A 60,948-nucleotide genomic window follows, 5' to 3' on the forward strand; every position below is an offset into this window, starting at 1 on the left:
TTTAAATTATTTTAAGACACTGGTAATATAAATAATCTGGGTTCCTAGCTTTTGGTCCTTGCTGACCCATGACAGGCCAGGTTTCTTTCCTGATTATAAACTTTCTCTGACCGCATTCAAGTAAAGAAGGTTGGTTTTTCCTATGAATGTTTGGAACAAACCTCTCTTCTTACAGAAATGTATATACTAGAACTCTTCCCAAAGCTAATAGCTCCTCATGGCACTGAATAGCTGAGTACCATACCAAGTCATACAAATGTTTTCACAGCTCCTCGTTTGCTTCAGCTCAGCAACCCACAAAATCTAGGAAATGATGGTTGGAAGGGCCCTCTGATCCCACCTGCTGCTCCATACTGTTGCCAACATTAGGCTATGGTTATAGTTCCACAAATAAGATGGGCCGCTTTGTCCTGTGCTATACCCATTCAGTTATTTCTTAACCAAAGGCAGCTGTGCTGCTCAAGCATGATTTGCCCTTCATAAACCCATGCTGATTTTTCAGATTCTCACCTTGTTCCTTCAAACCCACGGGTCTGAAATTCACCTTTGGGTGGATTCTCTCGGACCCATACATTCAAATACATCTGACTTCTCTGACAAGCCCCTGAACGCCCATTCCTCCACTTTTGGCTGCCCTTTTCCTTCCCATGATGGTTTTGACAAGAACTTCATGTACGTTTTCTTTGGTTTCACAACAAATGCATCAACAATAAACCTCTGCTGAAACACCATATTTTCAAAACACAAGCTGAAACAAATCAATGTCTCCTCACATAAATACTGCCAAGTCTGAGCCCCACTGCCACCATTTTACATCTTCCAGTCTTCCTGTGGTGCAAAAATGTTTAATTGTGGTTTGGGGTTTTATCTCTCTCCAGCCTTCAATTGTACTTATGGGATGCATGTTAGACGTATTTACATTGAAAACTTAGATAGGAGATCTCAGAGCTTAGTTATGCCCTGTCACAGTGCTGTATATCCTAGATAGCTTGCATAGGTTTCAAGAGATTGCAGATTATTTTTATCCCCTTTTGTCCTCAGTAGTTAGCAAAAAATTTGGGTACTTGCAAGTTTTCCTCTTGTGTAAGGGGAAAAGGACTAACAGCGGAGTCAATGAGCAGATCCTGTCTGTTCACAAAGGACACTGAATGTCCCTTGTTCCCTTCCATGGCATTAAATATGAGAAGAGATTGCTGTGCAGAATTGCCCACACTGTGGCTCTTCTGATCAACACTCAGATCCAAATCCTCCCTCTAGTTTTTCTGACAAAACTATATTCGCAGTATATTTTGCAATGCTATCACTTTCCAATTTCATGGTCTTTCTACAAATATAGTTTATAAACCAGTCCGTAGCTTTTCCATGTATTCCACATGCGCCTGTTTCATATGCAGAAATATTTTGGGGTTTTGGCTGGTGGCTGCTATCATTTGAGCTATGTGGTTTCAAAAATGTCTTCTTACAACTATCCTAGTAAAGGAGTGGCACTTCTGCTTAGTCCATAATGTTACATGACTGGAATTCATTATATGGTTTTCTCTGCTTTGCTTTAGCTTGTGAAAGAATGCATTTGCAACACAGTGCCCCAGGCAGTTCATCAGCACCAGGGCTCAATCCCAGCATGACAGACATTACAGAGTCATGGAATATTCAGAGATTATATTCAGGTTACCGACACTGTGTGTATATCCTTATCCATCCTAGTGATGGTTCTCCTGGCTCCATGATTAAGATAAAAACTGCTTCCAGGGAAAAGAAAGAAAGGAAAAGGAATGGAAGATGCCTTTCGTGGTTAATTAATGCAAGCCTTGAACACTAAAATGGGGTGAGTAACATGTCTTTTGAAGTTTGGCTACGTGGAGGGAGAAAAATCTCACATGTAGGTTTGACCTGGTTCAAAGCTTTAACTGACAAAAGGCCTAAAAAGACATGAAATAAAATTCCTGCTCTAGATAAAAATAGTCATTTATGTTTAATGTAAGATGTCATAGGTACAAAACTAAGCACAGGAAGATTCCCTCTCTCTTTCCAGTCCTCCAGGACGTGCAGAAACCAAAGTCCTCACTGTATGGTAGAAAAGAGAAGAGTGAAAAAGCTGCTCATTTTTCAGAATAGATTTGACTTGAATTACTCCTGTTTCCAACAAATAGCTCTGCATTGTCAACAGGGTGATCTATGACCATCCTTTCTGTGGATCCTACAAAAGGACAGCAGGTTTCCAAAGAGTGAGGAGGAAGGTACGGCTCTAAACCAATGTTTCACCCAGACTGGCTGTTTTTGAGTAAGGTCCAAAAAGGTCAAAAGGAAGGTAACCCACAAGAACACAGCATCTTAATGAGCAAGTCTGTAACATTTTGGCAGAGAAAATTATCATCTGCTACTTGTAGTGTAAAGATTCAAAGCTCTGCATGACCCGCGGAGCCAAAGAAAGCAAGCATAGGTTACATTAAAGACTTTAAACTGAATGTAAAAGAATAACACTTCAAATCAGACATATTCCATTGGACTGCCTTCCTGAAGTAAATCCAGCAGCTCTTTGGACATCAGTGGGTTACTCCTTGTTGCACTGGAAGAAAAGTTTTGCCTGATGCTCTTAACAGTTGTAGCAGAACACAAACATCTGGGTCCAATTCCCCACTGATAGGAGCCCTTCGTTACCACAACTGTAAAATACCTATTTCACAAGAAAGTTAGAAAGCCAGCATGAAGTGCCTTTTTGTGCTGACAAAAGCCATTACAATGAAGTATCACCTAAACTCAAGTCTCGCCAATTCCCTTTGTTTCCAATTTTCACACACACCAAAGACTTAAGCAAAACAAGTCAGTAATGTGACAATGGAAGATAAATGTATAATTCATGAACACCAGAGGAAGTGAGTTAGAAAGCAATTGCAAGTACAACGAATAGGTCCGTTCCAGAATGGGAATAATTCGCCCTTTAATTAAACTTATCTTGCTGCTAGACAAGAGCAATGCTCAGCAACACCTGGCCTGGAATGTTCCCGTCTCTGCAGGCAGCAGATGGAGCACACAGACATGATCCACCTCCCTCCTACCAGGGACACGGTTGCCTGTGCCAGCAATTAAGGTCTAGGACAATGTCTGAATTATTGTGAACTCTGCCAGATATTTCCTAGTCCGATTTGTTCTCGGTAGGTAAAGCAGGACTTTTCTTGCTGCTGACAGTCCCCTCTTCCTTACCTTCCTCTCTGCCATTCTGAGACATGCTCCCCTTTTCATCCTTGGAAATGCAGAAATGAACTCAGATTTTGCAGCGACTTGCATGCAAGTATTTCTCAAAGACCTCAGCGGGGCTTTGCTGGAACAAACTCATCCAGGTGGCAGCAAGTGCAGTCCTGAAGGTGTTAACCTCCAAGATAACTGCTTCTTGGACCCTTTGGTACACTGATGGGGAAATCAATGAGATGTCAGGCCTTGGGGGATCCTTTTCACATCTCTCCTGAAATCATTACAATTAATGACAGAAATGGGGCAGCTAAAAGCCCATCTGATTCTGTGACCTTCCTCCAACCAGCAGCCAGCCTGGGAAAAACAAAAAGTAGGAGCAAGTCAAGCAGCCTTAGCAAGATACGTAACAACATATTCAGTATCTAGTGATAACATTATTCCCATGTATCAGGATACCGGAACCCAGGCAAACTTCCATCTCCCATTACTGCATGGCAAACAGCTCCTTAATGTAACCATATGTCATATGAAAAAGTATCATCTTTTGTTTATATTAAATTTGCAACCTGATAAATCATTATGATGTCTTTCATTTTCTCTTGTGAGAAACGCAATGATCAGGTTCTCCCTACGTGTTTCCTCCTGGCAGCTCAGGCTTTTATTCACTTCTATCACAGCAGAGATTCCTTTTCCAAGCTGAAGAATCCAAAGTTCGCATCTCCATAGAGTGTGACTAATTATTTTGTATTTTTACATCACCTTTGTTCCCCTTTGCTCTACCTTTCCGATTCCCAACATGTATTTGAGAGAAGAGGACAAAAACATCACTGTCTATTCAAACTGTATACACACCAAAGGGCAAAACCAATGCATGTTTCACTCCCCTAAAACATTCAACTCGGAAAGGCTTCCTGGTTGGTTTGCAGCGAAAATGTGCATGAATTTTCCACCCAACAGATTCAGTTTTAATGAGTAATGTTCTTTATCTGAGCATTTAAGAACCAAATAAAAGATTCATCCAGCGCTCTTAGTGTAATTATTTTGCCTATCCCACATATCTACATTAAGATTAAATGGCACAAGGAAAGCAGTTTCTGCCATAGCACCATCAGCACAAAGGGGACTGTTAAACGTCCTGAAAAGCCAAAAGTTACTGCCTTTAAAATCTGGATTGCAAAACCAATGAGAAGAAAAAAAGTTCTGTAAGGATAAGGATAGAAACACTGGGAAATGTAAGGCTCACACTGAGGCATTAGAGTTGGTTGAATAATAATAAAACTAGACTCATTAATATGTTCACAAATAAGCATGCCAGATTTCTGGGGTGACATTAATCATGGCTCGCAATTATTCACTTGAAAAATCAGCATGAGAAAATGAAACATGATGTTTCATCCATTTTAGTACGCTTTCATTCTGTGAAAATTCACACCAGAATTTAGTGACTATTATTCTCTTGTTAGGAAAGGTTCTCTCATCCTATGCAGTAACATTGATTTGGAGTCTATTAGAACTAAACGAAAGAGAAAAACAGTGTTCTAGGGTGAGCTCATCCAATTCCAAGAAGGAAAAAAAAGGCATTTTATTAATAAATTAGAATATTTACCACTAGGCAGAACGAAGCGACTGAGTTTCTAACTGATTCTTCACAGGAAGCATTTTATTTGGAGCACTACTTATTTTTCAAGCGTAAGACAATCATTGACCATAAACAAGAGCATAATGGCTAATAAAGTGATCTTTAAGTCAGCTGTATCCATTTGTTGGAATATTCTGCTTTGTTTCATCCCCTGTTTAAAAGGAGGAGGAGACAGATAAAGTAAAAGTAGAGAAAGGCTCTACACACAAACCAGGCAGCTGGAGGGAGGTGGCTGATTGCTTTACTGAACTATATTCACCATTTTGTTACTGGGATGGAGATATTTGCAGTTCAGTTAACATCTGTGCATCAGCAGCTGCTAATATTGCACCCCAAAGCCCACAGTCCCCAATACTTTCAACTCTCCAACACAAACATCTGCAAACACAGTGTAGTTGAGGTCAGAAGATGTCAAAACCTACATCTTTCTTCCAACATCCTTGAACCATGATCCCTGCCAATGTATGACCAGCGTTCCTTAGGGCACAAAAGGAGAGGCAGCTCCATACTCCAGAAGTATTACATCCAAAATGCCAGTTGTGCTTCTGGATAGCCAGGAGACGAAAGCTGATTCTGATCACCAAGCAATAAGGAGACCATGGGGTGGAGGTAAGCAGACAGTCCTATCAGAGAAAAGGACACAGCCTCACAAAAGCATCTGTTGGATCATGGATCCATTCGCAGCTCAGACCTTGCTTCTAACCCCTGTCCCCTTGCCACATCTCCCTTCCTTTGGCTGCAAAAGCCTGCAGCAGAACCCAGCAGCCCAAAGAGACACTCTGCTCATAGCATACGCAGTCTGAGCACAATTAGAAACACAAATTGACCATTACGTCCTTTATTAATCTACTCTAATTTTTATGGTGTGAAAACACCCAATTCCACTGCTTTGGCTACTGGCCCCGAACATAACAAGTTACATGGGGCTTGTCTCATCAAAATATCATCATGTCTAAATAGAGGATCTGTCTGAACCACAGTGAAAATGAGTAATGATCACAATTATGGGCCGTATAACAGTCCAATAAAATCTAATTAAAATGATCCACATCCCATCTGCCAACAGCACATAAGCAACATCATCCATTGGGGGGGACAAAGGGGGAAGTAAATAACACTGTCTTCTTTTTTAAAATACCAAATATTTCAAGATGAAAAAGCTACATGTATTTTATCACCAGCACCAAACTGTGCTGCCGAAGAACTTCTGTGATGACTTAGAGCAATTCCTTGCCCTAAAATTATGAGATATTTTGGGGGTTGCTCCATGAGAGAGCATCCCACGAAGAAGTTCCCTCAAAACAAACTTCTGTTTTGAGTTAGTCTGTGCAGTTTGAGTCCCTAGGCATATTTTCAATTGAACTTAAGCACTGAAAATCCAGGCTTTTAGTAGATCTTAACAACATAAGTACATCTGTACCAGAAATGACTTTGGGGCATCATTCCACTGGTTGTTCTATTCTCAGGACAGCAGGCAAATAAAAATAGCATCATGTCTTACTTCCCATCTCCAAATTTGGAACCTTCCTGGGCTTTCTACAGCCGGTAATAAAAACAGTTCAAGTGACTTTCCACCTCCCTTTCTCAGGCATCTGTTCTCTGCTTTGAGTCTGTGAAGCTAATACTATGCTTTCTGATTACACAAACTATGAGGTTACCAATAAGAAAAGTTGTCAGTGGGCAAAACTGTATCACCTTACTACCCAAGAGCAGAAAACGTTTAGACTGACAACATGTTCCACTTATCTTCCTATATGTTTAAGGGAACCCAAGAACCAAAACAGAAAAAAACTGAAGTTTAGGGGGAAAAAAAGGGTGATGAAGTCAGATTTAGGATGGAAGCTAGAATACATTTTCTCACTCGGAGGTGCTATGAAGTGCAGTACAAAGCCATGACTGGAGAGAAGCCAGGATGAGAGTAAAGAGGGAGCAAGCTGGAGACCAGGAAGTGTAGGTGCTTCAATGCACTTGAGATGTCTTTAGGAATGGTGAAGATTACCCTCAAAGCAACACTCAGAGTTTGAATACTTTTCCATATATTAAAGAGAAGTGAAACTGGAGACAGCCCACCCCAAACTGCAGGCAGCAAAGCTCATACTAGGTTTCAATACATTTGTCTGACTGTAGCTTGAGCTTTGTTACAAGGAACCAACCAGTTTTGGATCCAGATGCTGTCTAGAACCCACCTCGCGGCAAACCTACGTAATAACAGCAAATGTGCACTGCTTTAGCTGAGCTATTTACCAATGCCAAAAGTTAGGATCACTCTTTTAATACTTACTTTAATTGCATTTGTGTTCTGTAACTGATAGCTTGATGAAAGGATGAAAACTCCTCCTTTTCTCCATAGCGCAGCTGTTCTTTATGGTTGGCTTTGGCCTTGCAGAGTAGATGGTTGCTGGTGATTTGATCCGCATCCTTGACCAGCATTCATCCAAGCATGGATAACAGTCTGCAGCATTGGTTCCTTGATGTTAAACCATTCTGAGCAGTTCTTTCTGCATTTACAAAAACAGATGCAAAGAAATAGATGTAATTCAGTCTAGAAGCTGTGGGACCCATTCCTTAGTTCAGTGGGAACTCAGCTTTCACTCCAGCTCTGGTGTTTTCATTCAAAAGAAATGTTCCTTGTTTGCATGATATCATCCTAAATGTATCTTGCAACCTCATCCTGTTATCACTGACTTGAGAACCACAGCCTTGGCGAGCTCCTTGAGTGCTTGTCCCAGGAGCACACATGCTGCTGCCCATCCTCTGTTCTTCCTTCACATCAACTACAACTGCACTCTGTGTGCTAAGTCCAAAAATATTGCTTTTATACTTGAAGTTAAGAATGCTATCTCTTGAAATTTTATTCAACAATCAATTTGTATATAAAATCCTATGAATGTCTCTATGTCAAGATACCAAAGCCATCAGCAAAAATGAATTTTCTTCTACCTGAATACCCCGAAGACGGAGTCTGTTTTGGCATGATCTACTATTATTCACCATCCATCTGCAAAATGTTTCTGTCACAGCTGCTCTACTACTTTCAGCACCTTACTGCTTATTTACATAATTTTGGGCCAAGCTGAAGTAGTGCAATTCTCTTTTAAAGGATGCTGAAGCCTTCACAGCTTTGCTTTTACTGTGCTTGCTCAAACCTCTATAACCCCTAATTGACAAAGAAGTTCAGGAATGCAGAGACACAGCAGTGGTCTCCAGCATAAGTGTTTTGATAAAATGAAAGAGGAAAAGTACATATTATACACATCACCTCTGGGAAACAGTAATCACAAAAGTTATTAAACATTCTGCCAAAGGCTCTGCAGACTCCTTTTCTCTTTTGGTTTTGTTAGCAATAAAGGCACTTTCTAATATTTGTCACTTTCAAATTCATAATTTACTACTCAAAAGGCAGCAAAGATACATTATATTTTCATAAAAGACTATGAAGTTGTCCAATTTTCCAGAGCTGCAGGAGGACTGAAACACTGTGCGGTGGCACAGGTCCTTTCATGCATTATGAATAGGGTGATTTTACATTTCAAAACAACAGTTCTCACCTTTCCCACTGCCTGGCACAGCTGGGCAGTGCTTTAGGAGACACTGCATCTTTCAGGATCAAGAAATGCACACCCCTTATGAAGGCAAAGGGATTGATAAGAGACTGAAGGAGGCACTCAAAATACAATTACTGTGTTTGGGGATGGGATTTGGTGCTTTTGTCCACAAACCTCCTCGAGTAGGAATAATAGTACTTCAATGGTCTGAAAAACTGTGCTGGAAATTACTGGGATCCAAGTTTTCATTGCTTCCTCTGAGTCGGTAACCTACAGCAGAGGCAGGTGAATTTTAGAACCTCTCTTGGTGTACATTGATGGCATTGATGTAGAGGATTTGGCTACCCTAATTCCCATGGCCACGGCATATTATCTTCAAGTTGCTCCATTAGTTACCATACTTTACAGATTAATATAATATCTTTGGATCTCCTCGTTACAACAGGCTTTAATTGGCTTCTGGTGAGGACATTCCTTTTGGCTTGATCTCATGGAGCCTCTGCTGTAAAACTGGGATTGCATTCACAATACAGCTCTTTCTGCAGCTAGAACCCAGAACTCACCAGGCACCCCATTGCCATAAAATTCTTATCAACTTAATATCCTTCAGACCTACACACATCATATGCTTAAAACAAACTGAAAAGGGTTGCTGGTTTGCCTACTGCCTGCAGTCAAGCCTCAGTCTTTTCCAGTTCTTGAAGCAAAATCTCACATCTGCACACTCACTGAAGCCAGCTTTGCCTGACACATCAGAGAAAAATTCCATTTTTTCCAAGCTCCATATAGACACAGAGCACATTTTCTTACTGTACTGTTAGCTCGGATTGGCTTGAGAAAGGTTTATTTAAATTCTTTTGGGGAAATTGGAGCCCATAGACACCGAGTTTGCTATCCGTATACATTCCAAGAGACACGCCAGCCCTCATCGCATCCTGCAAGAAAAGCTCCCATGTGAAAATTAAAGACAGGTTCTGAAAGCTCCCTCTTCCTGAAGCACTGATTTTGCTACACAGTTAATTCTGCAAGATTTGAAACTCTACTCTCTGCTTTAACGTCCTCCTTTTCCTACAGCCTTGAAAATGTCCACTGACAACCATTCGTGATGCACTTTTCCACTACAGATTAAATCCTTTCCCCCGTTTTCTTCCCTCCCATTTTGAGAGAGCTTATTTCCAAACCTGTATTTCGTACACTAAAAAAAACCCTGAAATAATTCCAGATCTTAAGTCTGCTCAATAGAAATATTTATTGATGAAAAAGTTCACTGTAAATGGGTCCACCTATGGAGAACAACAGCAAGCAAATAGCAAACATATAAAATGGGCCATATGACATACATGCATAATGGGGGGGAAGAAGGAGCTGTATTTGCAAAACAAACATCTGCATTTCCTATAGCACATGTAGGTCCCCATGTTGCCACAGAGAGGGCAGTGAATTATGCATCCTTCTATGGTCAGAACTATGGGGGGGCTACAACCATATGAAAAGGACTGGAAAGACCAAGCGGGTAAGGGAGAAGGAAGGTTTATTACATCAAATGAGATTCAATACTAACACAGCTCACTGCTATAGATTTTGAATCCAATATCCTACATGAGACGGATAATGATATAGTCAGTGGGAGGTCCTTCTAAGAAGGGGAAATCTGCAGTTATATTTTTATACAAATTTTTTTTTATCCCTTTCTATCTTGAGCCTTTGCAGAAGAAATGGGACGTTTGTCTCATCTCTGCTTTTATCACACACACAAGAGACCAAAGTAGTCTTTGTACTAGATAGCTACTACTATTTAAAGCACACTGTAACAGCATCATGGGGCTGAGATGTAGCTGGATGGAGGGCACCCTGCACATGGCATGGCAGCATTTTGTTGAGCTTCAGGAGGGCAGCCTACCCACAGCATGGCAGTTTTGAGTTGAGCTGCAGCTGGAAAGCACCCTGAATATGGCATGGCAACATTGAGTTGAGCTGCAGAAGGGAGGGCACACTGCACATGGTATGGCAGCATTAGACTGACCTGCAGCTTGATGGAAGGCACCCTGCACATGGCATAAAAGCCTTGGTTTGAGCTGCATCTGGATGAAGTTCATGATGTCCATGGCATGGCAACAGTAGGTTGAGAAGCATCTGGAGGGCACCCTGCACATGGCATGGCAGCTTTGGGTTGAGCTGCATGTTGATGGACGGCAACCTGCACATGGCATGACAGCACTGGGTTGAGGTGCAGAAGGCAGGCACCCTGCACACGGCATGGCAGCATTATGACGAGCTGCAGCTGGATGGAGGGTACCCTGCACATGGCATGGCAGCATTGGGTTGAGCTGCAATGGGAGGGCACCCTGCCCATGGCATGGCAGTATTAGGCTGAGTTGCCACTTGAAGGATGGCACCCTACCAATGGCATGGCAGCATTGGATTGAGCTGCATGTGCATGACATCCTGCACTAGTTATGGCAACATTGGGTTGACCTGCATCTGGAGGGCACCCTGAAAATGGCATGGCAGCATTGGGTTGAGCTGCATGTTGATGGAGGTTACCATGCACATGGCATGGCAGCATTGGGTTGAGCTGCATCTGGATGGAGGGCACCCTGCACATGGCATAGCAGCATTGGATTGAGCTGCACCTGGAGGGCACCCTGCCCATCACATGGCAGCATTGGGTTGAGCTTGAGCTGCATCGATGGCACCCTGAACATGGCACGGCAGCTTTAGGAAGAACTGCTGGATGGAGGGCAACTTGCACATGGCATAATAGCCTTGGTTTGAGCTGCATCTGGATGCAGTTCACAATGACCATGGAATCGAAACAGTAGGTTGAGCAGCATCTGGAGAGCACCCTGCACATGGCACGGCAGCATTGGGTTGAGGTGCAGAGGTAGGGCACCCTGCACATGGCATGGCATCATTGGGCAGAGCTGCAACTGGAAGGCACCCTGCAAATGGCATAGCAGTATTAGGCTGAGCAGCAGCTGCATGGAGTTCACCCTGCACATGGCATAGTAGCATTGGGCTGAGCTCCAAAGGGAGGTCACCCTGCACATGGCATGGCAGCATTGGGTTGAGCTGCATCTGGAGGTCACCCTGCACATGGCATGGCAGCATTGGGTTGAGCTGCATGTTGATGGAGGGAATCCTACACAAGAAATGGCAGCATTGGGTTGAGCTGCAACTGGAGGGCACAGTGCACATGGCATGGCAGCCTTAGGCTGAGCTGAAGCTGGATGGAGGGCACCCCGCACATGGCATGGCAGCATTGGGATGAGATGCACCTGGGTGTGGCACCCTGCATATGGCAAAGCAGCATTGGGTGGAGCTGCAGCTGGAGGGCACCCTGCACATGGCATGACAGCATTGGGTTGAGCATCAGCTGGATCTATGGCACCCTGAACATGGCATGGCAGCTTTATGAAGAACTGCTGGATGGAGGGCATCCTGCACATGGAATGGCATCACTGGTAAGAGCTGCACCTGGAGGGCACACTGCACATGGCATGGCAGCATTGGGTTGGGCTGAACCTGAATTGAGGGCTACCTGCCCATTGCATGGCAGCATTGGGTTGAGCTGCAGCTGGAGTGCACCCTACACATGGCATGGCAAGCATTGGTTTGAGCTGCATCTCGATGGAGGGCACCCTAGACATGGCATTCCATCATTGGGTTGAGCTGTAGCTGGATGGAGGGCACTCGGCACATGGCATGGCAACATTGGTTAGAACTGCATCTGGATTGAGGGCTCCCTGCCCATGGCATGGCAGCATTGGATTGAGCTGCAGTTGGATGGAGGGTGCCCTGCACATGGCATGGCAGAATTTGTCTGAGCTGGAAAGGGAGGGCACCCTGCACATGGCATGGCAGCATTTGATTGAGCTGCATCTGGAGGACACCCTGCACATGGCATGGAAGCATTGGGTTGAGCTGCAGATGGAGAGCACCCTGCACATGGCATGGCAGCATTGGGCTGAGCTGCAGCTGGATGGAGGTCACCCGGCACAAGGCATGGCAGCATTGGTTTGAGCTACAATGGGAGGGCACCCTTCACATGGCGTAGCAGCATTGGGTTGAGCATCAGCTGGTTTGAGGGCACACTTCACATGGCATGGCAGCATTGGGTAGAGCTGCAGCTGGATGGAGGCCACCTGGCACAAGTCATTGCAGCATTGGGTTGAGCTGCAGCTGAATTGAGGGCTCCCTGCCCATGGCATGGCAGCATTTGATTGAGCTGCATCTGGAGGACACCCTGCACATGGCCTGGTAGCATTGGGTTGAGCTGTAGAAGGAGGGAGGGTACCCTGAACGTGGCATGGAAGCATTGGATTGAGCTGCAGCTGGATGGAAGGCACCCTGCACATGGCATGGCAGCATTGGGTTGTTCTGCCACTGGAGGGCTCCCTGCACATGGCATGGGAGCGTTTGGTTGAGCTGCAGCTGGATGGAGGGCACCCTGCAAATGACATGGCATCATTGGTTTTGCTGCAGACGGAGGGCACCCTGTACATGCCATGGCAGTATTGGGTTAATCTGCAGAGGTAGGGCACCCTGCACATGCTATGGCAGCATTGGATTGAGCTTCAAAGGGAGGGCACCCTGCTCTAGTCACGGCAGCATTGTGTTGACCTGTATCTGGAGGGCACCCTTCGCTTGGCATGGCAGCATTGGACTGACCTGCAGCTTGATGGAAGGCACCCTGCACATGGCATAAAAGCCCTGGTTTGAGCTGCATCTGGGTGGAGTTCATAATGTCCATGGCATGGTAACAGAAGGTTGAGCAACATCCGGAGGGCACCCTGCACATGGCATAGCAGCATTGGATTGAGCTGCAGCTTGATGGCACCATACACATGGCACGGCAGCATTGGGTTGAGCTGCAAAGGGCGGGTACCCTGCACACAGCATGGTAGCATTACGACGAGCTGCAGCTGGATGGAGGGCACCCTGCGCATGGCATGGCAGCATTGGATTGAGCTGCATGTGCATGGCACCCTGCACTATTTATGGCAGCATTGTGTTGACCTGAATCTGGAGGGCACCCTGAACATGGCATGGCAGCATTGGGTTGAGCTGCATCTGGAGTGTGCCCTATGCATGGTTTGACAGCATTGGACTGAGATGCAGATGGATGGAGGGCATCCTGCACAAGTCATGGCAGCATTGGGTTCAGCTACATCTGGATGGTACATTGAATATGGTATGGCAGCATTTGTCTGAGCTGCAGACCGAAGTCACCTTGCACAAGTTATGGCTGCATTCGGTCTAGATGCAGCTGAATGGGGGGCACCCTGCACATGGCATGGCAGCATTGGCTGGGCTGTAGAGGGTGGGAACATGGCAAATGGCAAGGCAGCATTGGGTTGATCTGCAGAATGAGGGCACCCTGCACTAGTCATGGCAGCACTGGGCTGAGCTGCAGCTGGATGGAAGGCACCCTGCACATGGCATGGCAGCATTGCGCTGAGCTGCAGCTGGATGGGTCACGTCACTCCCATATATAAGAAGGGGAGCAGGGAGGACCCAAGGAACTACAGGCTGGTGAGTCTCACCTCTGTGCCTGGGAAGATCATGAAACAGATCCTGCTGGACAACATGCTCAATCACATAAAGAATGAGCATGTGATCCGAGACAGCCAGCACGGCTTCAGCAGGGGAAGGTCATACTTACCTAATATTGTGGCCTTCTATGAAAGAGTGACAATGTTGGTGGACAAAGGGAAGGTGACTGATGTCAGTTACCTGACCTGAGCAAGGCCTTTGACATGGTCCCCCATCACATCCTCATCTCCAAATTGGAGGGAAGTGGATTTGATGGGTGGACAACTTGATGGATAAGCAATTGGTTGAAAGGCCGCAGACAGAGGGTGGTGGTCAATGGCTCTATGTCCAGGTGGAGGCCAGTAACGAGCGGTGTCCCTCAAGGGTCTGTCTTGGGACCAGTGCTCTTTAACATCTTTATTAATGACATTCATGAGGGAATTGAGTGCACCCTCAGCAAGTTTGCTGACGACACTAAGCTGAGTGGTGTGGTCGATACGGTGGAGGGAACGGATGCCATTCAGAGGGACCTTGACAGGCTGGAAAGCTGGGCTCGGGTGAACCTAATGAGGTTCAACACAGCAAAGTGCAAGGTTTTGCACTTGGGCCGGAAGAACCCCAGGCACCTGTACAGGCTGGGAGGAGTTGTCCTTGAGAGCAGCTCGGCAGAGAAGGACCTGGGGGTCCTGATAGATGAGAAACTTAACATGAGCCAGCAGGGCGCTCTGGCAGCCCGGAAAGCAAATGGGATCCTGGGCTCCATCAGGAGAGGGGTGGTCAGCAGGGATAGGGAGGTGATTGTCCCTCTCTACTCTGCTCTTGTGAGGCCCCATCTGTTGTACTGTGTCCAGGTGTGGAGCCCTCAGTACAAGAAAGACATGGAGATTTTGGAAAGGGTCCAGAGGAGGGACAGGAAGATGATCATGGGGCTGGAGCACCTCCCCTATGAGGACAGGCTGAGGGAGTTGGGTTTGTTCAGCCTGGAGAAGAGAAAGTTGCGGGGTGACCTCATTGCAGCCTTTCAGTACCTGAAGGGTAATTGTTTAGTTTGTGGAAGATTGTGGAATTTTAGTTTGTGGAAACTGAAAAATTGTACTGTTTGATACGTGGGTTTTGAAGGGAATGGGACAAACTGCTTTGATGGTATAAGAAAGTGTAATTGCTATTGGTATACAGAAAGTATAATTGAGGGTGTGTGGAAGTGTAACTGAAGGTACAAATAGAGAAATCGTGTACAAAGGAAAAAGTGTTAAAGAGAAAGTGAGTTTATGTGTGCTGGTATGAGAGCAACTCCCTGTATTGTTTCCCCCCCCTTGCAAGAACTCTTGGAGTGAGAGAGAGCCGGGTACGGAGACTGTTGCTGTAAGCAGCAAAGGGGGGAGGTGGGGAGGAGGGGGCAATGGAAGTGAGAATAGCCTTCATGTGCAGAGATGTAGGAAACCTGAAATCCCAGTGTTAGCACTGGACACCTGGAGAGAAGGAGGTGAAACTGAAATAGGATGTTAGTAGTTTTTGTAATGATGAGAGTTTGGAAAGTGAGAAAGTTTGGGACAGACACAGGCTGGAGGAGTAAGGACTGGCAAGGTATAACAGGGATGTCAGGACTGAAAAGAGGTGAACGATATGAAAACAAAACAAAACTGATTGACAAACAGATAGTAAGGGAACTGGTGATAATAACAGCTGTTACTGTTGTGGTGCCAGAATAGGGCCGTAGGACACAGAGATCCCCTCAGGGAGAGGTGGGGGGAGTGGGGGCTTGAAGTGCCCAGGGAGGGCTCCGCCCCACTGAAAGGAAAGCAGTGTGCAAACTGCAACGGGAAATTGCATCTAGGGAAGCAGGATAAAGAGATTTATTTTCTGGTGGATATGGGTGCTTCTTACTACTCATAGATGGTTTTGTAACAGTAATAGAAGCTACTGCCCAACAAGAAAAGGTTTACGGTTTTTTTGGATTAATTAAATATAAACTAAGTAGGAATACAGAAATTCTTGTACCTGCCAGGTTGCTCTGGCAAGAAATTTAATAAAACTGGAGCTAAGGGTCCAACAATATTGACTGTTTAAAAACTGTAAGTCTGACATTAGCACAAATGGGGAAAAACAATGTTGTACCCCAGGAGTCACAGCAATATCAAACATGATGCACTAAGGGGTGTGGGCATCAGGGCCAAACATGAAGCCCTGAATAGAAGTTAAAAGCAAGAGATTGCCCAGTCAGGGTAAAGTGGTACCCTATAAGGATACAGAACTGTAGAAGGATAGAAGACTTTCTGGAGTTTGGACTCCAATTTTGCAAAAATTTTTGATAGCAAGTGCTGTAGTTTGGTACAACACTTGAAGGCAAGTAATAGAATTGTTGAATGCATACACTCAGTGGTGGCAAATCCATGCACTTTATTAACCCAGTTAAGGAATGAATAGGTGGAGTTTACCTTCTGGATTTGAAGGATGTTTCTTCTGCCTGCTTTCTGTATCACGGCTTTACAAGTCGGTGTGCAGGTTTGGAGGAGCTATCCCCCTTGCACCCGGCGCTGCGCAATGCTGGAATAAACATACCTGCTTTACAACCCATCTCTGGATTATAGAGTTTGATTCCGCAAGTCAGCTAAACATTTGTGGTTGGTTTTTCTTTTCCCTAAACAAAGCAACCTGTTTTCTGCACTTGCTGTGCCTTACGAAAATGCACAGGAATTAGGCAAGCCTGAGACTCACCAAACACCACATGTGACATTTTGTAAAAGGTCAGTTTTGCAGCAGAGAACCACATATAATTATACCAAGTGTGCAACTACTTTTCCCATGCAGCAGCAGGCAGCAATGAGGCTGTTCTCATAATAAAAATACCATTTGAAAAGTAGTGTAATTAAGTGTATATCATGATGTACCCAGTAGCAACGAGAGCTCTATTAACAGCTTCTGGAACAAGTAGATCACTCCCATCCCCTGCAATGACTTTGCCTCCAATATCGCATGGCTGATAAATTGCAGTCTTCTGGATATGAAATATTTGCAAGTAATTTGCAAACTGCAGCTAATCAGAACCGTCTTCCATATTGTCACCAACCACTTCAGGCAGCATTGTTCCATTTTGACATCTGGCTATGAGGCATTCATGCATGGCATTCACATACATAGGTCAATAAATAGGAGGGAGGGTGATTTCAAGTACTTATGCTTCCATCAGTTTCTTCTGTGTACCTGTGCAGTAGCTGCCCATCTCACCTGGTAGGTACGAATGCTGTTTTCTAGTCCAGGTCAATAAAAGCCTCCATGTTGACATCCACATGCAGATTTGTCCAGCTAGCACCATGGAGAAAAGCTTCTAAAAGTCAGTTCAAGTTTTTAATGAGATTGCTGAGCATAAAACCACATGATTCCCATGATTTTTCACAGATTGTTTTCTGCAAACCTGGATCTCACAAGCCTACAAGCAAGGAGAAAGCTTATCGGCACAGCAACAGATAGTACGATTGTGGGTTTTTTTAAATACAATCAGTATATTGTTCTATCACCAGCTGCTTTTAAGGCAATTCACTCCCATCAAACTCTCAAATATTCACCCAAGTCGGCTTTCATCCATGTTTTTACCTCCTGAGTAATTGAATCTATAGGAACTGTTGGACTTGGAGACAACACAAGGACATACTGCCAGCTGAGAACCTTTCAGCTAATTCATCCAACAGCATCTAAAGGTTCGAAGCTCACTGAGGGGGAGAACAGTATTTGGGATATTAGAATTCCCCCCAAATGTATTGGGTTTATTTTTCTAAGTTTATTAATTTAAAGCTGAATTTGCACAAGTGAGGGAAAGCACCTTTCTTCCACACTGAGGAATTGGCACCATCTTCTCTCCAAAGAAAATTCTTTAAAAAGGCCCAAAAATTAAGTATACATAAATATTAATGTGTATTCATGCTCTTCTCTCTGCCAGAGTTCTGCTAAGTACACCAGTCACGTGAAAAAAGCAAGCCAGGCCATCCTGAACAAGTACAGTTATTACTGCACAATGGGTAAATAGCAATCAGTCCTAGAGATACTGTTCCTATACAGGGGAGGCAAGACAAAAATAAATAAACCCTTAACCACAATAAAATCCAAACACAGTTTAAGAAAGCTTGTATTTATTTCAGCCTCAATGGAGTCAGTTTGAAACTGTCAGAGAGACACTGTACACCTATATACAAATTTAAGAACACAACGGAGTAACTGTTACTGTTTATTAACAACCAGTTTTAATAATACGATAAAAGTATGTCCTGAGAAAGGGGAACAAACATGCTTCTTCAAGGTTTTTTAGCTGTTCTGGATCTCAGCCGTCGCTTGATGATCAGATGATCACTTTCCTTCTTTTGTTCCTCAGATTCCTGAAGAAAACATTTCAAAAGTTACTCATCTTTTCGCACAAGACTGACAAGCTCTTCTTGACCCACGCAAACATATTTCTTCCCCTAAATGGATTTCAGAATGGCATTTGCTTATTATATTTTATTCAGAAAACTATGGGATACCGAGATCATTTTAATGCAGCTTAATCACAAGGAAAATATGGAGAATGTACAAAATCCTGTTTATCTTAAAAAAGCACACACATCTGAGGAAAGCCTGAAGGCAGCTTTCATTTTGAAATACTTGTTTTCAAAAGAGTATTATAATACTTGTTTTGTGAAACATGAAGCGTTCAGAAAACATTTTTAGCCTCAATCCCTGTAGCTATGACTTGCCCAGAATTTCAGTTCTCGGTTCAGTTCCATGTTCTCAGAACTACAGTGAGAGAAGAAATTGTCTCATCTTCTTCATCCTCTAACAAAAAAAATATAACATTTTGGTTTCTGCCCCTATCATTCGTCAAATCATCAAAAAATTCAGAGGGATATTACAGTATGGGCAAATGATCACTTTGCTGAACAGAAAAAGGACTCTAATATAATTAAAAGATGCAGTTCCAACAGAGCAAGAATGTTCTTAGCACAATAGCTGCCGACAGAGTCATGAAACTGGCACATCAGATCCTCTGCAAGTTGGCTTAGACAGGAGATCATAGTTTAAGCATACCTAAAAAGCTGTCTAAGTTGTGCTCTAGAAAAGCGTGTAGTAGAATAATCCCACTGCAACACACTGAAATTATCTATGATTCCAAATTAGAAGACATCTCCGTGATTGCTACATCACCTACTTAGCAAACTGTAAGCCAGCCAAACACAGAGATCTTTGAGGACAAACTAAAACAGAACAGCAGGAAGACCAACAAGAATGACTTGGTAGAATAAAGAAATACCTCAGTACTTTCAACCTTCTCCTGCAAATAGATGAAACCTCCAGTCTGTTTGGACTCCTTAGTAGTTTATTTTAAGCCAAGACTACAGTATAATCGCTTACCGAAGAAGCAGGTATATCTAGAGGGCCAGAAACGACAGTTGAATACAGCTTCCTTTTGCATCGTTTTGGCTTGGTCTCTCCTTCTTCGAGACTTTCAGGTTCGTTTGATTTAGGAGAACTTACTGCTGACATCAGCTTCTTGGCTAGAAGAAATTTGTTTTGATACATAAACCAATCAACTTACTGGTTTTGTGAGTCTTTAAATCAATGAATGCAAAAAAAGCTTCGTAACAAACTTGGTTTATAAATGACACGTAAAATTTAAGTGAAAATACTCAGAAATTGTATTTGTTCATCAAGGTTCTTTATTATTTCTATAGCTGAAACAGTTTATAGCTTCAGGTATGGCAACTTAAAGCAGCTTAAAGACTTCATGGCTCAGAAGTCGCTGGAAGTCAGAAACTTCAGCAGGAGTTAAACAACAGGCCTAACTTTCGTGCTGACAGAAGCACAAGACAGAACCAACTTTCTCTGTATACTTGTAGGTTTTCACAAATGTAATAATGAATCTCTGAAGAGACGAATAAATGCATTTACTTCATAAATCAAAGGACAAGACAACTTAACATGGCAGACAAGTTCTCTAAGAACACATACATTAATAGCCTACAGCAGAAACAAGCCATTCTACAATGTCTAGAAAACATGGAATAAAACTTATTCTACACCAACCTTTAGAGTGTATAATAGAAGGAGAGCTTTGAATAAAATCTCCAACTTTTTGCAGTGTTTCATCCTTCTTTTTAGTCAGTCTTGAAGCATGTACTCGCTTTCTCAGGAAGTAGTCTTTTCCGGATTTCTGTTCAACAGAGATGTGAACATGTGAAACAAGAGCATTGTTTAAACTTCATTTTAGTTCAACGTTATTTTAAGTTGACATTTTGAGCTTTACTACTGACACCTCTGTTCATTATGCTGATGATACCACAACGGCAAGTAATGTAGACAATTTTATACCCTTTAGGGAGTTGTCAAAATCTCAGCTATTTCAAGGCATACGTTTCTTAAAGTTTCTTAATAAGGCAGTAGTTTCTTTAAAAGTAGCTCCCAAGCTGTGGAGTTGTTTCTTACATAAGCTGTTCTAATTACATAAAATAAACAAACATACAAAACAGAAGACAACAGATGGGAAAAATCTACTACTCATACTCTGACCATGCCAAGGATACTGCTATCACATGTGAACATCTGTTTTTAATAACTGCCATGCATATTAATGATATGAACCTTAGTTTAATACAAGGGCTTCACTTACAAAAGCACACGATAATACACTAAAGCTTCTCTTCCCAACTATTCAGTGTGCAATATCCTTCCCTCCAAATCATTACACAGTACAGCCATTACACGCTCTGGGGACAGACTGACTTGCCCTTTGGTTAGCTTATGGAATTTAATAGGAAGAGCTCATAAGCATGTAAGATTCCCATTCAGGTATACACATAAGGATAAGACACTGCTTCTTTCGTGTGACCACACAATTACAGGAAGTCCCAAGCTAGCTTCAAAACTAGAACAAAAACCAACCATTTTCTCGTCACTTGCAGAGGGTGAATTAAAAGCCATGACAGATTTTGTATTTTTCGTGTTCTCCCTTTTCACAAAATCCTGGGAAAATAAGACAAGTTTCAGCCATGATTCTTTTGGAAAGAACAATTGATGTCACAAAAGTGAACACTTTAAACACTTTTGCTAATAGTAGGGAAGTATTTGCTAGTGGTAACTATTCCACTGTAAATCAAATAATAAATAAGCATTCAATTATAAAAACAGGACATTAAGATATCAGTATTAGACATCTCATGATGTCTAAAAAGCTGATTTATGTCTACAGGTTTCAAAGAAAATACACAATGAAGTTAAGAGAAATTCCCTTCTCTTAAACCATTATCACTGAGCTTGGCTATTAGTTTTGTTCATTAAAGCAGTTCATTGATTAAATTCTTCAACTACTTTACTGAGGTAGAACTAGCATTTTTTTAATGCTTAAATGAGAATGGTAAAAAGGCATCAGATATTTTGTTTTCTGTTGGGTTTAGGTCATACCTCATCCATGTCATCACTTCTTTTCTTTTTTGCCTTAGGCATTTTCACTCCTAAAGGTATCATGCTGCCGTGCTGCTTTATCTCCATCTTATCAGGTTGCAGAGGTGTCAGTGGGATTTCCAGCTCCGGTTTTGGGAACCGACTAGTTTTGCCATTTTCTGCGGACACTCCAGAAGAGTTGAGGACAGTTTCCAAATGCTCCTGATAGCACAGAAGAATTTTAAGTGCAAGTGTTAAGGTAGCCATGAGATTAAAAAGCTATAAAGCATCTGGAAAAGGATATGTAAGCATTCAATTTTCCTGCTGTAAGAACACTTGTAACAGAAGGAGTCTATTTCAGTTACAGCAGAGTTTTACCCTTCTTTCCTAGAACTTGTTACATTTAAATTTATTTCCAATCTATGATCACAAAATAAGTTCTCCATGTTAAACTGAGCCTGATACTTTACAAGTCATTTTTTCTCAAGGGCACAGACAACTACACTTTTTTTTTAATAGAGAATGGTGGTAGAACTGACACGATTTTCTTCATCTCAACTCTGCTGCGTCAGAACTGGGCAGGAACAGGAGCATTTGATTCAAGTGTTCGATTAACTTCCAGCTTAATCTTAGGGAATTTGCCCTTCCTCTTCTACACTAGAGATGTTATTTACATAAGTAAGGTCCAGCTGGCAAGGTGCAAGCCCAGTAAAAGTCATTAAAGAACTCCATTGCTATCTTTTCCCTGGAGAGAATACAGACATTCAAGCAATGACACCGTACTTAAGCTGAAGGCTATCATGTACCTGCTCATGGTCAAATGGCAGCAAATGCACAGCTAAGTGACAGGGAAATGTCAGTATGCATTTCCCCAGCAGCACTTACTGTCCACAATCCACCCAATCCTGTTTTTCTCAACAGGAACAACAAAGTCAGAACTGAAATCACCTGGACTCCTCCTTCTCTATGGCAGGAATTCAGCTAGCATATCAAAAATGAGTTCAGATGCTGGTTGAACACATGGAAGACAGGCTGCTGGGGACATCAGAAAATGGTAGATGGCTGCTTCTACTGCTGCTAGTAACTAGCAAACTCCAGTGTTCCAAACACAGACTAGCAGCTTTTACTACTTACACTGTTCCAACCCCCTGAGGGGAGTCTTCTTCCTCTCAAAAAGTTACCAAAGATTGTAGAAAGACAAAAAGTAGTCAGAGCCACTTTATCAGGCTCTGCTAAGAATCTGAATGGAGTATCACCACCCACTGTATTTCCAAGAATTAAGTTGGTTAATAAATACTTTGTTTTTAAAATATATGTAACTGCTATTTTATGAAAGTTAGCAATTAAAAACTTATATAGGAATGATTAACATCATCTGCTAACAAAACAATGTCCAGAAATCCTGCAGAGGAAGAAAATAAGTTCAATTTGCTGTGCCCGTTTCAGTGGCTCCATGAATTTTTTCCAAGTAACTTATCTAATCATGAGCCACTTCATAAGTATTAACATGAGGAGAGTTTTCAACAGCACCTGACAAAAATTCATCACACAATTGTTTCAACAGCTTTTATTCCTATCAAAGGCTATAAAAACAGGTGATCTGATCACCTTGAAAGGGATAAATAAATTAAAACTTGGGAATTGTTTAGAGAACATGAGATCTTTTCCTATTCATTCCTTATCAAAAGCAATACAATCACAACATTTTCAGATCTGAAGTTTCATACTAACCTCAGATTCATTTAATGAAGTGAGGCTCCTAGTACATCGACGTGACAAATAATTGTCTTCAGCTTTGCATCTTAATGGAATACTTTCTCCAGTTTTAGTTTTGCTTTGTTGTTTCCTAGGCTGTAAATATTTAAAAGGAGTAAAGATTAGGCTATGCATTAGACCTCCAAAATATCTCGAGTTTTCTAAAGTTACAGTGTAAAACCTCAAGCTCAGACGCCACATGAACACGTAAGCTGAAACACAGCACAAGTGTGGGAAGGTAGTAACATCTATTCATTGTGTGATCTTCAGATACACCCTACTGGGTCTCACTAACAGTCTCAGGCAGTATTCTGCCTCCAAAAGAGAGAAAGCGAGACATTATTTAGGGACAAAATCTGTAACGCTGGTCGTTTTGTCATCCATTCCCCCCATACTCTGCACGCTCACAGCTGCTATGTTAGAACACCAAAGGCTAAACCTCTGCCTAATCTTCAGCATCCACATACGAATACATGGAAAACTGCATGGAAAAGTTCCATAATGTACACAGAGAGATGGTGTTCTAGTAAATAAAATAGTTTTGAGAAGATGAGAGCTCATGTTTGAGTGGAAGACAAAAAGAACCAACAAGTACTCATCACTGAATATGTAGTTAAAGGACTGTATGCTAAGAAAAATGATTCTAGCTCCAGTATCTCCTAGGAAAACAGAAGAACAAAAAGGGGTTAACAAGATGTTAAGTACTTACTTTCTATAAATATAATCATACCTTTTCATTTACAGAGTCATTCCTTCTACTCTGTCTTTCTTCAAGTAAAGGTATTTCTGGCAAAGTCTGAGGGCTACTGTGGTTAATGCGTTGTTTTAATTCCTTTATAAAGTCATCTTTATCAGCCAGTTCTTCTACAAAGATGATCTACAAAGATGATCAGGGGGCTGGAGCACCTCCCCTATGAGGACAGGCTGAGGTAGTTGGGTTTGTTCAGCCTGGAGAAGAGAAGGTTGCGGGGTGACCTCATTGCAGCCTTTCAGTACCTGAAGGGAACTTACTCCCAGGAAGGGAGTAAACTCTTCGAAAGGGCTGATAATAGCAGGACTAGGGGAAATGGTTTTAAGTTGAAGGAGGGAAGATTTAGGTTGGATGTTAGGGGAAAGTTCTTTACTAGAAGAGTGGTTAGGTCCTGGAACAGGCTGCCCAGTGAGGTTGTGGATGCCCCATCCTTGGAGGTGTTCAAGGCCAGCTTGGACGGGACCCTGGGCAACCTGATCTAGTAAATGTGTATGTTTGGTGGCCCTGCTAGGCAGGGGGGTTGGAACTACATGATCCTTGAGGTCCCTTCCAACCCGGGTAATTCTGTGATTCTGTGATTCTGTGATTCTTTTCTTAACTCTTCTATTACAGTTGCATTATCCTAATAAACAGTAAAAACTGCTGAGTTGTGGGATTGGCAAAAGGAATTAACACACACAAAGCAGTATTGCAATTACTTAGTAGCATCAGTTTTAGAATTACAGGCTAGAACACTTAACTATTCAAGAACAGTAACATTTCACGGATTTGTACGGTCACTGTTACAAGTGCAGTAGTCACAGAATTGCCTGGGAAGTTGTAATACAATATATTTTGATTCTTCTATTTTACTTACGTGCTTCAGCCTTCATCTCTCTTAAGATATAATAACCCGAGCTTTTATTTGTTCCCAAATCCTCGGTACTGTGAGAAAGTCGGCAGTTGTAGGGGAAGTTTTGCTATGAGAACATCTTTCTTCTCAGAGAAAGTGAATCCAAACATTCTCAAAAGAGCACAACTCATTTACTCTTCTGTTTAGCTTCTGAAATTCTATGCTACGGCTTAGATTGGCTATCCTGATTAAAAGCTGGATGTTGAAATAAGAAATGCAACTTCCAGAGATCATCCCCCCTCTGCTTTTTGATGCTTCCCTTAATCTCTCTCCACGTCCCCTTCTGTCTTTTCATGCCATTGTAGATACTACCTCAGAGAAAGCAAAGAAAGTAAGAAACCTGAGACAGAACTACTGTCTGAGTATTGAGCCTAGCTTGGGATCCGGAAATGCTGTGAATTATCGGAAAAAGCTACAGATGTCCAGTCTGATTGTAGGATCATAAGCATCAAACTGACATCTGCTTATCTGAACTACTGAAAAATTTGAGATTTTAGTAATTAACAGAAATTCTGTTTCTGAAGAACAAAAATAAAAGCTGGTGCTTTTTTTGGTTAGTTGCACATGATGTCAATACGACAGTGTTTAAGAACAGAACCACACCCAGAATACAAAGAGCAGGTACAGGAGTTTTACAGAATTTATGGGTAGCTAATCAGGTAGGAGGAAAGGAGAGCTGACCTTGCTTGAATCCTTTAAGGCAGATTGTCTCAGTTCTGCTATTTCTGTCTCTTTTTGTATGGCATTAGAAGCCAAAGTTTTGAGCTGTTCTTCCAAAGCTTCTACTAACTGATCTCTCTCCTCATGCCACTTTTGAATATTATGGTCCTTTTCCTCCAGCTCCTATATTTCATGTTGAAAGAAAAGCATACACAGTAGAAACAAGCAGAATCTTTAAGACAGCCTAGAATTAATAAGTTTTTCATATAGCATAAATAAGGACTCAAGCTGATAAAAAGAGTTTATGGTAAGACATTTCTATTAACATATCGTGATGTCACTCAACAAGAAAAGGTTATATGCATGTATTACATATGTATTTACTATGCAGATTATTGTATTTAAAGCAATCTGCCAGTGCTCTGTAGTGACTAATTATTTGAATATCTTTCATGGTCTACCGCTAATTTCAGTTGGCCACTTTCATTTTGCTCCAATTTTTTTTTTTTTTTTGACCTTTTTCCTGTTGCTTGGAAAACCTGCATCATTCATTTAATAAAAATTAAGAGCAAGAAAAATACCTGTTTAAGTTGTTGGATAGTATAGTCTTTAAAATCCAGCTCATCCTTAAACTGGTTATTAATCCTTTCAAGTTCATCCATCCTGTTCCTGAGGGATTCCTCCACAGAACGCATCGTGGACACCTGTAATGTAAGCACAGCTCACGGTTCATTAAAAGACTTCTGTAATCCAACCTGGCCAAATACTTCTTTGTTAAATAAAGAGAAATTCACAAACAAGTGCTGAGTAGGAAAACGACAGCAAGTGCAAGGTTACCAAGGAAGACATGAATTCATTTTTAAGCTTCAATTTTCCACCCCAAGCACACCCAATAAACTTTCAGACTAAGATCCTGCAAAATGGGTTTTAAAATATCTACTTGTTTAATAATTAAATTTTAACTATTAACATCACTGAAGCTGAAATTGAAGAAAAAAAATATACATGCTTATATTAAAGAGCCTCTGGAAATTAGTCTATTTCTCTTCAAGTAAATAGCATTCTTCTTCCCAGTTATCAGCGTTTTTTCACAAGACTTAGGTTTTAGGCTTTGGAGTTACCACGGATACCAATGGCAAGTCACCAGTAACGTAGAGATAATAACAAGTCCCCTCCAGAGGCAGATTAGCTATTCTCTTCACAAACCTTATTCCAGACTACCAACCAACTTTACTTTCCTCTGTTCATTATCTATGTGAAACCATGTTTTAACTTCTGGTCCCCTCTAGAGCTTCAATGGCAACTTTACCTAAGATTTGCTGCTAGCCACACTAGTGTGAAATTTCCAGCTTCATAGTTAAAGTTTGAGAAGTTTTAACAGCAGAAAGCCAAGCATAATCTTACAGAGAAAAAATATCTCAGTTGACTACAAACCTCGCTTTGTAGTTGCTGAATTTGTTTCTCGGCATCAGAATGTTTGTCTTTTAGATCTGCATACTCTTCTTCTTTCCTCTGCAAATCTTTTTTCAAATTCAGTACAAGGGCAGAACTCTCAGAAAGAATATTTTCTAGCCTTATGTTAAAAATAAAGACACAAAGAACATTACTGTTACACATCTCATGGAAACAGCAATTACAGCTTAATCCATGACCTGCCTGTTGGTTTCTATTTGTAAATAGACTCGTAAATCTATCTAGACCAGTGACAAGATTTAAACAATTACTTTTGAATTTCAGCTTGCTTCTCATAATCAGATGCTGAAGCAATAAATTATTCAGATGCTATTCTGAGGAATGTACAACAAAACCACCAGAAATCCCCATATTATTCTTTATTTCTTTGCACACTCCTGTTTTCCCTTGGAACTCAAGTAGCATACCAAAGCATCCTAAAGTAGTAGTTTGGCCATTGATAAGCATGCAAATGCATTAAGTCGAAGGGATGTTCCCATTAACTATTTTTAACTCTAGTTCATTCTCAAAGGGCTCTAAGTTAACTCAGTGGTTACTTACGATTCTATACGTTGCACTTTCTCCATTTCACTCTTTTCCTTTTCCCGAAGAGAGCGTTTCATCTGCTCCAAGCTGTTTTTCAGCTGCAGAACTTCTTGAATCAGATTTGCTTCTTTGCTACTTAACTCTTCAACCTTTTTGTCTGCATTAGCAGACTTCTTCTGCAGAGTTGCTGTAACTGTCTCTAGATTAACAATAATAGATTCTTTTTCTTTAAGTAATTCATTGAGTTTTGACACATTGTCTTCCATTGTCTTGTAAGCCTCCAGGAGATACTCAAGCTCTTTTATTTTTACCTCACAGTTGGCAACTTCCTCCTGAAATTGTGCAATCACTCTCTGATCTTCTGCAGTCTTTTCTTCAAACTCCTGAGTTTTCTTTTCTATTTGCTCATGTAACTGTTTCACAAGATCATCTTCCTGACTAGTGTGAGTTGTAATCTCACATAGCTTCATTACAAGTTGACGATTATGATATTCAGCATTATTCAGTCCCGCCTTTAGGTTTTCATTGTCTTGAAGCAGTGCTTTGATGTGCTGACTTTTTTGTGAGGAAACATCAACAATACTTCTGCATACTTCCCAAATCCTTTCAAGACTACAGTAAAAGGAGAGGTCCTGCACAAGATCTGAGATGGAAGAAGTCTGTGACTGAGTGCATCCAGAACTAATTTGAGATGTCCCTGTCTCATCTTTCTCAGAGTCTGAGGAATCCTTTACACTGACAAAGTCAGTACTGATGGCATGAAACTCTAAGTGACATTTGTATAATTCATCTAATTTGGTCCGCATTTCTTTTACTTGTGACACTTTATCAATTATATATTCTTTGGCAACTTCTATGTTGTTAGTTAGTTGGGCATTTTTGTCTTCTAGTGTCATATTGATAGATTTCTGTTCATCCAGTTCAGAAGCAATTTCCCGATAGTCAGCTTGACCCTGCAGAATTTGTTCACGGAGGGCATCAGCTGTTTCTTCAGAAAAAGAAAGCTCAATACGCAGGCTTGTTACCTGCTTACTGAAATCTTCTTTTTTATTTTTTTCTCTTCTGCATTGTTCTTCAAGCACAGTTAAATGATGTTCCATGATTTCAGTTCTTTCCCTCAGTGCTAGTACTTCCTTTCGGTACGCGGAGCACTTTTGTTTCATGTGTTCAATTTTCTTTTGCTCTACAGTGTTCTTTTTCTTTCTCTCATTTACAACTACTGAAAAACAAACAAACAAACAAACAAAAAAAAAAGGGAAAAGGAATGTAGCTCAGATTGATTAAAATCATTATTACATAGCAGTTCACAACACCAAGTAGCAACTTCTAAGTGAAAAACTGTCGTAATATGCAAGCCATGCCCTCACATCACATAGTATTTGATACTAGTGAAGGAATTCAAGTCCTCTGAACACGTAATCAGGTGCCTCAGATTTCTATACAGAATTAACAGCAAAAGGTTTTCAGTCTGGAAGAACACTTTTACCATGGCACTACTCAAACCTTCCACTCCACACCAGTAGAAAATCTAATTAGATTTAAGAAACATGGGAACGAGATAGATAATTCACAGCTATATTCTTTCTATCTTCCATGCTTCAGCAATCCCTATAAGGCAGCCAGGAATCACTCCATCTACATCTAAATGGTAGATAAACAGTTCTCTAAGAAATTTCATTCCAACTCACAGTCCTCTTACTTTCAAAAGAAAGATAAAACCCTGGACAAGTTGATCACTTAAGTGTTGATATCTGTCTCTCTTAATCAGTTGATCTCTAAACAAAATATGAGGATTCCTACTTCTGTCCACACTTACTCTTTTGCATATAAAGTTCACTCATAAAGTTGTACAAATTTGCAGATTCAAGTTTCCATAAATATTCCATTAGCTTGGGGCTGTTTTTTTCTTTAACTGGTGAGCAATTAGCTAAAATCACATGCATTTTCTTTCTATCAAAAGCGACTTCTGTTGTATTTCATCATTGCTTTAGAATCCAGTTACGTCCATTCCATAATATGCATACTTTAAGTATTAGAAAAATAAATATAAGTCAAGACTTACTAGGGATTGTGTCACCACAACAATATATTCCATGGTGATTCTTGTACAGTCCTTTTATTACTACAACTACAGAAATGCAGGATTTTATAGCACCCACGTGCAGCCTGCATTACATACAGATTCACATGTACTGCATGGAAACAGCCTCTTAAGTCATCTAAGGAGTTTTATATACAGCCCTCAACTGATTTAAAAGTCATACTGAAGAAACAGCAGTGGCATATTCCACCCCAAACCAGGTTTTGGTTTTGACTGCTGCTCCCAGCAACACTAGTGAGGGGAATATGATTTATAAGTAATCTAAACACTTTATGCTGAAAACAACAAGCAAGCACTAAAGCAAGATAAATAAGACTAGGGAGAAGATGTGTAATGTTCAGTCTAGAAGCTCCTTACACAGGAAGTAGGGAAAAAGCATTATTACAGAGCATAGGAAACAAGACCTAAAAGCTCAGAGAATGGTGTAAATACCCTGAACTTGAAGCTGAGATAACCTAGCATCACCTAAAACACTTTTGCTCGTGCTACTTATATAACTAATTCTACAAAAGAACCAGCACAACATACCTGTGCTCATTGTTCTACTGTGTATATTTAACATAGCTAAAGAATATATACTAAGCGGTTTTTGAAATTGGATGCTATTAATACTCACAAATAGAAGAAAATTTTAACATGATTGAATACTCAGTACTTCTTAACAGAAAACTTCATGCTGACATTGTGACTATCAGCTACCCATTTTAATTCCTATGTGGAGCATTGCTGTCATTAATTGTTAAATGAGAGCTTTGGTCATATGATTAGAACAAACCCACTACTATTTGGAGTATGGAGGAGTCCACATCCCTCCCTCAGTCTCTGGTAAGATGCTTATATGTGATGCCATTCAGTGGTCACATTAGGATTCAATATTTATGCCAAATAAAGGCAGCAGGGACAAATCATCCAAGAACAGCATCTCATCCAAAGAAGGCCTTGACTTTCTCCCTTGCACATATTTTGCAAGAGGAATACAAGAAAGGAAGGGACTACAGCTAAGTTTTAGATTTTCCCTTCTACATTGTATATGCCTTCCGTAATTCTAGGAACACTGATGCTCAGCTGTGCCCAGAAGTGAAGTTAAATGCATCAGAGCTTATCCAAACCATTTTGCTCAAATATTGCCCATGAGCGAGCAATTAGCAGGTCGTCAACAATTTTGATAGTTGCTTCAGGAAAAACAAAACAAACAAACAAAAAAAAGCACTTGAGCAGCTGATGCTACTCAGAAGATCAGCAAGAGCAGTTGAAACAATCCTAAAGAAACCGCTTTAAAACTATTACCAAATCTGCAAGTGCATCAACAGATGAGGAAAAAGCAGCAAAAAGGAAAAAAATAGTGCAAAAAACTTTGATTCTTAAGCATTCAAAAATGAACAGCATAGGACCTTCTGAAAAAGGGATATTTACATAACAGTTACTTCTATTTACAGTTTAACACAGTGGCTTTTCTCCTTATACCATAAGGTACGCGCTTCACAGCCTTTTGCTTCCTATCCGGAATAGGAAGCAATTTATTGTTTTGGAAGACACCCTGTTCAACGATGGAAGAAACTGTACCTTTCTTTGGAGGTGGCTCTTCCACAGTAGGCTTATCCTCGTCAGTACTGTGCTTTCTTCCCACTTCCAACTCAGTTTTCTCTTGTTTCAGTGCTTTAACTCAAAGCACTGAAAATTGGCTGCTTTCAGTTCCTTTATTAGTGTTCTCTTCTGCCGGTTCTGCTTTAATGGTAGTTAAATGGTAGGTAGTCTTTTCCTGTATTGATATAAGATCAGTTACATTGAAGCTTAACAAAAGGAGCACTTAAGTCTCAGTAATCTTCTGTAGGCAAATATTTACACAAAACCATACAGCTAAAATATTTACCCGGTGACTCTATAGACATCAGTTACAAATCTCAATAGCAGACAGAACAAGTACACCTTCAGATAATGACAAGTGCAATACTCGGTAGAGTATACAAGGGAAAGCAAGAGCCTAGCAGGTTACAAAGTAAAAGACTTGCACACAATCAAGAGTTTACCAGTTTATCAAATAATTTCCTGTTTCCAAGAAGTCAACAAAATTACAAACATGGTCAAAGAGCAAATGGTCAGCTCTCATACAAGTTCATCACATCACACTTCTGCTAAGCTGCTAAAATCACTTTCATCGTGACAGATATAATCCAACCTTAAAGCTTAGTCAGCTCTGTCACGCATATTTTAGATTGTGTCCTTGACCACAAGTGAAGCTTCCTTACTTACAAGATGACGATTGTTAAGCCATGCTGGCACTGCCAAGGACTGATTATTCATCTTTAGTAGCTTATGAAAAGAAAAGCTTCAAAAGTGTTCAGGCCACACAATCTCACAGATAGAGTTGGAGCCTTGTTCTTGGAAGAAGTAATAGGCGAGGACATGACTACTCATCACAGTCAGCTTTAATACCATGGAAATACTAAGTTGCAGTGATGCAGACAGTCAAAGACTAAGGAGGGTCAAGTTGCTAAGCTTACAAGGTTAGAGATCTGAGTGACAGAATTAACTATAAATGTTTTCAGAGCTACTTCAGGCTACCAAACATCAAAAAATGAACAAAAACCATCAGAAGTGGTATGCACACATACTTAATCAAGCTAGTCTTCACATATTCAGTAGCTCACAGTACATTAGTCAGGATAAAGTTTTATGGACTGCATAGAACGTGGAGATATCCTGATAATGGAGCCTACTGGAATAGCATTTTAAGCTACCACAAGTTGGTATTAAAACAATTTTACACAACATCTTCTTGATAAAGTTACCTCAGTTGCTTCTTTAAGTTGCTCAACAGACTCATCCAATTTAATCACCTGCATTTCAAAGTCTGTAACACACAGAAAAGGTTGTATTACACAAGTAGCCAATAGATAGTTTATCAAGTAATCAATTTTTCCAGATATTCTAATGTTTAGGTAGCTTTTGAACAGATTAATTAATTTGCATGTGGTCTTCACTTATTGGGAGTGATTCAAAAGTTTTCTATATTTCTTGGAATGAAAACATTGCATCAACAAGACATAAAGAAGAGTAGAGATTACAATATAAAAGTAAAAATCAAGATATAGATATATAAGATATATTTAACCCCATACTTATGAAAGCGTAAAGCTGCTAGTTGCAGTTTAAAGGAGAGGGGGGAAAATAGAAAAGAAATAACCAAAAACCGTGGAATTGCTGAACCTGAATATACACAAGGAACAAACTATCACTTATCTACAGGCTATGGTTCCAAAGGTAGAACATCTCCTCTAATTCCTACTCAAACTGGTTATTTTTCTTTTAGATTAATGAACTATTTCTGTCTTCTACCTTTCACATCGCATAACTCACCTTTGTTCTTCTGCATCAGCTCTTCTTCAGTTTTAAGTAGTTTGGTGCTTTTCTCTGTTAGCTCTTCATTGGTCTCCATCAGTTCAAAGTTAGTTTTCTCCAGCTGCTTTTCAAACCAGCCAATATCTTCCTTCGGGTCCCCCAGGGATACAATGGAACTATGTGCTGCCTCAGCTTGCTCTTTAATATCCATGACATCATAATGCACAGAATCAAGAATGCCCTCAGGATCAACACATGTGTCAGGCACTATGCTATGTTCTCCACCCTGAAACGTAATTTATAATCAGTTAAAACTGGTGAATAGCTGACTACATAATAGCTGTTATTTCTACAGATAGTCTGGATAGCCACTATGAAGACAGCCATACAAGAAGTTTTTAATTTCAGCTTCAAAACCCACCTCACAAATTCACATACAACATGACAGTGATTCGTATGGGGGGAAGATAAGTGGCATTCTAGTAACAGCTAATATATTTTATAGTATTTGATGACCACGCTCCCTTTTTTTTTTTTTTTTTTTTTTTAAATATTACCCCAGATTGATCTCCTTCAAATTTAACGTACAAGTTCGGACTCCCCTTTTCCTTGTATACAGCGTAAATTTTCATTTTGTGTTGCAGAAACAAGGAAAACGCCCAAATTCCCAAAGCTTTCTGAAACTGTTCTTAAGGCTCAGCAACTATTCCTGCTAGATGAAGAATAGATGTATCTTGCTCATCATACAGCAACACAGCATGCACTTCTTTGTAAACAGCCTTGTGTTTCTATAAGATGTGCCCATAACATTTAAATAGTAAAAAGGAAAATATTTAAGAAAAAAAAAAGAAAAATACCAGGGTGTCATGGTTTAATAATTTTGTAATTTTGCTATCAGTATTCCACATCATAACATCATATAAAGCATGAATAATTTTACTGCTCCCAAACACTTGCAGTATATTGATGTTATTGTCGTGTGGGGCCATACAGCAGCAGAGATTTTCAAGAAAAGAAAACAGATAATCCAAATTCTTTTGCAAGCTGGTTTTGCCATTAAGCGCAGCAAGGTGAAGGGGTCTGCCCAGGAAATCCAGTTCTTAGGTGTAAAATGGCAAGATGGGCATCGACACATCCCAGCAGATGTGATTGAAAAAATCACTGCTATGTCTCCTCCCACCAACAAGACAGAGACCCAATCTTTTCTGGGAGTAGTGGGCTTTTGGAGAATGCATGTCCCAAACTACAGCCACATAGTGAGCCCCCTCTATCAGGTAACACGGAAGAAGAATAATTTCTCATGGGGTCCTGAGCAGCAGCAGGCTTTTGAGCAGATAAAACAAGAGATAGCCCGTGCTGTGGCCTTGGGGCCAGTACGGACAGGACAGGATGTAAAGAACATCCTCTACACTGCTGCTGGAGAGAAAGGTCCCACTTGGAGTTTGTGGCAAAGAGCTTTAGGAGAAACCCAAGGCCAACCCCTGGGACTTTGGAGTCGAGCATATAAAGGGTCTGAGGACTGCTACACTCCAACTGAGAAAATCTTAGCTGTGTACGAGGGGGTTTGGGCTGCTTCTGAAGTAGTTGGGACAGAGGTTCAGCTCCTTCTAGCACCTCGCTTGCCTGTGGCCCCCCTGTCACGGACACAGGTAGATTTTTGTTTAAACCGTGACAACTACCCAGAATGCAGCATAAGGGAATTTTTGCCTAGAACTCTGGAGGACTATTTGTAACTCAGAAAGGTCAGAGATAGAAAGTTCACACTGATTTCTGGGTCACCAGCCTCACCGTACATCAGCATTTTTGGTTTTTAAATGATACATAAAGTTCTCAATGGCACTGCTCTAGTTGGTAGTTCTTTCCCTTTCTGTGCAGCTTGCTCTGTGCATGGCTTGTGAACCGCTATTCAGGCCAGACAGCTGCAGCCCCAAAGACCTGCCATAAATGTACAAATTCTACCAGGATAATGTCTTGGTAGTGGAGAAACAGGATGCGCAGTCATATGGCTCTCACACATACCTTGTACAACCAGCTTGGCTCTGGACTGGGCATCACCAATGTCACAGGTGTACACGTCACTGTCACTTTTCTCCAGATTTTTTATGCACAGCTGCAGGTCTCGTCCTTTCTGTGCCCTCTTGTATTTCCTGCCAGGCCTGAGCTCAGCAATGCCTTTCCTCCATATGACGAAGGATGCGGCTTTCTCGCTCTGACATGTAAAAAGTGCACTTGCACTTTCTTCAATTTTCACATGTGAAAGTTCCTTGATAAAGTAATTAGGTTTTTCTGGAAGGAAAAAAAAAAGGATGAGGGTGTAGGACAAAGGGATTTGTTACCCCAACAAGTCCCAAGCATACAGAGGTGTCCTGAATCTCCTTTGCCCTCATTTCAGAATATCACATAGAGATGCAAAGAGTCTAAGAAGACCACAGAGTCCACCCATTTACATAGGTCTGATAATTCCAGTAGATATCTGGAAAGTTCAATACCATTACACATGCGCTGGTAGGATCTCATCTGATAAACTGCATATAGTTTTGATTACACATATTCAATGTAGACTAATTCAGATTGCCATATTTTCTTGGCTCACTAACAACCAAGATCATAGAACCATAGAATGATCACAGAATCATAGAGTGGCCTGAGTAGGAAAGGACCTCAAAGAGTATCTAGTTTTAAACCCCCTGTCAAGGGGCCACCAACCACCAGACCACGCTGCCCAGATCCACATCACACTGGAGAATCATTCGGTTTCCAGATTATTTTAAGGAAAAGATTTTAATCCATCATATTTTCTGAAAAATAAGAATTGATCCTGCTCAAGGAAACAGAAGAGAAAAACATCACCCACAGGCTGCAGATATTTACCTCGACTTCTCTACATGCCATCCCCAGTGTGCTTTTAAACTCACCTTGCACAGTGACCCTGGCTTTTGTTTCAGAGTCCTCTGTCTCACAGGTGTACTCCCCACTGTCCTTGGCAGTAGAGTCATGGATGATCAGAATGGCCCCACTTCCCTCCTGCTGCAAGTCGTACTTCTGGCTTTTTCTGATTGCTTTGCCATCCTTGTACCACCTGATGTTCAAATCCGGTTTTGACAGCTCACAGCTCAGGCTGATGTCCTGCCCTGCTGCTGCTGTCTTATCCTCCAGCTGTTTTGAAACCTCAGTAGGTTTTCCTGGAAGAAAACATTGCTTTTTGAGTAACATACACTTAGGGTAGGATGCCTCTCTCAAAATACACGCATCTACATGCTGGAGATAAGTTAGAGAGGCACTTGCAACAGACGCCATCCTACAGCCAGCAGTAATCTGCAAAGTACAGACAATAGAATTCCAGGCAGCATTTATTCTCTCTTAAATCTACCCAATTGAGGATGATGAACCATGTCTGAAAACTGCCTCTTTCTTCTCTCCACTCATCACACTGTGAGCTTCGGATGATGCTCTCAGATGCACATGCTCTAGATAGGAATTTGTTGTACAGCTAGATGATGTGAAGGCCATCCCTTCGGCTTATACTTAGAGGATATTTGCTCCCACAGTTCCCTCAACAGAGCATTCCTGATTTACTGTTAATGGAACAAGCTGTAGTGAGATGCCCATTTCCAACACTACCCCAGTGCTTTGGGTAGTTCTCACATTTGTGTCAAATGGTTCCTCCTTTTACTTATTTTTAAGAGAAATTCTCAGTGCTTCAAGGTTCAAGTAGAAGGTTGCTATTCACTTTAACCATATTATGAGTTAGCTCTCACGACAATCTTATCAGAAGACAGTTGAAGGAATCAGACCCCAGAATCTCTCCCATCTCATTACCTTTCACAGACAGAGAGGCTTTGGAGGTTAGACCACGGGCAGTAAAAACGACTTCCCCAGCATCAGTAGGAGTCACACTTTTGATAATGAGAGTCTCTTACCAACCCACGTTAGAAGCTTTAAATCGCCCACCACTTTCCACTCTGCTTCCAGTCAGTGTCCAGTTGAACTCATCAATGCTTTCACGGGAGAGAATGCATTCAAAAGTACAATCTTCTCCCTCCTGGATTTCAGTGGTTTTCAGCCGTTTGGTAATGCCACTATTCAGCTCTGGAAGGTAAGAGATACGTTAGTATGAGGTTTATATGGAGAAAAGGCATTTGTGACTGACATGAGTAGCAGTACTGGTGTTTTAACTCAGGATTTGCAGAACATGGCTGCATTCCTTACTGATGTATTCTCTAAGACATCTCCACTCAGAATTACCAGAAAGCTATAAAAAAAAAAGAGACGTGAATCTCTTGTCTTTGCTCTGGAAGAACTACAAGGAGAGCAGCTCAGTCCATGGAGCAGAATGAAGATTCAATGAGCTACAGAGGGAGCAACCTAACAGAGAGGACAACTCTAGGATGCTGCGTGAGAAAAAGGGTTTTGCCTACGACAAGAAATTAAATGTTTCTATTAGCTAATTTGTTACCATCCTACCCCTACTGGTGTTCAAACCATTTCTCCATTTTAGGGATGTTTAGAAAGGAAACATTTCCAGGACATTCTTGATGTGTTTGGTGATTTTCATGGCAAAATGAGATACATTTACATCAAAAGCAATGGGAATTTTCCAGACATCACTGCGCTAAATTGCAGTAATACACTTCTATTGTAGAAACTATTAAGGCTCGTGCGGGAATAGGTGTAAGACATAGTGACCACACTGAATGTGCTTTCAGCACTCCTTTACTTTCCACAGTACTTACCCTGAATGCCGACCTTTGATTTGGCAACATCACTGCCAATATCACAGGTATAGAAACCTGCATCTGACTTCTCGAAGTCATGGATAAGGGGACATAGGGTCTTCCCAGACTGTACCAGCTCATACTTGTTGCCAGAAGTGAGCACATCACCGTCCTTCTTCCACACTGGTTTGACCTTCTCTTTAGAGACTTCGCATTCCAATTTAATCACACCCCGCTCCTCACCAAAAACATCATCCAAGGACTTCACGAAGACAGCAGGCTTCTCTGCAATTAAAAGGGCAAAACAGAACAATGTGATACAGAAGTTGAGACATTTCCAGTTGCTTTCAGATTTTTAAAGAGGGATAAATAAATCTTTACCAGCACTGACGACACCAATATAGAACATAAAGCGGTTTCATGTGTGTTGACTGAATGCACTTTATGGAATTCTGAACTAATCAGTAGGAGAATACAGGGAACAGGAGGGACAGCCTGCATTGCCTTGGGTGGGACTGATATCATATGAAATAATTGGGATGCAGCTCTTCTAAAGCTGGAGAGCTGGCACTGCCCTCACATGGAGCAGAGCTCACACAGCAGGCCACAGGATTAAGAGGATAAGCTGCTGAACACTTTTGATTTTCCTGTTTTATTGACTCCTTTTATCTATCTTCTATTTCACACATCAGAGGTTTACACTGGGGAAAAAACTTCCACCAAATGTAAAAGAAAGGAGAAAGAGGAAATCCTTCAAACTCTGAGCGCATAGAGTAAAAGAGCTTAATTGCTGGGGAGAGCAGATTAGAATCACAGTACCCTTAGAATTGGAAGAGACCCTTAAAGGCCATCTAGCCCAGCTCCCCTGCAATAAAAAGGGACATTCACAGCTAGATCAGGTTGCTCACAGCCTGGTCACTAGTCATCCCAGAGGCAAAACACACACTGAATGATCTCTCCCTGCAGTCATAAATCCTTGGAGACAACAGCATTGACACTGCATGTTACTGAAGCAGTAAAAGAAACTGCTCTTGTAACTCTCCTTGTGGTAAATAAAATGAGGATAAAAAGCAATGGAATGCTTTGGCAGGACACCAAAACCATCCTCCTTCGTTGATATCTGCTGCAATGGATCCTTCCACTGGAAGAAAGCCTCTGATGACTTTTCACCCCAGAGAGGTCAGCTTTAGAAGCAGGATTGCTGCACAATAGAATGAACTGGAGCTCCTTAGCATCTCTTACATCCAGGAGGGGTGTGATCAGACCCACCTATCACCTTCAGGTGCGCTTTCTGACACCTTGTCTGACTTCACTGTCACTGTGCCAGCATCCTCAGGCTTAACCTGCTTCATTGTTAGTGTGCAGCAATTGCCAACATTCTTGATGTCATTGTAATTGTTGGTGTAAAGGAGGTTGCCATTCAGGAACCATTCCACGTCCTCGTCATTATGGGACAGCTCGCAGGAGAAGACAGCAGAGCTCTCTTCTTCAATTTCCACATCCTGCAGGTGCTTCGTTACTTCTACATTGCGGGCTGTGGGGAAACAAGGTGAACTGTTACCACTGTTACTATAAATCATACTGGGATGTGGTAGAATGGTTGGACTAGATGATCTTTGTGTAATCTTCTCAGTGAAGATGATACATTTATAAAGTTAGCAGGAGAGAACGGCAGAAATCAACCTCAAGAAGAGAAATCTGAGGTGAAATAGGACGTGGAAGAGGTCACCCTCCCTGCTCATATCTTCAGCTGTCAGCATGGCCTCAGTCTGCAATTCCTGCCTTGCACTTGTACACACCAGCATCATCGGGCTTCAGCTTCAGAATCTTGAGCTCTGCTGAATGCTTATCCCTCTTGATCTTGTACTTCTCAGAGGGCTCGATGGGTGTGTGGCCTTTGAACCATTTCACAACCTTTGGAGAAGGCCTGAAATCACAGGACAGGATGACAGAATGATGTTCCAAAGCTGTCTTGTCCTCCAACTTCCTGGTGATTTGTATATGGTAATCTGCAAAGCAGGGGTGGAAGAGAAGAAAGGATGAGGACAATTGGAAGAAGAGGAAAGTCTCTTGCATGTATTCCATTCCAATTAATGTCAAGTTCACAATGGTTCTTTGAACGACTCTAAAGATAAAACAAACGATTGTCTATAGGGAATGCCATTGACTACATTTCTATAAAGTAATACTGTATATTATCTACCAAATGCAAGCTCCAGCTCTTGTTCTGTGCTTATTTAATTGCTCCCAATTGTAGAGGCTTTTATTCAAATAAGAGTGAGTTGAAAATATAACAAATACTTCAGGATGTGAATGGAGACTCTTATGCTGGGGACAACAGCAGATAAAAAGCCTGCAAGTTTCTTTCAGATGAAATCAATGACAAACTGCATCAAATTTAGGTGCTACCAAACTTAAACTTGTCTAGTTCAGAAATACAATTAATTCCACCTGATTTGACTTCTTTGGTATAGCCAAGGACAAAACCTCAGCTCTGTAGATCTGAATAGTAAGCACATCACAGCTATTCAAACAGATCTTTTACTGAGATGCAGCTGTCTCATTTAGTGTCCAACGACTTTGAACTTAAAATGGAGCAGATCCTCCAGACACACACAAAATATTTCAAAGACCCCAGTGAAGGAAGGCTGTACGTTAATTAATTCTTCATCTTCATGATGTAAACCAAGCCTGGATATGTTACCTCTGACAAGCAGATTGGCTGTGGATTTTGATTTGCCAATTGAGAACTGAATCATGCTTGTCATATCAGTGGTGGTTTTCACTATGGCAAGCCGGTGGATGGTGCCTTCTTGCTGCATAATCAAGTTTCTGCCAGCCTGTAAGACTTCCCCACGTAGATACTACTTGGGAGGTTTCACAGAAGGAATGGATATCTCGCATTCAAATTTGGCTTCTTCAGGCTCAGTCACATCGTCATCACACAGCTCCTTTACAATATTAACTGATTGCTCTTTAAGAAGGATGGAACAAGAGAAAGCAGAGATTTAGAAGGAATGTAAAAAACCCTTACATTATCACCCCACTTACTCACACCAGCATTACTGCACATGAACACTACACCTATCAGCTCAGAATGCCTTGAAACATCATTAAAAATAATAGAAAGAAAAGAATGTTGTTAAGAAGTCAGACAATAAGATTGACAATCTGAAAAGTGCCCAGATCTTCTGATTCCCAGTCCAACATCTAAATCAAACCATGACCTTCCCATCCCAATATCAAACTCCTCGCATTACGAAATGGAAAAGAGGTTCAATGAAACACGGACATTGATAATTACTTTGGTTAAATACAGCAACTTAGCTCTGAACAACAAGTTTTCACCTAGTAAAGGTCTCTGTAGCTCAAATGTAATGACTCTACTTAGGAGAAATTCATTTTCCAGGAAGTTCTTGCCCTTATAATTGTAACAGTGGCAAAGCTGGGGACTGAACTCTTGAGTAGTGTGCTAACTCAAATGTCTCCCTTTTCTTTATCACACTTAACATCATATATATACCCTAACATTGTATATATTAAAAAAAAAACCAAAACCCTGTGTTCTTTTCAAACAGCAAGAGAAATTGAAGAAAAAGTCAAGCTATGTTTTTTATCCCTCAACGTTCAAACACAAAGCTGAAGTCTAAACGTAGAAAATCAACCTCCTAAGAAAATAATCTGTTTTACTTAGCAAAAGTAAATTCCAAAAGAGAAGCTGGATATTTTGTGGGCAGAAAGGTAGGTAGGTAGGAGTTTTTATTTCTGTGAAAGGTCCTGGTGGTGTTTAACTTACTTGACATTAAATCAAAGGATGTTAGCTCATTTATAACATAAGATAATTTAATCAAAATCGTCATCAGAAGCATAATTACCTTTAACTGTAAGATGGGCACAAGATTCACGAGATTCTGCCTTTTCTGCTACAGATTTTATTTCTGCTGCATCCTTGACTTGGACACGTGTGTAAGTCAGCGAGTAGCTCTTTCCTGAAGCAGAGAACCACAGAGTCACTAAGGCTGGAAAAGACCACTAAGGTCATCTAGTCCAACTGCCAGCTCATCCCTACCAAACTGGGCTCTTGAGAGCAACCCCACAACTACACTTGGCTTCCTTGAGCAAAGAGCTCTGAGGCACATGGCCAGGCTGAGCATCATCCATCTGGTTTCACAGCATCACTGCCTGTTCTCTCATGTCAATGAAACCACCCATTCCCCCACGTCCACATCCCCACCAAAGTGTAATCTAAACATGGCTTCTACAAGGACTGACCAAATGTGGCCGTCGTCACCTTCAAAGTACCTGATACAGAAGGATCACACTCACTGTCAGACAAAACCTCTTTGGAGAGGTGAACTGACTGCCCTGTTCACCCCCACTTTGGAAATAACTGCACTCATTTCCTACCTGCTCCCAGCAGTGTGGGATGGTGGGATAGCATCACACTTCCCACACTAAGCATCCCACCATGTCACTTGTTCCACCCTAACCTCAGTCCCAAAACAAAAGGGGAACTCCCTTCTGAACCTTCTTCACTTCATTTCAGATGTCTTATATGCTTGATCTCCAACCCACCCCCCACTCTGGAGAAAGATCCCCCTCTTACACCCTACCATCTTGCCGCATTCTGATGTTGTCATCAGCCTTCAGCTTGTTGTCATCTTTGTACCACTGGCTCTGAACCTCATCGTGTGAAATCTCAGACAAAAGATGCACTCCCATATTCATTCACTTCCACATCTTCCAGTGCTTTAACAATCTTGATATCTCCAGCTGTGAAACAGTAGAGATATATTTGTCAGGGTATTTCCAGAACTGAGTGCAGCATCTTTTCCTTACACATATTTGCATAGAAAATGAGTAGGATTATGTTTTATTCTAAACCATCATCCATTCCTGAGTCATTTCTCTCTTCAACACAGTCAATGCATTATTGCCCTTGAACTTAAAGATAGACTTACTAGCTACAATGGAGCTCCCTGCAAACAGTTTTCATGGAAACCAGAATCTCATTTATTCTAAAACCTTTCAAGCAAAATTAAGGGTAGAAAAACAATAGAACTGACTGAATCTTTAAGGTCATTTAGTTCCAATCCCCCTGCTATAGGCAGGGACACCTCCCTCCACACCAACTCTTCTCCTCAGGGTCAAGGCTTCTCTCAAATCATTCTCCTCTAAGCCTGTGCCTGTGCTTGGGATTGCCCTGACCCAGGTGCAGGGCCTTGTACTTGGCCACACTCAAGTTCATGAGGCTGCCAAGGGCCCACCTCTCCAGCCTGTCCAGGTCCCTCTGGGTAGCATCCCTTCCCTCTAGCACATCAACAGCACCGCTCAGCTTGGTGTCATCTGTAGACTTGCTGAGGGTTCATTTGATTCCACTCTCCATGTTGCCTACAAAAATGTTAAATAACACTGGTCCCAACACCACCCTCCACCTGGACACTGAGCTATTGACTGCTGCTCTCTGAGTGTGACCATCCAGACAGTTCCCTATCCTGCAACTGGTCCATCCATCAAAACCATTTTTCTCCAGTTTGGTGACCAGGATGTCATGCAGGACGGGATCAAATGCTCTGCACAAGTCCAAGTAGATGATGTCAGTTGCTCTCCCATTATCCACTGATGCTGTTACTCCATCATGAAAGGCCACCAAGTTTGTCAGGCATGGCTTGACCTTGAGGAAGCCATATTGGTTACCACCAATCTCTTCATCTTTATTTTCCAAACTATGCCAAGGAGAACTAGACAGAACTCTACAATGTCGTGTCACTACAAACCTGTCTGAATCATTGGCTTCTCTGCATGCTCATCACTAGTCTCTCCTTACCTTGTGTGCCCACAGTGTATGGGGAATGTCAGCCACAAATCTTACCTAGGGGACATCTTTGCTTCAAAATCCCTTGAACATCACACAATCCCTTTTAACTCTCCAGGTCTGCACTTCTTTATGTCAGAATCAGACCATATTTCTGTGCTGCTATTTCCCTTTCCTTCTGAAGGGCCTGGATACAACTTGGATTAACCTCAGGAGCAGAGTTCCTGCATAAAACAGCCAGTACTGAAACAGCAACCCAACCTGGTTGCAGACTGAGAGAGAAAATGAGAGTTCACCACCTGTGAATAATGAGACTTCTCTTATTTCCCTGGGAAGTAATGTCCACTTTTTTACTTTGACGGAGCTCCTTCCCATCCTAGAAGGGAAAATATCAAGTCAAATCTACATTAGTCCTTCCATCTCTGCACTGGGCAAAGGCAGCCTTCAGATCTATGCCTAATTCACCCAATTCCGTAGAATTAATGGAACTGTACTTACTGGAACATATGCTGAAGCTTAAGCACAGTGCAGTGTTTTCAACATGTAGGAATGGCTATAGAACATGCAGAAATTCTGGCTGACCTATGACAGCTTAAAGCACTGCAGAGGACTGTTAACAAGCCCGTTTGGACATCACCTTGAATAAATGACGTTATCCCCAAGTAAGGGAAGGAACAGCTGAGCACCGGGGAGGTACACAAAGGGCCAGAGCAAATTCTCACACTGTCAGGTGCAAAGAAAACTGAGATTTCACCCTAAAACCCAGTTCACAACAAGGCTACAAAATCCTGGCTGAGAATTTCTGAATGCTCACCAGTTGTTTCCAGCTCGAAGGTCATCTTCTGGCCAGCAGCCTCGCAGATGTATTCTCCAGCATCTTTCTTCTCCAGCTGCTCCACAACCAGACGCCGTGTTTTGCCCACAGATTCCATTCTGAACTTTCTGGAGGAGGCAAGCAGTCTTCCATCCTTGTACCATTCTACTTCGGTTGTATCCTGTGCTACTTCACAGCTGAGGGAGGCACTTGCTGCCAGGGCAGCACTCACCTCTTTCTGCACCTGCTTATAAACACAGGTTTTGGCTCTGAGGGAAAAAAAGAAAAACAGAAGGACTGAAATGAGACCATCTTGCAGGTTTGTATGTACAGGTTGGAACAGGTTTAGGTTACCACTTGTGCCCAAACTAATAGCCTTCACTAGAGAATATCAGCTCTTCTGTTGAAATTAAGTGTCAAATCTAGGCAAGAAAGAACCTAGGAACTGAAGGAACCAAGAGGGTCCTTGAACACCAGTCCCATGGTTGCATGTCACTATGCAAACATATTGAACCCAAAAGAACATCTGTCCTGCAGGCAACCAAAACCTGAGTTCCTTTTACTTAAGACCCACTGTGAAACATCAAAACACATAAACATGTGATAGTCAAACCACTGGCTGCCTTTTCATGACCCAGAACAGTACTCCTGGCTTCCTGAACAGACTCCTCATGGCATCTACCATTGCCACAACTGTGACTGTCAAAGGCACAAAGGAAATATGCTCACCAACGCAGTCCTTTGTTCTTTGTGTGTGATTTGCAGATATCTATCTTACTTTGAGCTCTGGGAATAGTCAGCTCTACCAGGTCTCTTACTGTGAGTAGCAGACTCACCTATCCAGATGCAGCCTCCAACATAAAGGCATAGTAAAAAGGCAGTGTACTACTAGGAGAAGTTCCTGCTTCTCCTGCCATGAAAGGCTGCACGTACAACATGCACTCCAGCCTCACTGCACATACTGCTCTTAGTCAAATGTTTCGGTGAACAAGAATTACAGTTTGGGATCTCAGGCACAGGAGGGATTAGAATAATTACTTGAACACTGCTTCCATTGTACATATATTACTAATTATTGTTCTACAGACAGACTGAAACAGGTCTTTGTGCCATACTAAAACCAAATACTTGCTACAAACCCAGGCAATCAAGTATAGGGAAAAAACCTCAGCACAGACTACTGCAACTGGACCACTGTATAATAGAAACTAGATTTTACTTTACTGTTCTCTGCTGTATTTCAGACAACACCTGTCTTACCTGTGACATGAATCTTGAAGGTGAGTTTCTGGCCAGCAGCCTTGCAGCTGTACTCCCCTGCATCTTTCTTCTCCACCTGGCTCACCACCAGCCGACGCTGTTTGCCCTCTGACTCCACCTTGAAGTTCTTGCTCGAGGTGATCAGTTTCCCTTCCTTGTACCACTTCACCTCCGTCTTCTCCTGGGCCACCTCGCAGCACAGTGTGGCATTTTCTGTTGGTGCAGCCTTCATCTCCTTCTGCACCTTCTCCTTGTTGATAAAAACATCTTCTGCTTCTGGAATTGAAGGCAAATGGGCACATTTAAGACATGAATCTTTTCTACACAGCATTCCCCAAATGCCCAAATTAGTCTTTGGACTGTACCGTTGAGGACAGCTTTCCCACTCACATTTCCTGACAGTGCTATGAACTGAATGTCAACATCTGAACTATATCAATTGCCAGTGAAGAACTTCCTCCCTGCCAGACCAAAACAGCTTAGATAGCCCTAAACTTGTTTTCAATTCCACCAGTATCATGTTCCAAAATCTTCAAAAATTAAAAAACACCCCTTTCCCCACTGTCCAGCAGCACACCAGCATACGCAGTCATTGAAAAGTCTGTTTCATACACGGGGACAGGCATTACATTGTCCAAACAAGCTGACAGCTGTAAGTTGCTTTGCCAGCAAAAGCCAGGTGAGGGTCAAGGTTAAATTCTGTTTGTGATTAAGTCATAGTGAGGAAATGTATTTTTCTCACCTACTTATTTCTGAAAACAGTTCTAATATCTCCTGAGTTTTCAGAGGCAGTAATAAAATGGTTTCCCATATGGAATCATAGAATGGTTTGGGTATAGAAGGAAGCTTTAAAGATCATCCAGTCCAACCTCTTGCCGTGGTCAGGGACATCATTCACTAAATGAGGCTGCCCAGGGTCCCCATCCAGCCTGGCCTTGGACACTCCCAATGATGAGTCACCCACAACCTTCACTGGACAATCTGTTCCAGTGTATCACCACCCTCATCATAAAGAACTTTTCTCATGTCCAAACTGAGTCTACCCTCTTCACTTTTGAAACCATTGCCCTTTGTTATGTTGCTACAGACCCTGGTAAAAAGCCTTTTTCCACTTTCTTATCAGACTCTCCTAATAAATAGAACGCCTGTCTTCCTCCATTTCTGGAAAGAAAAGCACCAGCTTGAAGCCTTTCTGTTTTTAAGCATTTCTTTTGTACCTGCTATAGAGAAGAAAACAAAAGAAAATACAGGAAAACCTTTTTAGTTGCAGGTTTCTTTAATTTAATAGAAACCACCAATGCTGCCTTCTAGCATTGTGACCAAATGCTGTCTCTGAGACTATTTAGGAAGAAGCATTTGCAGAGGTGTGCTTGTGCCCTGAAGATATCTTTAATATTCTTTAATTTCCCCTGTAATTACTGACTTCTCATTTTGCTATCATTGCATCTACTTGAGATCCCCAGGGAAATTCCCCAGTTATTTCCAGCCCATCTTAAGCTGAGGCTACCCAAGTCCTCTGCAGTAATAGCTTCAGAAGGCAAACAAAACAGTGCATGAATTAAACAGAATTTAAGCACGGTCTACACTACTGAATGCTGGGGCTGAATGTGTCAAACCACTTAACTTTCCCCTCATTCTTTGTTGGGGGGTTCAATACAGTCCAAACAATTTCTCTCACCTGTGACATGAATCTTGGTGAGTCTTCTCCTGGGCCACCTCGCAGCTCAGCGTGGCATTTTGAGTCAGTACAGCCTTCACCTCCTTTTGTACCTTGTCCTTGTTTGTAAACACGTCTTCTTTCTCTGCAGGGACATCACAACAGCCACACCGTTTTGCTGTAGTCTGCTGCAGAGCTAACTCCAGTTCCCCGTTTTCACTATACTTGCCCTTCACAGGGAGCATCGTGATGCCTCATTAAGACAGGAAAATACTTTCCCCTCTATTTTGCCTTGGGAAATGATAAGCATATCATTTCATATCATATCATATCATATCATATCATATCATATCATATCATATCATATCATATCATATCATATCATATCATATATCATATCATATCATATCACATCATATCACAAAGCTAAATATTTCGCAGTCTGATAGCAGATTTGGACATGAGATTTAGAACCCTGCATGCACTGCTGAACCTCCTCCCTTCTCTTTTTTTCTTCTGATGTCTCTCTACATTTCCAGTAAATCAGAAGGGAACGGCCCTCTAGAACAGGTTGCCCAAGGAGACTGTGGATGCTCCATCCCTGCAGGCATTCAAGGCCAGGCTGGATGTGGTTCTGGGCAGCCTGGGCTGCTGGTTGGCAACCCTGCAAATAGGAGGGGTTTGGAACTGGATGGGCACTGTGGGCCTTTGCAACCCAGGTCATTTATGAGTCTGATTAGTGGCATTTTCCACCTCATTGTGTCATTCAAATTTTGTAACCAGATCTCTTCAACCACCTCCCCTTTTCTCACTCCTTGCATGCCTCGTGTGCTCTTGCACTGTAACCCTGCAGACACCAGCTGACTACAAGAGCTGCACAAGTTACCCTCCTTGCCTATGGTTTGTTGCAGTAATTCATTCCTGGATGGAAAAGCACATGTAGAAAAGTGTTGCTATGACACTAGATGACAGAGAAAGTCCTATAGCCAAAGTGTTTTGCACCAGAGAGGCTGTCAGTTGATCCTCCAAATGCAAGACACACCAAATGAAGAGTTCCTTTATCTCTGGGATTCCAAGCATTTTCTCACCTCTGACTTTCACTTGGAATGTTGCTTTGTCATCTTTTGTTTCACAGCTGTAGCTGCCTTGGTCTTTCAGGGTCACATTTTTGACCATGAGATTGTGGTGCGTCCCCTGGGAGATGATGGATGTCCTCTGGTCCTGGTTCACCTCTGTTTGATCTTTCTTCCATACGACAGCTCCGCTTGCAGCTGACACCTCACACACCAGCTCCAGGTCTTCAGAAGGACTGACTGATATTTCTGGAGTCGTTTTGGACTTGCTGACAGAATTAATGGCTTCATCTGAAGAAAAAAAGATAAAGTGGTTTACATCCTGACTCAGGCTTATTCAGCACAGCATTAAGATACAGTTAGAACTGATTGTAATGTCTATGCTCATTACATCTGGGGGATCGAGTTTCACCTCTGGAGGTACTCACATACAAACGTGTGCTTGATTCTCCTGTGTAAGGAAAGAGTAAGTTCTATGCAGACAGTTCTTATTTCTTTTAATCAATTCTGTATTCTGCACATGTTCTTCTGAAGCTAAAATGAAGGCAGATAAGTAACCTGTTTGCAGTACATGAACAAACCTATTCAACACCTTGTCTCTAAGCTAACAAGCAGCGTTTGATGAGCACATTAGTATTTCATGCCCTTCATTCCATCCAGACACAACCTGCCTGAGGAGCAAGCTGATGGCTGTCAGCTACAGGCAGACCTAGCTTAGTACTGCATTTCTTAGAGCAACAACTGTCGCTTTCAGTCACTGAATATACCAAGGACAATTACTATGCCAGGCACATTTATGGCATCAGTGAACAAATAATGCCTTAAAAATTGTAATAGACAGGAGACATCTATTCTTTTAAAACTAGGTGACCAAAGAACAACAGTCCTTCTAGAGTCAAGCTGTTAAGAACTAATAGCATCAATCAATATCACATAGATAGATTACTTCCCTGCCCTAAGACCATCTTGTGACCATTTGGTGCTATTAATTAAGCCCTCTTGATGACTTTTTTGTATGAACCATGTGACATTTTGTGATAGGAGTTACTGCTAGTGTTCCCTTAACCCAACACCAAAGTAGGAGGTATCCATTCTCAGGGAATCATGCAGGCTTCCTCTGTATTTGATGCTCAGAGACAGCCCCAGAACTTTTTAAATCTTAGCTTAGCTCTCATCCAATAATGTTCATCAAACAGTGCAACTTGTCCTTTGGGGATGCCTTTGTTCTGCATCAACCAGTTCCAACGGAGTCTTCTTGGCTTGTTTTAGATCAGTTTGTCAACAGATAAAGCCAGGGTCTTTGAATTACAAAGTGAAATTGCAGAATGCATGATTCTCAACCAAACAGAACGGGAGGTGGAATGCAGGGTGAATACCTGAGCCAACACCACCTGCAAGCAATCCTTCAATATCTTAGGATTCTCTAGCCACCCCAAATCCAATGTTGTGCTTGATCTATCATCTCTGCTGAGTTTTTAGCTAGCTGATGGTGAGCATCATGATGGTGATGGGTGAGCAGTCGGACTAGAGGGTCTTAATCAACCTTAAGGATCCTGTGATCAGAGGAATGTGAATGTGCTGTTAGATGTCACAACGCTGTACTGCAGCATGAGCATACACAGCGAAAGGCTTTCAGTAGAGCTTCAGTTCATAAATGAGGACTGGGTTATGGAAAATAGGCTCAGGATAGAAACCAGAAAACAGATCTTAACGCCAGGTTCTGTGAATGCAGCCAGCTGAATTTCACAGATATTGAATATCAATGACAATTTCTTGTGTTATTTTACCCTCCAGCTCCACCCTGAACAGGAACATGTCAGTGACAAGCATTACTCCTCCAGGCTTGACCTGACAGTGCTTTACTTGTACTATGAGCTAATGGCTGTGCTTACAGCACCTCAGGGAGACACCTCAGAGATCACAACGTCCTTTGGGTACAGCAGGAGACACTCAACTCTCCAAATGTGGAGTTTAATTTGTCAGAAGAGGAGACAGGATTCCCATGCTAATAACTTAGGACCATTTCAGTCAGAGGTTTAAAGATGATGTAAGTGCTGAGGCAATTCATGAACTAGAAGAATGAAGCCCAGATGTGAGGGCTCAAGTCATGACTCCAGCGTCACTTGGAGCTAAGGCTGTCCTGAATTCATCACAACACAGTTACATTATTTGCTCATCCTGTGGATTTGCATAGGGACAACAGTAAGGTCAGAATTGCTTCAATAGAGCTATGCAATCTTTGTCCTAAATACTGGAAACCCACAGGGCTGGACAAATCAAATGAATTAAGTCTGAAGTGCTTTACATGGATTGTGATCCCATGTTTGCCTCACAAACTTACCTGAGACTTTCCAATCAAAAATCAGAGTGTCATCTCCAATTTTGCAGATGTTCCCTCGTCTTCTTTCGTTACAGCTGAAGCCACAAGCTTATGCAGTTTCCCTTTATCTTCCATTGTGAATTTCTTGCTGGTCGTGATTTCTTTGCCATTTTTGTACCACTTCACCATGACATTGGCTTCAGAGGTCTCAGAAACAAATTCAGCGTGTTTTCCAGCAACTGCCCTGATAACTCCTCCAGTTGTCTCTTTGTTTATGAAGTCTGCCAGTGCTGAAACAAAATATGGACACACAAAATATGTATGATGGTAAAGAACTGCAGGGACATTGGTGACCATGAGGCATTCATTTATCGTAAGACCAAAGATACACGTTTATTCCTAGTTCTAATTGCTTGACCACGTACCAGATTACCTTATCTCCACAAGTTGAAGGACATACACTGTACAGGGGACAGAGCCAAAGGAAGAAGCCCAAGTTGAGACAGCACAGTCAGAGCTGCTAAAATCAAAGTCTGGATTATGCATGCATTTGTTCTGCAGTTCCAAGAACACAGATGGATAATACAAATTCAACAACGTTCTACAGAATGCCTGTATTTAGGAGCTCGAGAGCCAGCTGATGGACACTGGGATGCCTGAGATCCTGTAAATACATTTAACTCCGTCCTATCATACAGTCAAATTTAATTCATTTTTTCAGGAACTGTCTCTTATCATTGTAGTCCCCTCACCACTGCTGGATGTGAGCCCAGACACACAAAAGCAGGTGCTGGTTTTCACTGCAGATACTGCAGTAAGGAGAAACAGCCTCCGGACTGGACCAGCTGAGCGTGGCCCTACCAGGATTTGCTCCAAAGGTCTTATTACCAGTAGTGCTTCCTGCTGAAATACATGGGGGTCCTCCTTTGATTCCAACCCCAACCCACCCCACCATGCCCCCTGATAACATCCATCAGGGCCACATCTCCACAGTTCCTGAACACCTCCAGGGATCCCACCACCTCCCTGGGCAGCCTGTGCGAGTTCCCCACCTCCCTTTATGGGATAACACCATCTCCTCTTCCCAACCTCCCTGAAAAGGATGGATGCTGCTGAGATCTCTGTTTTTCCACCAGCATGGATCACAGGTTGACAGGTCTGGAAGGAAGAGCACGAAAAGAGTTTCATCCACGTGCCTTCTCCTTCCTTAGTAAAACCAGTGTGAAACTGCAGCCACGTCAGGCTGAAGGAGACGTCTCAGATGTCCTGCCTGGATGCAGGAGCTCACGTGTCAGAGGATGTCTGGCACGTCAAGTCTCATGGCAGTGCAGTGCATGACAAACTGCAACAACACTTTCCTGTGGGCTCCTTTGGGCACGAGGCCCAGCGGGTGACACACCTCTGGCTGCAGCTCTTCAAAGCCTCCCAGCAGCCACGTGATGCCCATGGGAGAGACACAGCTGACCCGCACAGCAGATGATTTACCAGCTAGCTCTGATTTACAACAAGAGAAGATACAAGTGGTGATGCTGAATGGTGAAATACTGCGAGTGTGTGGCATAGGTATAAGATTTGTGAGCCTGAGGATGTTCAAAGTCAGGATGGACAGGGCTCAGAGCACCTGATGGAGCTGCGGTGCCCCTGTTCATTGCAAAAGAGTCCAACTAGCTGACCCTTAAGGGTCTCTTCCCTATCTATGAGATACACAAAAGCCGATTCTGCAGTAACCAAGCTACCAACAGCAGCTGTTTGTCTTACAGCTTGCCAACACAGATTTTAAAATAACAGCATTGATTACTCATTTGATAGTCACATTACAGTGCAAAGCACATGGAAACGTCCATCAGCTAATTCATTTAATTCTTTGGGCAGACCTGCCAGTATGAAATATTATGCTAACATGACAGAGAGAAGAAAAGCAAAATTAAGACTAGCTGACAAGCCGTGGCAGGAAGTTCTGCTCTCCATCAATTTAGTCCCATTATTCAATTCTGTTTGGAGATGTCTCCATGACTCTCTGGAGTTTGTTCTTTGAGAAGAAGCAATTAAGTAAGCTCTCCAATGCCAAAGTGCATACACTACTCTAGGCCTTTCTTGTTTCTCCATGGATCAACAAGGGTGACAAGCCAGCAGAAGATGATGAAGAGCCTCATCATGCAAACTCATGCATTTTATCCCCCTCACAGATGCACTGACAACTTACAGCATCATCCATTGAGACGTTGTGAATTTTCAGGGTGTGTTTCTTCCCCACAATGTGCAGTTCCTATTTTTCACTGGCCTTGAGCTCCTTCCCATCCTTCATCCACTCCACAGTAGCGCCTGTGTCTGAAAGCTCAGCCTGCAATTTGGCTTCCTCACGCAGCCGGAGATCTTTTCTACATCTTTGCTCTTATTGGTAAATCTCACTGCAGCACCTGTCAGGAGCAAAGGCCTCGTTAGTTCAATTGATATCAGGCTAACGTGGTCAATGTTTGCTGCAACATCTCTGAAAAAGTATCACCTTCTGTTCCTGCACTCATCATTGTGTCAGTGCTGAGCAATTCAAGATATTTCATTTGGTCTTCTTGCCGGATTTACTAAGTAAAAATCAACCAAACATCTCCTTCTACTGATTAATAATGCTCTAAACATGCTTCTGCAGAGGTTTCCACCCAATGACAAACAGGTCCTCCCATCATGAATGTTTATTTGTTCTATTTTGTCATGCAAAGCTGATTGATAGAGATATTATTGGAATGATTGCTCCCCTACTTCTAAATTATTCCAGTGCAATCAGAAAGGCTGTCTGAACCTGGAGCTGAAAGTACTGCTCTATGGTGATGCAGTGGTAAACCTGGTGACTGAATGCACTGGCCAATAGCTGTGAACTGCAGACATTCATCAGCTGGCATGAAGCAATCTGGTTCAGATACCAAGCAGCTGGGTAGACTGGCTTACCCTACACTCAGTGCTATCATGTTTAGGTCATTACCGGGACTCACGTCAGTCCATGGGATGCAATTTCAGGTATTTGGTACAGTCAGTGAATGCCTGCAGCCCCAGTTCTAATCAGCAGATTACAGCAACTATGCCTTGACTGTAAGAGGAAAGGAGAAGGATCAAAGCAAACACCTCTCACTCTCATCTTGCTGCTGACATCAACATTTTCGGCAACAAATTTCACTTCTGCTCCACCATCATTCTTGGTGATGTTCTTTATGATTAGGCTGTGAGTAGTTTGGATTCTCTTGATGATGCAGGTCTCGCTTTCCTGTAAGACTTTACCACTGAGGTACCAAGTGCTGCAACACATTGTTGTAAGATCAGTAGTAAACATGGCATCCCCTCCAGGTACAGCTTCACCAGCTGTTAGGGGGGATTTCACAGCCAGGACTGGGTCTGAGGAAGAACAACATGGATGTCTTAATGCTCTTTAGATGCAAGTCTGGTATCTCATTTATGGATGGAAGATTTAATCATAGGCACATTTCTACTTCTCCCTTTGCATGAGTGCTGGAAGAAGCACTTCTATGCTTAAGATCTGTTACAGAAAGTTCTGCCTCTTGCACATGTGTGATATCAAAAGATAAGGATATTCATGTCTCTGTCACAGAAACAGAACTTGTATCACTTTAGTGGTAGCTGGAGGTTGACAGGAGAACTAGTAATAAAGGAAAGCCTTTGGTGTGTTAATGCACTACTATCCTTAAAGTCAAAGGAAACATCTTCAGGGAACCAACACAGCTGCTCAGCTCACACTGACCCATTTCCATTGGGGTTTTTGTGCTTACCAAGGTGCATGCTCCCTGGGAATTCCAGAGACGGGCTCTGTCCATGTGCATTGACTGCAGACACTCGGAACTGATCATCAGCCTCTTCAGACAGATTGCTCACCGTGAACTCTGGGATGGGGACATGAGACTCGTGGCACCTCACCCACGTGAAGCCAGTTAGTTTATTGCCTTCCACAATGTAGCCATCGATTGGAATGGGGCGTTGCATCTTCGGAGGGGACCATGCCAGTGTCACTGAGGTTTCTGTTTTATTTTTCACCACGGGGTCAGCTGGGGGCTGGGTGGGAGGTTTTCTGGGAGCTGAACAGAAAGAAATACAGAAATATTAGCATAAGGTCATGTAGGCTGGAAAAGACCTTCAAGATCAGCAGACTCAACTTTCAGCATGACCTACTGAGTCCCACCATTAACTACTGTGGTACCTGAGGACATACATGACAAGCTTATTCCTGCAGGTATTTGCATAGTGAATATATTCACCCTCTGGTTGCTTTGGAACATTTTAGAGGTTAAAATCCCATCAGACTTTTTCACTGTGTGCAGCCACTGATACAGGCAGGAGGCTGGGAATTACCTGATGGGCTCTAGTTACAGACTACTGACACAGTAAAGGATTGATTTCATTTCATTTTGGCCATCAGAAAGTTTGGTGTCTGGTTTCAGTCACCCATCTAGACTCCAATTATAATCATATGGAGAACAGCGCATTTAGGAGAACTCATCTCATCTTAATAAACCTGAATGAAATCATAGAATCATAGGATCACGGGAGGGCTTGGGTTGGAAGAAACCTTCAAGATCATTAAGTTCTAAAAACCCTGCCATGGGCTGGCTGCCCACTAACCAGCTCAGGCTGCCCATCACCCATCCAACCTCGCCTTCAACACCAAGGACAGGCATCCACAGCTTCTCTGGGCAGCCTGAAATGGAAGCAATGAGCCACATGTTGAAGATACTCAAACATTCATGACTGTAGAGAGAGCCAAATACTCCATACATATTGCCTGCCTGGTCAATGGTATTAAAATGCCAACAACAGACTCATCCAGCTCATAGAAAATGGTGTGAACATGGCGTACAGGATTTTTCCAGCAGCGAGTTAGATCTGCAAAGTGTAAAAATAGGAAATCTCAATGCAATGCAATTTTCCCTCATAACATAAATAGACACATAACTGTTTTGGGGTGCACTGTTACCAGCCTGTCAGTTGCTGTTGGTCAGTGCTAGATGCCAAAGGTCCCACTAACATAGCATGAAGCCGAAAGCTAGACGCTGGAATCAGATCTCCTGACCTTACCATCAGAAATCGAGATGTCATATTTTGCTCAGAGGTGCCTGCTTGTAGGAGGGACAGCTTCCGAGCTTTTTCTGCTCCAGGAACCAGCTCCAGCTTCAGGATTTAAACAGCAGTCAGAAATTAAACTGAGCTTTGTCACCTCCATCAAACAGAAGGAGTGGTTGGGTGGTACAGCTTTCCAAATCACTTAGAAACTGGCACAACAATCAGATGCCTACCTTTTCTTTTTGAACTTGTTAATACATAGAGCTTAATAGCATCAGAATGCCCCAAGCACTTCAGATAACACGACAGCTGTAAACCCTTCTTTAAGGATTCCTTTGTTTAACCACTGAGTAACTGTAATTCAGTGGTGCTGGTGGGAGAAGGGAAGTCCTAATCTTCCCAGATGGTGAATAGAGCTGATGTTCACATGCAGACTGGTGCTGCAGCACAGCCAGAAACCACTCATTTGGGAAACACAGCACCAAGAAAATAATGGGAATAGCTTCATAAAATCAGGCAGCTTCACCCAAATTTCATGTCAGGTCCATTATTCTTCCTATTTTCAGGAAGGTTTTCCCTTTTTCTTGTAGTTTTATTTTCTTTTCCTTTCATGCAAGCAGCTTTGTAGCTTACAAATTGTTTTCTATTCACCTCCTGGTGTGGACAAATCACACAGGTTTGACTCCATGTTTTACATAGTTAGCATTTTATATTTGTTCCAGTATGGAACTGTACAGCCATAGAATGGCCTGGGTTGAAAAGGATCTCAAAGATCATCCAGTTCCAACCCCCTGCTATGTGCAGGGTCGCCAACCACCAGACCAGGCTGCCCAGAGCCACAATCCAGCCTTTCCTCATAGGGGAGCTGCTCCAACCCTCTGATCATCACAGTGGCCCCTCCTCTGGACCCACCCCAACAGCACCACAACCTTATTGTCCACAGAAAGCATATAACCCTCATTCAATTGCCCTTCCACTCAGCTTAGAGCACTACTAAAACCAGCATCTTCACCTTAGCTCATCACACTGCTGCAGTTCCTTTTACAAGGATTTCACTGGCAAAAATTAAATCAAAGCCGTCACAAGGGATTTAGCACAGTTACGTGTTACTGGCTACGAGAGCTGTCAGCACAGTCACCTGTCAGGCTTTGCTGCTGTTCTCTTTATGTAGAGGCACAACAAGGTTCAGACACCTCACAGTGCAATTCTCACTTTGACTGTAAAGAAAAAGGAGGCTTGAAAAGCAGCGTGTGGAAAACAAAGAAACAAGAATTAGAACAACAGTGGGGCCATGGCACTAGTAGGAATTGTTCTGCCTTTAACAGCAGAGCTTTTCAAGAAGTATGAGGGCATTGCAAACCAGACCAGTTTGGACAGATTAACAACTGCAAGTAGTGGGTTCCAAAATTCCAGACATGAAATCAAAGATAGAAAAACTCTTCACATTTTCATCTCCCAATTTTTTGTACATTGTGCATTACAGTGCAAACAAGTCTTCACATACAACTTGGAAGCTAAAGACAAGTCTGACAAAACAGACTGCACAAAAATGATGGATAATTAACAGAGCAAATTGCTCTTTCAAAAACAGAGTTTATGTCTTCTGGTCATAACACTTCAGAAGCCTCAGAGGCTTCTTCTCCTTTGTATATTTTCATTAATCTTAGATTTTGTTTTCATTCAATGTGACCTCACTAAACAAATATTGTCTAAGACCATGAGTATCACATAAATGTGCAGATCTCAAGCTGCTCACTTATCTAGTACCCTTGGCATGATGCTTTATTTTCCTCAGCTGATCATCTAGATTGTGCCTGTTGATTGTGCAACAACAGCCTGTTGGTCTCGATTACCTGTGAGAGGCTCTAACTTTGGCCAGGAAAAATCATTTGAGGACAAGTAATTCTCTTGGAATCAGTAAGGCAGTCTTCCCATTCTTTCTTACCAGCACCCATCTTACATGTTAATAAAGGCTTCTGGAAATCAGTTTGAAGATCAAGAAACAATTCAGTTCAAGCATATGCAATCACAGGATTTGTACGTCACCTGCAAAAGTCATTTTATTCTATCCACAATCTCATCCTACATACAGATCCTTAGAAGGTTCCTTAGGCACACCAACCCCATGCTCCTATTACAGACCCTTGCATAAGACAGGTGATATACCTACAAGATTATCTACAGCTTAGACTACAAAAACAGGGAGTCTAGCTAGAGAAAATAATCTACCTGTGCTTCTGAGCAATCTGTTAACCACTCTCATACAGTTCAGGCCAATCCAAACAAGATGCAATGACATGTCAGCCACAGAAACAGCTTGATTTTAAGGAGTTTGTTTGGACAAGCCCCTGTTGCATACGGTGGTCAAACATGCATTACTTGGGGGCACATTGTATTTGAATTAACACATCCTCTTACCTCTGGCTTTGCACAGAGTCCAAAGTCTATCAGCTTCAAATTGTCAATCAGCAGATTTTCCCGGTGGATGAGAAAGCAGTCAGGAATGATTTCCACCCAAATGCCCAAGGAAACATCTTTTCTCTTCTCTTATTTCCTGCTGTGGACAGTGGTTCCCAGTCTACTCAAAGCTCGCTCGCTCTCGCTGTCTCAGAGATCTTCACTGACTGCTGGCAAGTTCCCATCTTCCAATATCCCAGGTGGGAAATACTAGCTTGTATCTGTTGGAAAGGACCTGGGGACTAGGAGGACAAGTGGTGAGAGACCACAGGCTGAATGCAAGCCAGCAGTGTGCTCTGACAGAAAAGAAGTACAACAAGATCATCAGCTGCATTAAAAAGCAGCACAACCAGACCAGGACAAGTCATTCCTGCTTCAACACTCATTGCACCACATCTACAATACTGTATCTGGTTTTTGGCCAGGAAGGATAACAACCTGAAACAAACTCTGAAGCAAGTTCTATGGATGACCTCCAGCCTGTGCAGGGGGCTGAAGCTCCCACTCAGAGAAGAGAAGCTGGGGAGAATGATCTTTGTGACAGAAAATCCATTGGATGGGGCCAGAGGAATGCATCTCACCCCATACCCTCTGTACAGCCACCATTTGTTTAAAGGATCACTCTTCCTTGAGGCACAAAACTAGAGCAGGTTACACAACAGACTGACACCACAAGGGCTTCTCTCGAGATACAAACTGCAGCAAAGAGCATCACAAAAATGTGAAACCAACACTCAGATCAGATCTGTGTCTCTGCTCCGCTCATTAGGAGCATCATGTTTTACTCCCCTTTCAGAGGAAGATACTTCTTCAAGGATAACAAAATCCAGCTCAGCTACAGAACACAGTACCACATAGCAATAAATATCTAACATTTCCTGTAGGGAAAGAATCCTAAGCACAAGTTATTGTCTGAGTTTCAGCTGGGACTGAATTATCTTCTTCAGTGTCTGATATAATACTACGTTTTCATTCTAGAGAAACAATGGAGATAGCGCAGTGATGCTTACAGTTGCTGCCAGGCAGCGTTGTACAGAGCCACAGTCAATCTCAGCTGAGAGCCCAAGGAAGTGAGAAGGAACAGAACTAGGACAGCTGACTTAAACTGGCCAAAGGATATTCCATACTATATGACATATTGTGGAAGGAGTTTTGAAGGGGGTATAACTTCATGTCAATCTCTTCCACTACTAGGAGGCTAACTGGACACTGATTGGTAGGTGGTGAGCAATTGCTTTTGCATTCATCATAACTATTATCCTTTTCTCTATCTCAGTACATAATTCTATCTCAACCCATGAGTTCTACTTTGTGTTACTTCTCCCCCCTTCAGTTCTCTCCTGCAGTCCACTGGAATGGAGTGGAGTACTGTAACTCTCTCTGCCAACAGAAAAATAAAAACACATTCATTATTATTTATGGAAGACTGACTGCAGTTCAGGCTCACTGGTTTGAGGTCTCTGGACATAACCCTGACTGTGAACAGAAGCAATTGCTGAAACAGTCTGTCAAAAAAAGACTGGAGCTTCCTCTTCCAAAAGGCGGTCCTTAGAAACAATGCAATCAAACAGCTTCCCTGTAAGATAAGGTTATCTGAAAATGCATTTAGAGAGTATCAGAGAAAGATAAGTAAGAAAGACAGCACAGAAAGCAGAAACTATTTCTTACCTCTATGACTATAAATATTTCTTTGATGTCTCTCTTACGTGATCCAATGGGCAAATATGTTGATGACTTCAGTTCTTCATGGCATCAATTTCTGTTTTAGCATGAGGCAAGTCATCCTTAAGAGACCATAAAAGCAAGTGATGAAATCGCTAACTACTGTGACATACCAGGTACCACATCTGACTGCTGTGGAACAGAACAAGCACATATGGGACAGTACACAATTCAACATCAACTCAGCAATGACTGACATCACTCCCATAGAAATTCTGAAACAGAGCTGTGAAAAATGAAAAGTAAAACATTCAGCATTTTCATTGGCATTTTGGTAAAGTTGCTGTAATAATGTAACAATAATGTAATGTAATGTAATGATGTAATAACTTCCTCCATTTTAAAGCCAGAGAATACTGCCCTCTGAACAACCAGCAACAAGATTTGTGGTGCTCTGTTAAACTTTTTCCAGCTCTACAGCATCTTTCAAAAGGCAATGGGACCAGTAGGCTGCATTCGTATGTACCATCCCACCTGCCCCCGTGTTCTTGAGAACTCCACAACTCCAACAGAAGATATTATCATATTTAAATGCCTTTTGGCTTACCCCTACAGTAACTTTCTCCATGATTTTTAGTGCAACTTTTTCACCAGTAAGAAGATGCCGCATAAGATTTACGTTTGCAAAGCCACCTACAAATCAAAACACAGATGCTTAAAGTTGAGTGTGAATTCTTCTCTAATATAATATTACAATTTCCAACTGGTTTAAAAAACGAATTTCAAATTTATACAAATGAAACCTGACTTAGAGAACTGACAAGAGCTGTTAATCTATTCTCAGATTAATTCTAGAGTGGTGAGACAGACTGTTAGGCGTGCTGTTTCTCTACAAAGATGACACTTACCCGTTCCAACTGTTTCATGGAATTCCTAGTACTTGAGAATTTCCTCGTAGTCACTGACAGACATCCTGAATGTGCAAGAACTGAAGATCCTCCAAGCACGTGCAATGAGGAAGTGCCAGCAGTGTTCACATCCTACTTAGGACATATTCTTAGAGGCAGAAGGGACACTCGTGGCAGATCCAGCAATGCTCATCTTCTCACCAACGTGCATCCCCCTCTCACCCAGCAACAACAAAACACAGTGCATGAAGCTGGCTTCACATAGGTTAACAATATGGAACATCCCTCAGGGCTTTGTGCCACAGAGCAGTAGCAGGGCTGGACTACAGCTTGAGGAAGCAGTGGAAGCCTTTCCCTGTATGGTTACAGTGTCCCTGCACGCACCCCACAGCCAGAGCGTT

At 42.1% G+C, this 60,948-nt stretch overlaps 3 protein-coding genes and 2 long non-coding RNA genes across 6 annotated transcripts; all 5 read right to left on the reverse strand.

Annotated features, from left to right (window-relative positions):
* Nucleotides 1-18,116: 18,116 nt before the first annotated feature.
* LOC146757601 (uncharacterized) lies at nt 18,117-19,426 on the reverse strand. Its single transcript, XR_014936114.1, has 2 exons — nt 19,288-19,426; nt 18,117-18,275 (listed from the first exon to the last, which is right to left on the reverse strand). It is a non-coding gene; the product is annotated as an uncharacterized LOC146757601 (long non-coding RNA).
* A 328-nt stretch (nt 19,427-19,754) lies between these two features.
* Nucleotides 19,755-23,900, reverse strand: LOC146757602 (kinesin-like protein KIF20B). Of its 2 annotated transcripts, XR_014936078.1 has the most exons (4): nt 23,798-23,900; nt 23,044-23,163; nt 20,815-20,895; nt 19,983-20,086 (listed from the first exon to the last, which is right to left on the reverse strand). XR_014936078.1 is itself a non-coding variant. In XM_085520743.1 (3 exons), the coding sequence occupies exons 1-3, from the start codon at nt 21,577-21,579 to the stop codon at nt 19,886-19,888; spliced, it is 528 nt and encodes a 175-aa protein (XP_085376869.1). In that variant the 5' UTR covers nt 21,580-21,982; the 3' UTR covers nt 19,755-19,885. The 2 variants fall into 2 exon arrangements, 1 of the variants encoding a protein (XP_085376869.1); XM_085520743.1 differs by lacking the exons at nt 23,044-23,163; nt 23,798-23,900 and adding an exon at nt 21,334-21,982 and having other exon boundaries at nt 19,755-20,086.
* A 2,844-nt stretch (nt 23,901-26,744) lies between these two features.
* LOC146757603 (uncharacterized) lies at nt 26,745-31,199 on the reverse strand. The gene is made up of 3 exons (XM_085520694.1): nt 31,033-31,199; nt 27,384-28,587; nt 26,745-26,943 (listed from the first exon to the last, which is right to left on the reverse strand). The coding sequence occupies exons 2-3, from the start codon at nt 28,529-28,531 to the stop codon at nt 26,745-26,747; spliced, it is 1,347 nt and encodes a 448-aa protein (XP_085376820.1). The 5' UTR covers nt 28,532-28,587; nt 31,033-31,199.
* Nucleotides 31,200-37,196: 5,997 nt separating this feature from the next.
* On the reverse strand, nt 37,197-39,283 carry LOC146757604 (obscurin-like). Its single transcript, XM_085520695.1, has 3 exons — nt 39,253-39,283; nt 38,793-39,057; nt 37,197-37,808 (listed from the first exon to the last, which is right to left on the reverse strand). The coding sequence occupies exons 1-3, from the start codon at nt 39,281-39,283 to the stop codon at nt 37,775-37,777; spliced, it is 330 nt and encodes a 109-aa protein (XP_085376821.1). The 3' UTR covers nt 37,197-37,774.
* Nucleotides 39,284-48,140: 8,857 nt separating this feature from the next.
* On the reverse strand, nt 48,141-52,813 carry LOC146757605 (uncharacterized). Its single transcript, XR_014936107.1, has 3 exons — nt 52,666-52,813; nt 50,484-50,752; nt 48,141-48,433 (listed from the first exon to the last, which is right to left on the reverse strand). It is a non-coding gene; the product is annotated as an uncharacterized LOC146757605 (long non-coding RNA).
* Between the last annotated feature and the right edge of the window lie 8,135 nt (nt 52,814-60,948).

The sequence above is a fragment of the Coturnix japonica genome, chromosome 20, assembly GCF_054131305.1.
Source record: "Coturnix japonica strain WE chromosome 20, WE-NBRP24, whole genome shotgun sequence".
Classification (NCBI taxonomy): Eukaryota; Metazoa; Chordata; class Aves; order Galliformes; family Phasianidae; genus Coturnix; species Coturnix japonica.

What these genes read in the sequence shown, in the direction of transcription:
- LOC146757603 (XM_085520694.1), bottom strand. Translation starts at nt 28,531, where the DNA reads ATGAAACAAAAGTGCTCCGCGTACCGAAAGGAAGTACTAGCACTGAGG. An exon ending in AAAGTGCAACGTATAGAATC is followed by an intron (nt 26,944 to 27,383) that starts GTAAGTAACCAC and finishes TTTTAACATAAG; the next exon opens with GCTAGAAAATATTCTTTCTG.
- LOC146757602 (XM_085520743.1), bottom strand. Translation starts at nt 21,579, where the DNA reads ATGGCTACCTTAACACTTGCACTTAAAATTCTTCTGTGCTATCAGGAG. An exon ending in GAAGTGATGACATGGATGAG is followed by an intron (nt 20,896 to 21,333) that starts GTATGACCTAAA and finishes TTATTTTCCCAG; the next exon opens with GATTTTGTGAAAAGGGAGAA. An exon ending in CTGCAAGTGACGAGAAAATG is followed by an intron (nt 20,087 to 20,814) that starts GTTGGTTTTTGT and finishes TCTGTTGAACAG; the next exon opens with AAATCCGGAAAAGACTACTT.
- LOC146757604 (XM_085520695.1), bottom strand. Translation starts at nt 39,283, where the DNA reads ATGCTGACAGCTGAAGATATGAGCAGGGAGG. An exon ending in TGAAGATATGAGCAGGGAGG is followed by an intron (nt 39,058 to 39,252) that starts GTGACCTCTTCC and finishes GTTTCCCCACAG; the next exon opens with CCCGCAATGTAGAAGTAACG. An exon ending in AGCGCACCTGAAGGTGATAG is followed by an intron (nt 37,809 to 38,792) that starts GTGGGTCTGATC and finishes TTTTAATTGCAG; the next exon opens with AGAAGCCTGCTGTCTTCGTG.